Raw genomic sequence first — 68,286 nt, forward strand, 5'->3', positions numbered from 1 at the left:
ACATGCTTTAAAGCAGTGGTTAATGTTAGTATACAGGGTTTATTCTATAGAGATGCTAACATAATTCAGATTTTTTATTATTATGTTAATTATTATATTATAACTATAATGCTAAATTATTTAGAATTTTTTTTTGAACTTTTTATTTATGTTTTTAATTATTTTGAATTTTAATGTTAATGTACTACACACACACACACACACACACACACACACACACACACACACATATATATATATATATATTAAATAATGTTAAATATTTTATGGTTGGTGGGTAAAAATTAATCAGATAAATAAATTAAATAATAATAATAATAGCTGTCTACTGCTTTGTAGTGAAACTCTTAAGTCTTGTATCTCATTGGTTGATGAATTTTTTTTGCCCAGAAAAAAAACTGTCAACCTACTTGACAGAGAACTAAAATATTAATTCATTCAAAAATCTGCAGTGAAAAATTGTTTAATTTGGTCTGAAAACATTAAACGCTGTTAGAGAATCTGTGAACTGTGTCTGTCAGCTCATCACATCTGTGTCATTTTCTGTGTTTTTATCCTCAGCACATCAGCAGCAGACGCCATAAAGACAGAGCTGCAGGGAAACCAGCCAAACCCAAGTTCAGTCCTTACACCAAAACCCAAAGAGGACCCACCAAACAGACAGTAGGTTCCTGCTTTGCACCACGGGCGGCACTAAATGCAATTGCAATCTGTTTGTTTGAGTGGTCCAGAGGTGTAAAGAGGACCTGAAATCCATACTTGAGTAAAAGGAGCGATAACTTATTGTCACCAATTCCAATATGACCTGAGTAAAAGTCTTAGAGTATCTGATTTTAACAGTAATCAAGCATTTTACTCAAACTGAATGTAGGCTCAAAGTCCTTAATTCCAGCGATCACATGTTTATTTTCTAAAATCAAAATAAAACTGAACGCCTCAATATTGCAATAAATCAAGGTCGAGCCTCTTAAACGTCTACAAACACTCAAGTCTCAGTTAAGATTAGTTTAAAACACACTATATGTGAAGCGCCACATCTTTTAAAATAAGAAAACATTTCAGAATCCTCCATTATAATGCATTACAATTGTCGCAAATCCTTGTTTATGTGCATAAAGACTAGTCTGTAAGACTGGACATTTTAATATTAGTGCTCATAGGTTACATGCCAGATATATCATCTTTTAAGCTTAATTTATGACTCTGGATAATCTGGATTTTTTTAGAGATAGATAGAGATCATAGAGACCCCACGATTCTAAAAAAACAAAATAACAGGTAACTTACTTGAAGCTCTGTTATAAATTAGTCTATTTATAAATGTCTAAAATGTTATAAATGATTCTATAAAAAAATATTAATTCAAATGATTTCATTATGTAAAAATTTTTGAAGTTAATAAATGAAGACTTGTTTCGTCCAGAGTTTTTGAACGAATCCCATACAAATAACCATCACTGGTCGCCACCTACTGGAGTAACAGTGTAATAGATACAATCTTTTTTTAAAGCGTAACATTACTTAAAAAGGTCATTTACTAATTTTGCGCAGCTGCCGCAACATCGGTGTTTATATCCGGATTGTAAACTTTTATCCCAATATTTTAGTTATTATTTGATGTTTGCAACAGAAATAGCAATACGGTGTAGATGAAAAGACTCTTGTTTCGAACAAGCTTACGTGAATAAGATCATGTGTGTTTGAATAGAGATTGATCTTTTAATGATTAATTGTGCATACATATGGGACTATAGCCTATATGTTTTTGTATGTCATAGTGTCACATGATCCTTCAGAAACCATTCTGATTTGCTGCTCAAGACAACAGATTAATATTTTTGCATAATTTCCTAAGTAATTGCTTAATTTCTTGTTTTAAAAAAAAGTCTTACTGACCCCCAACATTTGAACGGTGGTGAATAATATTGTCTCTTCAACACCCATTTAACTAGAAATAGACATTTCAGAGGCAGAGGAAGTCATTACATTTTGATGAACGATTATCAAAACAATTTTTTCCTTTCGAATAACACGCCCTGATGAATTGTACACATCAAGACCATTTATTAAAGTGATATTTCACCCAAAAGTGCTGTCATTGTTTACTAGCCCTCATGTTGTTCCAAACCCATATGCTGTTATTTTTTACAATTTGTTCCATGTAGCAACAGCTCATAGTGACCACATCTGTTAAACTCAACGTGAACACAAATGAGATTTCAAATATTTTTAGTCTGTTCCTCACACAGATATGACTTCAGAAGACTCATGTGTACTACTGTTGTGGCACTTGTGGTCACTGTGATCTGTTGTTGTATTGAAACACAGAAAAGAACAACTGCATACGAGTTTGGAACAACATGAACATAGTAAACTGTCGCTTAGATCGCTTCATGTAGGCACTTCACTGTAAAATACAACCCATTTGACTACAGATTTTACTAGTGAGATTTTACTTATAAAAAGACGGAAAGGAGGATTTTAAATATTTTGAAATATTGTTCACTATTTTACTAAAACTATAACTATAATAATCTATTCTTGCTAATCCCTCGCCATGAGTTACAGCCCATGTAACCATTTTTGTATTCTTTCATGCTAGAGTTGTACAAACGAGGGTACTTTCTAACCTTTTCACACAATCTTTCGTCGATTGTCGCTGTAGCTTGCATGCGTTCCGCAGTTTTTCTTTGACTACCTTGTGAATCACGGTTGCCACCTTGTGGATAAACTAATTACTGCAAAAAAAAATTGAATGCGCATATGTGACCTGTGCGTACAACGGTGTTAATTTCGTTGATGAATAATTTTCGTCATAATTTTCATCAACGACATAAAAATGTGTTTTGAATGACTAAAAAATCTACTCCAATTTTCGCCAACGAATAAAAACGAGACGAAAATGAAAGAGAGGGACGATTTGGGAAGATATCCAGTCAGGATTGCTGTCCTATGTGGAAGATGCGCACATTTGAAGTGTAACGTGCTGATCTTACCGCGGGGAAACTTGGCGCTGTTGCGCCCTCTACAGGCTCATCTCTACAGCACCACTTCAGACTGCTTCGCAATTAATGAATAGCGCAAATTTATGCCATGCAAATGCTTATGAGCTAATGTTGATGAATTATGACAATGTTTACTACGCGATGTTTATATGGTAATATGTTTTAGACGGTTGTAAGAATGCATATTTTATCACCCTCATGATCAGCCTGCTACAGACATTTCAGAATAAGAGTCACGGTGTTTTTTTGGGATGGTATATAATTAGTATTTAATTAATTAATTTAATTTCTGTTTTATTCATAGTAAACTACTGTATCTTCTGTCACAGGAAAGAAAGACTAAGAACATTATTTGACACATTATTCAGTAGCCTATAGTTAACTGAACCTAAAACCAAAGCAATCTTCATTACTTGAAATAAACCTTAAATGAAATAAAAAATAAATATATAAAAAATGTAAACTTATTTTATTTCATGTACTTTCTAAGCTTTAGCTTAACCTGAGGTATTAAAATAACAAACAGAAATAAAAACTTATAGACATTTAAAAGCAAAAACTAAAAGACATAAACACACTAAAAATTACAAAAACTTTTAACTAAAATTACAATGAAAGCAGAAAAACTAAAAATCAAATCTAAAAATAAAAAATGTAATCAAAAACTATAATAGTACCTCAATAATAAGGGTATCAATCCCTGAAAAGTACTGAATTTTGCTCTTTCGTGTCGTTTTGCACTTGAACGGTCAAAAACCGTCTGCTTTGGCGAGCAAAGTACAATTGGGTGAATATAAACAGTTTGGAGAATATTAGATGTATATCAGTGTGTATTGTTAGTGAAATGATTACTTAATGCATTACAATTGAACTACATTAGATTTTAGTCAACTAAATTTGCTGTAGATTTATTCGACTAAAATCTCATGATATTCAGTTGACTAAAACTAAAACAATTTCCCAAGACTAAAATATGACTAAAACTAAATGGCATTTTAGTCAAAAGACTATGACTAAAACTAAATAAAAATTTGTTGTCAAAATTAACACTGGCGTACAAAATATGCGCGGTTACAAAAATCGGGCGGTGAGCGTACGGTACAAGATGACCAAAGTCGCATCTCGCGCACTGACCCTCACACACACGTAAAAAGTGAAGTATACTTTGGGCTTAACTCTTTCCCTGCCATTGACAAGTTTTTCCACCAATCCATGTTTTCATTGTTATACAGTATGGGGGCGCTATTACGCATCTTCTGAAAGAGTACAGAATCTCCGGATCAAAACACAGGAAAAGAAGAAGCAGAAACAAGCGATAGAAGCATTGCTTATGAACGTAGAATAACGCAATCATCCAACAGCACATAAATCAAAACTGCCTAACTTCACTTAGTGAAATGTCGAACCCAGAAAGAGGAAACGACTGTGAGGCTTTGGAGTGTTGATGGACTCGATCTACTCCATCTATATAATTTAATAAATTAACCACAAACACACATTAACACATTAACAAACACACCCGTCTTCATTGCTCCGCCTCCAAAACTCACACTCCAATCCCAACCACAAATAAAGCACAGATGATGAACGAACGACAAGGAAGCACAAAAAATTAACATGCAAACAAGAGCTCTAGACAATCAAAACCCAGTGTTACTCACATGATAAGGAATCAAAGCAGCCTCTGTGTCTGTTTTAAGGCCTTCCCTCTTAGCTCTCTCCAGCGCTGGAAAGCTTTTCTAATATAAACGAGAATCCTAAAGCGCTTGCCCAGTCATAAACCGTCATTCCAGTGATATTCTTTTGAGCTCATTTGTATTGTGTCCGATCTCTCCATTATTTTCAAATCTCACTCTTGCTCGTTCTCTCTTCTCGATCGTCATACGCCCCCTAACGCTGTTTGCTTAGACATTTGTTGTTGGTGTCGGCCTGACTAACTTCCAAACATTGTTGTTGAAAAAATGCATACCCCACCTTAAATAAAAAAGAATGCATGAAGCTAGATTAAAATGGTTCTGTTCTTTCTTTTGAGATAGTGTATGTTCAGATATTCAGACAACAAAATGTTTTGGGGGACATGAAGTTTTTGTGAAAATTATCTAAAATGCTGGTGCTGACTGGGAACTTTAAAAAAACACTGGTGGTGAAAGAGTCAGTACTAAAAAAAAGAAAAGAGAAGTGCAATTCCATTTAATAAATAAAAATATTATATTTTATTTTTATTTTAATCATTATAATGCTAATTTATCAAGTGATTGTTCTTATATTATACAGTCGTGCTCAAAAGTTTACATACCCCTTGCAGAATCTGCAAAAATGTTAATGATTTTAACCAAATAAAAGGGATCATACAATATGCATGTTATTTTTTTATTCAGTACTGTCCTGAATAAGCTATTTCACATAAGAGATGTTTACATATAGTTTAAATGACAAAAAAAATAGCTGAATTTATAAAAATGAACCCGTTCAAAAGTACATACCCTGATCCAAAATCCTTCAGAAATCATTCTAATATACTTAAAAAAAAATCTAATTATTAATGAAAACAGTTTTTTTTTTTTCATTTTCATTGCTTATAATTTTTATGGAAACAAATAATAACAATAATAAATAATTGAAATATTGAAAGATACTAATATTTTTATTCAGCGAGGACAAATTAAATTGATCAAAAGTGACATTTATATTAACTATTAAATTCTAAGCAGCAGAGATTTCAACATTGATATTAATAAGAACAATTAATAATGGATTTGAACTTTTGACTGGGAGTGTATAATATATAATAATTACAAATTCTCTATCCAGCAGGTGAAGATGGCAGTCGGTAAAGATCTCTGCCCACCGCTGACGACCAGAATAATGCCGTCCCACCTGGCAGCTGTGGCCGCCGCCGTTGGCTCCGCCTTTCAGCTGCGTGCCTGCCATAACCCCGCCCTCTTTCAGACTCAGTCCCTCCCCACTGCGCTGCTCCGCCCTGCTCCGGGGCCAATCAGGACTGCTCACACACCTGTACTGTTTGCCCCTTATTGACCTTTGAACTCTGATCATTAACCCCCATCACCTCACACTGGGCACACAGCCCAGATCTAATGCGCAGTATCGCAATAATTTAAAAACAAAACACAAACCAGGTAACTATGCATCGTCATTTACATATGACACACTGATGTTAAGCTATAAATGTACCGGTGAAGATTTGATTTTTGATGATATTTCATCATCTTCATCATTGCTTATGAGTACAAGATTGATTTGTAAATTTAAGGTGAGTTTGGGAACATGAAAAGTTGTATTTCTCTGCTGTTTTGCACTTTAAGCTTTTCTGTTGTTGATTTCAGTGCTTTAGACGACTACATCTCTTCCTGTTCCAGCTGTTGTTGTGCTGTAACCTGGTCTTCAGTGCTTAATTTGTCAGCGGTCCCTTCTCACATTTCCAGGATTCTCAGCAGTGGAAGTCATCCGAGTGTTACAAAAGAGAGGAAAAAATATTGAGAGATGGATTAAGTTGTTTAGAAGAGAAAAAGATGTCAAATTTGCCATAATTTCCACAGCACTCATGCAGCAGCGATAAATAGTTTACGGTCTTCAATGCCAAGGTATTATAACATAATATTGTTTAAAAATTAAAATAAAAAAATAAATTTAAAAAAAACCTGAAAAGGGTCCATTAAGAAATCACAGAATGATGGATTTGGCAGGTTTTGGACTTTAGAAGTTTCAGCCAATCATCTGAGCTGTAAATAACCATGTGACTGAGAATGCTAGAGCAGGAAAACAATATTATCTAATTCTGATTGGCTGCTAACGTCAAAGACAGAAAAAGGAAAAAGTCAGTCTCACACTTTTTTAAAAAACTGATCACTAAAATAGATTACAGTCCAAGTCAGATTTTTCCGATACAAATTAAGCCCTGTTGTACCAGTTTGTGAGTGTGTGTGCAGCAGAAGGTGAGGGAAAGATAAGTGGGTGATTTCCGAAGTAAAATGCTGCTGATTCATGTCAAAGCAAGGTTAAAAAATATAGCGGGATGTTTGCAAAACAGATGAATATGTAAATTTGTAGGAGTGTGTTTGCGCGTGTGTGCGTGTATGTAACGGGTTTTTCCACCTGAAGCCGTCCCTGGAAACATCTCATGAATATTACATGAGCTACTGGGGCCACAATGCTTGTCTGTCTCTTCTTGCAATGTGAAAACCGATAAACAGTTTCAAATAAAGAATCCTGCTTTGTTAACTTGCTTGTTTGTAATAATGAATTCACTTTCACTGAAATCAAAATGTAAGTTTTTTAGCTTTTATGAATATGTTTGCGTTTCTGAATAAGCTGGTCGTGTGTTCCAAAACAATGACAAAATTTGGAGATATAAGCGTTCAAAACAGACAGTCATCGTCGGACATTTGGTGCGTGAACTTGGGGTACGTCAGTCAACCTCAGCGAGACTTCCAATATGTCGACGCAGCTTGATTCCAATTAATATTCAGATTTCAAATTTATTTGCATAGCGCTTTTCACAATACATATCGTTTCAAAGCTCCTTTACAGAAATTGCATGTCAACATTACAATTTAGAGTAATCTGTTATCAGAGGTGACCAGAATCATGTAGCCTAATTTCAAAAATGTATATACAAATAACACAGTTAGCTAACACTGTATTAATTTAAGTTACACAGCAAAATCCCCAGAGTTAAATCAACTCTGCTCAGATTACATATGGTCCCTCTCTATATAGTGTTAAAGTAACACTTAAGTAGAATGAGATAATTAAATTATGATTGAGCATTAGTGATGAACACCTGCTGTTAACAAGCAGAATCACTGAAGAGAATGTAATAAGTACAAATGACTTCCAGCCACAGCCTTAGATGAAATCAGCTGAAGATAAAAGACCTGAATAAACAACTCCACAAACAGCAAATTATCTCTTTAACTTTAACTCTGCTTCTTTGTAGAGAGGGACCACATGTTCTCAGAATTTATTTAACTCTGGGGATTTTGCTGTGTAGAAACATTGAGCTCATGAAAGTAGGCAAATGAATACATGTTAACAATGATTAGGATATATAGAATAAATCTGGAATGTTTGCATCATCTGAAGTCCTCGCAGGTCCTCATGTGAACGTAAAAACAAACTTTAACATTGTTTTTGCTTTTCATTAGCTATTTTTATGTCATATGTATTCTGTTTTGCCATAATTGTCACAAAAACATGATATGCTCTCATTGTGTCATCTTGTGGTCAACATGTGAACGTGACGTATGAGTGACTGGAACTCATTGAGGTCTGAAGTGGGACGTTTAATTCGAGATATTCCCAGTCTGGAAGGCAGCATTACAATCTCTTACTTCTGCTAAAATGGATCATGGATTTTCATGACATCATCGCGGACTTCAGCTTCTTATCAAATCTTCTGTGCTCTCTAGAATCTGAAGTCCCGCCCCCTCCTACACTATAAACAGATGCTGAAGCTGCGGCTGAAATCGGTCATTTGTTCACACATTTACTAGTTTATATATGGTGAGTGGCACATAGTGCACTATATAGGGGATAGGGAACGATTCGGACTGAGTAAATATGCTTTCCATTTACACAAATGATGTCCGTTTTCACGTTAGTGTCACGTGAACCGCTGCAGCGCGAGCACAGTCTTCTCCGGTTCAGAGACAAGAGAGCACAGAGCGGATCATACATGCTAAACAGACCACAAATCATTCGGACAATCTGGAGGAGAAACGGTTAGAGATTAGGAGGAAAATTGGTTTTACGAGCTCAACGGCTCTGGCTGAGCTGTGATCTAGTCGAAACACTATTGGCTAGTTTGAAAGAGCTTCTACATATATCCCGCCGGCCCGGGTGTGCCTCATACGTCCTGAAAACTGAAGCTGCGGGCTTTTTGATCGCCCCCTGGTGGCTGGATGCAGTACAGGTCATAAATCTCGCCCTATCCATTCAAACAAATGGGACTTGAGTCAAAATATCAAAATAAATTACGCTTCAAATAAAATTTTCAGAAAGATGGCTTTGGTCATTTAAGGTAGCTGTTATCAGGCTGATATATATTTTCAATTGTTTGTTTTTGTGATAAGTTTGATTTTAGCTAGCAATAGAAAGGGGGCGTGTCGTCATGGTTGACAGTTGATTGACAGCTTCTCTGAGGACTGTCAGAGCTTCGAGAGGAGATTGAAGATATATAACTATTAATTTTCGGTTCTGTGTTATTTCACACCGACAAAATGAGTTGTTCAGCAGTAAACTGTACTACTGAACTGACCTACAGGATCTGACAGATATCTGAGCTTTTCTCTGTAACGTTAAATGTGGGCTTCATAAGCTAATTAATAAATGTTTATTAGCTAAGATAACACGCCTAACGTTAGCCATGACGGGAAAAAGCAGGTGATCGTCATCTGGAAGTTACTAATTATTTTTATGGATATAAAATAATAATTAGCAGGAAAAAAACGAATGATAGCCTACTCTAATTACAGCAATCGATCGCCTGTAACGTTAGTTGAACTTGATTTAAAATGATTGGACCGTTTCTGACGATTTAGAGTTGTTTCTAGTGGCATATTATATTGAGTTTATCTACTGAATTTGCTGTTTCAAAAATATTATTGCTCTAGAAACAGAACAGCCTATTATTTTATAGGTAGAATTTTAAATTGGGTTTAATTTATATAGTCTATTTAAAATACATGAATGATGACGCAGTCGTCTGAGCGGATTGATACCGCGACTCCACCTCCAACTCCACTGACGATTCCTTCTGCACATGCCCAGGCTCCAAAATGACGTTTTTGCTTAACATGTCAGCGCCCATCGTCGTACAGTTTACCTTCAGTTCATTACAATGGAAGGAAACGGCGTCGCATCGTCCATCTTTTTTTACAGTCTATGATCCTGCGCTGCCTTCCCGTTTCCAAGGTCTGTACACAAAATTTATTTATACTTTTACTCAGCAAGGATGCATTAAATTGATCAAAAGTGACAGTAAAAATGTATAATGTTACAAAAAATTTTATTTCAAATAAATGCTATTCTGTAGAACTTTCTTTTCACCAAAGAATCCTGAAAAAAAAAATATATATAAAGCAGGTAAACCAAGGTAAAATGGCCTTAAAGGTGCCCGTAGAATGTCCTTTTAAAAGATGTAATATAAGTCTAAGGTGTCTCCTGAATGTGTCTGTGAAGTTTCAAGCTCAAAATACCCCATAGATTTTTTTTTTAATTAATTTTTTGGGGCATCATTAAATATGAGCCGATTCAGGCTGCGGCCCCTTTAAATGCGCACGCTCCCCGCCCCCAGAGCTCGCGTTTGCCTTTAACAGCATAAACAAAGTTCACACAGCTAATATAACCCTCAAAATGGATCTTTACAAAGTGTTCATCATGCATGCTGCATGCATACATCGGATAATGTGAGTATTGTATTTATTTGGATGTTTACATTTGATTCTGAATGGATTTGAGGCTGTGCTCCGTGGCTAACGGCTAATGCTACACTGTTGGAGAGATTTATAAAGAATGAAGTTGTGTTTATGAATTATATAGACTGCAAGTGTTTAAAAATGAAAATAGCGACGGCTCTTGTCTTCTTGAATACAGTAAGAAACGATGGTAACTTTAACCACATTTAACAGTACATTAGCAACATGCTAACAAAACATTCAGAAAGACAATTTACAAAGATCACTAAAAATATCATGATATCATGGATCATGTCAGTTATTATCGCTCCATCTGACATTTTTCACTATTGTCCTTGTTTGCTTACCTAGTCTGATGATTCAGCTGTGCACAGATCCAGACGTTAATACTGGCTTGTCTAATGCCTTGATCATGAGCTGGCATATGCAAATATTGGGGCATACATATTAATGATCCCGACTGTTACGTAACAGTTGGTGTTATGTTGAGATTCGCCTGTTCTTCGGAGGTCTTTTAAACAAATGAGATTTATATAAGAAGGAGGAAACAATGGAGTTTGAGACTCACTGTATGTCTTTTCCATGTACTGAACTCTTTTTATTCAACTATGCCAAGATAATTTCCATTTTTAATTCTAGTGCACCTTTAAATGTATCATAAAAGTAGAACATTTGAAGTGTTTCAATTTTCGAATTTGCAATCATGTGACACTTGAAAACCAATCATGTTTGCCATTAAACGTCAACCTTGATTGCATGACTAAAAAAAGTTAAGACATTTTGTACAATATATTTTTGTGTCTCACAGAAGAAATGACATACGGCTGAGAGTGAGTATATATGACAAAATGATCATTTCGAGCGTGAACCGTTGCTTTAATGGATTGTGTCGAGAGAACAAAACGTGCACGCCAATTATCTCGACTTTGCTTGTTTTGGTCCACGAGACGGTAACAGTGAGTCATACTTGCAGTCACTAATCATCAAATCTACGATTTGCCTCTTTTCAAAACAAAACAAAAGTGCCCATAAAAAGTAAATACAAACTGTGTTTTCAAACAATCATTGGTTTCCAGGAGGCGCGTTATGAAACTCCGCTGCCATCAATTTCACTTTCTGACATTCCTGTATGAGTCACATTTGTCAAAAGCTCATAAGTCAGCAGACATGGACTTCCTCGTGAACTTTCTCGAAAGCTCTTGCATAAATCCGTGCTATGACTTGATCTGTGCTGAAAAGTGGCAGGTGCGGCGGTCCAGAAGTGACGGAGCCAGCAGTCTGATGAACCAACAGCAATGCTCGATGAGAGTGAAATGCTTGGCGTCGTCTTGCTGTCTCTCAAAATATAATGGTGAACATCTGCATGCATGTAGGAGTCAGTGTGTTCTGTATCAGAGGAAGGTCAGTTCCCTGACAGAAGACAGGTTGTATTTTATCCAAACATGGAGCCAAATCAGATTCCAATTATCCAGCTTTTTTATTTTGTTGTTTTTTAGAGCATAAATTTAAAAAAAAAAGAATGCTGTGGATGGAATATTCAGATTTGACATTTAAATGCATCCGTTTCCTCATATAATCAAACTTGTTCCAAACCGCTATATTGGAAGCTTAGACATGCAAGCACTGTATCAGTCCATATGACACGTGCGCTATATTCAAAGTCTTCTGAAGCCATGCAATGGTTTTGTGTGAGGAAAAGACTGTAATTTAAGATATTTACTAATAATTTACCTTTAAATGTGAGTTGTCTTTGCGAAGGGTCAATTCACATATAGGCTACTACGCCCTAAAAGTACTCTTTTTGTGAAGAAAAAGTACATACTTTTTACTGTTTACCAGAATAGTAGGCAAGCTTTGGGACAAAGTCCCTTTAAGACAAGTCATTTCACTCGGAGGCCATCTTTGAAACGCCTCTCGGGCATTCAAGTGCAGCTCCTATCTCTTTAAATGGGGAAACATCAAATTCTCCAGAGATGTTCGCCAAGCTTTCGATGAAATTTCATATTTGAAATCACCAATGAAATCTACGGAAGAGGATGAGGGCCAAGCAATAATAAAAAAATAAAACCATCTTGAGATTAAAGTTGTTAAATTTCGAGAAAAAACTCGTTAAATTTTGAGAAAAAAGTCGAGATAAAATGTTGAGAATAAACTTGTTAAATTACGAGAAAAAACTCGATAAATTTCGAGAAAAAAGTCGAGATAAAATGTTGAGAATAAACTTGTTAAATTACGAGAAAAAACTCGATAAATTTCGAGAAAAAAGTCGAGATAAAATGTTGAGAAAAATGTTACATTTCGAGAAAAATTATCTTTGAGAATAAAGTCATTAAATTAACGAATTTATTCTCGTAATTTAATGAATTTGTTTTCGTAATTTAACGACTTTTTTCCCGTAATTTAATGACTTTTTTCTCATAATTTAATGACTTTATTCTCAACATTTTATCTCAACTTTTTTTTTTAATTTAACGAGTTCTTGTAATTTAACAACTTTTTTCTCGTAATTTAACGAGTTTATTATCAACATTTTATCTCAACTTTTTTCTTGAAATTTAATGACTTTTTTCTCGTAATTTAATGACTTTATTCTCATAATTTAATGACTTTATTCTCAACATTTTATCTCGACTTTTTTTTAATTTAACGAGTTCTTGTAATTTAACAACTTTTTTCTCGTAATTTAATGACTTTATTCTCAACATTTTATCTCGACTTTTTTTTAATTTAACGAGTTCTTGTAATTTAATGACTTTTTTCTCATAATTTAATGACTTTATTCTCAACATTTTATCTCGACTTTTTTTTTTAATTTAACGAGTTCTTGTAATTTAACAACTTTTTTCTCGTAATTTAACGAGTTTATTATCAACATTTTATCTCAACTTTTTTCTTGAAATTTAATGACTTTTTTCTCGTAATTTAATGACTTTATTCTCATAATTTAATGACTTTATTCTCAACATTTTATCTCGACTTTTTTTTAATTTAACGAGTTCTTGTAATTTAACAACTTTTTTCTCGTAATTTAATGACTTTATTCTCAACATTTTATCTCGACTTTTTTTTAATTTAACGAGTTCTTGTAATTTAATGACTTTTTTCTCATAATTTAATGACTTTATTCTCAACATTTTATCTCGAATTTTTTTAATTTAACGAGTTCTTGTAATTTAATGACTTTATTCTCATAATTTAATGACTTTATTCTCAACATTTTATCTCGACTTTTTTTTAATTTAACGAGTTCTTGTAATTTAACAACTTTTTTCTCGTAATTTAATGACTTTATTCTCAACATTTTATCTCGACTTTTTTTTAATTTAACGAGTTCTTGTAATTTAATGACTTTATTCTCATAATTTAATGACTTTATTCTCAACATTTTATCTCGAATTTTTTTAATTTAACGAGTTCTTGTAATTTAACGACTTTTTTCTCGTAATTTAACGAGTTTATTATCAACATTTTATCTCGACTTTTTTCTTGAAATTTTATGACTTTTTCTCGTAATTTAATGACTTTATTCTCATAATTTTATTTTGACTTTTTTTTATTTAACGAGTTTGTTCTTGTAATTTAATTACTTTTTTCTCATAATTTAATGCCTTTATTCTCAACATTTTATCTCAACTTTTTTCTCGAAATTTAACAACTTTAATCTCGAGATGGTTTTATTTTTTTATTATTGCTTGGCACTAATCCTCTTCCATAGAAATCTGACAACAATTGTCTCATACATTTTGTTTATAAATGCTTGAATCATTACAAAAAAACTAAAAACTAAAAAAAACTGAAATTTTCAGGCTGGACCAAGATAATGCATCAATTAATTCCTTCGTATTCACCTCAAGAAAGTATTAGTTTTAAAGAAATGGTTGGTTATATGTTCAAATAATTGATATTTGTAGCTAAAAAATCACTTTACATTAAGGCAAGGTGTATTTTAATAAAAAAACGCAAAACATTTTTTTTTTCATTTAAAAGAAGACAGAAGCCTCATTTAATTTATTTAACAATTGTATAAATGATGGACCAAACAAAACTGATAAAAACAGTGGTTTAACTTTATTTCGTTTTAGAAAAATAAATAAATAAAGTAACAGGAATGAGTGTCCATATGTGCGTGTGTGTACATGGCCGTGTGTGCATGTGAGTGAGTGAGATTTCTGTGCTGAAGGGATGTGCTGTGTGCTAGTAATACATCACAGTGACGGAAGTGGGAAGAGAAAGAAGGAGAGAGAGGAGAAGAGGGAGAGACAAAAAGGGGGAAAAGAGAGAGTTGTGGGTGTGTTTCAGTCCTCCTCTTGCAGCATGCAATGGGTGGGTGTTTCTGGCAACTGCAAAGTATAGGTTCTCTCCATCTTCTCCAAAAGATAAGAAAGACAAAAAGATTAAGTCACTTCGTGGTGGACTGGCTCCCAGTAAGCATGGCATTCACACTGTAAAACTAATCCTAAAAATCTACAATTTAAGTCATTTCAACTGTAAAACTCATGATACAAGTGAATAGTATTATATCAACTAATATTCACATTACTAAATCAACAAAACAGAGGACTCTACTCACTCCTGTTACTTTTACTCACTCCTGTTATTTTCCATATGAGTAACAGGACTGAAAGTAACAGGATTGAGTTTTTAAACAAAAAATAACCAAATACATGACAAATGTCCGCATGGCGTACATTCTAATAGCATGAGGATACTAAGCAAATTCTAGTGACTTACCTAAAGTTAATATTTTTAAAATAAACAAATAACATCTAAGAAATAATTTAGGTAACAGGCAGTATACGTTGAGATTGACCTTCTCAGTCATAGTTTGACCAAATATACAGAAATTAAAATGAGAGGACTTACTTTTGGTCTTCTCACGGCCTGCATAAGATCCAGATGATGCAACTTCCTGTTGAAAATGTGTCTTGTGGGATATTCCAAGTTTTTTAGAAGGGGCGATGTGTGAGGGTAACAGGACTGAGAAAACCTTGGGACACGACTAAAATGTGTATTTTATATAATATATTATGGATTTCTCATTAAATTTCTTTTTGTTTAGCATAGATGGTATATGGAGTAACACAGCAATGCAAAAAAAAAAATAGATTTCTGGAAGATTTTAATGATTATATTTCATGATAGCGGGGACATGTAAATGCTATTTTATTTATTTTTTTTGTGTTCTGAGTAGTTTTTAATAACGTTTTAAATTATATATTTTAAATTTGCAGTTAGGGTAATGTTCAGGACATTTTGCTTAATAATAAAATGTATTTTACAGTTAATTTTCATGCATATTCTGTCCTGGGGACACAAATGTCACCCATTCGGTGGAATGGCTCATCTGCACTTCGGATTCTAACCAGAAAAAGTAGACTATCCAGGATTCTTTGGAATACTCATTTCAACATACTACAATTTGGAACACTAATTTTAATTTCAAATACTATTTAGGATGGATAGTACGCGAATTGGGACGTGAATGCCTTCTTTTCCTCTCTATTATAGGAAACCTTCTTAAAACCATTTCCTTTCTCTATTGCCCTGTCACTCCTGTTACCCCTGTATGATGCATATGTAGAAGGTTAAAAATGTGTGATAAATGTGGTTTAATTTTGTTTATGACGCAGCCTTAGCTGCCTACTACAGTTCACTAGGTTTTTGAGACTTTCATTTGTGTTCCACAAAAAAAGTAATAGCGGTTCAGCGACGTGATGACAGAATGTTAATTTCTTGGTGTACTATTCCTTTAATAACGCTGTCAGACTCTCTGAAAAGTGGTTGTGGAAAAATGTGCATCCATGTTCGTTTCAAATGGAAATTTCATTTCTCTGGTATTTTTCTAACGGTATTTTGAAAGCATTCATAATGCATTTGAATCACGAGATGTTTTGAGAAGGCCTTGTGTGAGCGGGACGTCATTCACGTGGTGGATTTATTTCCAGAAATCCATTTTTCATAGCCTCCCAGAACACTTTACTCAGCACTTGAATCCTCGCACTTCTCTTCGAGTGCCTGCGGGGAGATCTAAAGAAGACTAATGGAACATGACGATCCTCGGAGGACGAGTGAGGAAATTCAAGCGCTCCGGTCGCCCGTGCGCCGCTTTGATTCCTGATCATGACAAATGCAGTAATTAGCATTCAAGTCCAAGAGGAGCAAGTTCTCTTTATTCCTGCAGGTTTATAGCGGAGCCTGCTAAGTACGTCGAGCCCGTCTTCATCCCTGCAGCTGTGCGGAGAAACACCGAAGCTGGCAGGAAGCATCAAGCGTGAAGCACATCTTGTGCCTGCAATGTCAACAGGGCTCTCTTAGATTTTAGCCATTGCTTGAAACATTGAAGCACTCGAGATGATGGATAACATCAGTGGTGTACCTGGTATGCCCAATTACAGGTCTTAATAAGGGAGCTGAAGTCTGCTTTTAAGCAAGAAAAATAGAGTAATTTATGACAGTGACTCGAGAAGGGTCATTTGATATGTGGAGCAGTGGCTGTGAGCTTGGAAGAGGGTCATTCTGATTATTTTGTGGTCAAGTATCACTATTACTGTTGCTCATACTTTGGGATTTGAACAAGCCTCTAGTCATAAGTATATTGCATTTAGACATGTGACTTGTCCTCAGATGTTTGTTGCTATTACTGTGAATATGTCATATCGTTGTTGAGGAGTGGTGTGCTTTTACTTTTCTAACCAATCACACACTGTTTCACTGATTTGATTAATAACTGACTCTTTTGATTAATAAATATGAATTTAGAAATAACCTTTCCCATAGCAATGCACTGGCAACTATTTAGAGCAACTACATTACAATTCCCTGGCAACCTCTCAAGAAACCTTAGCAACTGCATAGTAACGCCCTGGCAACCACTCAGAACACCATAGCAACTGCATAACAACGCCCTGGCAACCACTCAGAACACCTTAGCAACTACATAGCACTGCTCTAGCAACTTCTCAGAATGCTTTACCAAATGCATAGCAACTTTGTGACGACCACTAAGAACTCCTTAGCAATTGCATAGCAACACACTGGCAACCATTTAGAACACTCTAGCAACTGCAGCGCAATACCCTGGCAACCACTCAGAATGCTTTAGTGACCACATACCAACGCCCTGGCAGCCACTCTGAAGGTCTTATTAATAACCACATAGCAACGTCTTGGCAACCACTTAGAACATCTTAGCAACTGCAACGCAGTACCCTGGCAACCACTCAGAATGTCTTAGTGGCCACATACCAACGCCCTGGCAACCACTCTGAACATCTTAACTAGATAGCGACACCCTGGCAACCACTCAGAGCACCTTAGCTACTGCATAGCAACGCCCTGGCAACCACCCAGAACACCTTAGCAACTGCATAGCAACGCCCTGGCAACCACTCAGAACACATTGGTAAACATTCTTAACATCTTAATAACCACATAGCAAGGCCCTGGCAATCACTCAACACCTTGGTAACCACTCTAAATGTCCTAACCACATATAAATGGCAACCATTTAGAACACCTTAGCAACTGCATTGCAATACCTTGGCAACAACTCAGAATGGTTTAGTGACCACATAGCATCACCCTGGCACCCACTCTGAACATCTTAATAACAACATAGCAACGCCCTGGCAACCACTCAGAACACCTTGGCAACCACTCTGAACATCTTAATAATCACATAGCAAAGCCCTGGCAACCACTTAGAACACCTTTGTAACTACAGTGCAATACCCTGGCAACCACTTGGAATGCTTTAGAGACCACAACGCCCTAGCAACCATTCAGAACACCATGTCAACCACTCTGAATGTCTTAACCGCATAGCAACGCCCTGGTAACCACTCAGAACACCTTAGCAACAGCAGCGCAATGGCAACCACTCAGAATGCCTTTAGTGACCACATAGCAATGCCCTGGCAACCACTCAGAACACCTTGGCAACCACTCAGAATGTCTTAACCACAGATCAACGCCCTGGCAACCACTCAAAACACCTCAGCAATCACAAAGGAACACTCTGACTTTGTGATACTTGAAAGGGGTGTTAGTATTTTCTCTGACAACAACTCAATTCTAAAATGTGGTCACTTTTTGACTTGATAAGTTCAATACTATTCATAGTTCTGAAATATGCTGGTTCTGAAACTGACACCTTGATGTTGATTAGGGATCTGGATGTGTGCAGCTGAAAATAGGTCAGTAATTGTATTTTGGATGAGAACTGAAAGTGTAAAACACTGGGTTTGATTATAGTGTGGCGGTTCAGCCAAAACTACAGGAGTCCAGATATAAAAATCCCTTAAACAATCAATCAATGAAAAAAATACAGAAACAACTATTCAAAAGAGAATATATACAGCCAACCATCTTCTGTATAAAATAATGATTCTAGGTTAAATAGCAATGTTGGTGCCATTGAGCTATTTGCAGCCAATTGTATTAATGTCCATTTGCACATACGTATTTTAATATTCTTTCTAGTCTGGATGCATTATGCATGATCACTGTGTATGCAGCGCACCCTTAAGAGTTATATGGAGCAGATCATGCATTTGAGCACAATAAAAGCTGTCCTAAAGTTAAGAGTAACTGTACATTACGCTGAGGGTTTACTGCCGCCTGCGGCTCCAGCACTAAAGCCGTGACAGAAATTATACCTTGTTCTGTTTAGCTATCGTTAACCTCCAGAGCTCTCACTGGCAGCTTTCAGTGTCATTAAACCAGAGCGATTCTTTGAAAAGGAGGGAAGGTCATCAAAAATGCATTTGCTAAATAACCCAAATGCAGAGCAAAGAGCGAGTGCACTTAAAGGTATAGTTCACTCCAAATTCTCCCACCTTTGTGTCGTTCCAAACCCGTAGAACTTATTTTCAAGGGTGAGCTATACCTTTAAGGCCTTCAGTGGAGAAAAAAACTCACATCACGCCTGTAAAAACACACTTTATCTCCTGTGGAAATGAACTGGAAACATCTGAAGCCATTTGGGTATTTCTTTCCTAGACCCTTGAGATGTCCTCCTAATGATCGATTTTATGTTTTTTCCCACCCTCCGTATTCCTTAATCCACCCTTAAGGCAAACATTATAAAGTTTTTATGGAAAACATTAAGAAGTTGAGGGGTTATTCACACTGTCTGCAGTATAACATGGCAACTGTTGCTAGGGCTTTATGCATGACAGCAACGGTGGTTTTGGTTCAGAGGACGGCTGTTTCCAAGCAGATCAGGACCTATTTTGGGAAATGTGCAAATGACAAATGCATGCATGATTAGATTTGCCATTTATCATATGCGACTGCATGACATGACATCCTCATGTTTTTGACATCTGCAACACATTTTACCTCCAAAATCTGATGCTTTTCTGATTAAAACAGGACATTCAATGAGAAAACAGAATAGAACTTGATTTTATCCTTCAGGAATAGACTTGGTGGCGAAAAGTTGTGTTATGTTCCAGAATACAGTCAAGTAGTTGGTTGGGAGAAGTTAGGAAACGTAAGAGGGCTTGGTGACATCAGCCAAAAAGGGGTGGAGTACATCATGACATTTTTACAAAAGAATTACAAGAAGTATTTATAAGTTTATTATTAGATACTTAGGGTGACTAGATGTCTCAGTTCATCAGGGACTTTCCAGTTTCACGAGGTCTATTCAGATTTCATGATTTGTTCCATTCTGTTCCGATTTCAAAATTGGTCATGGTTGATTGGAACCAAATGGAACAGTGTTTGAAATCGTAACAGGTGACGTGAACTACACTGATCATCTCTTCATCACGGCACCTGTTAGTGGGTGGATATGTTAGGCAGCAAGTGAACATTTTGTCCTCAAAGTTGATGTTAGAAGCAGGAAAAATGGGCAAACGTAATGATTTGAGCGAGTTTGACAAGGACCAAATTGTGATGGCTAGACGACTGGATCAGAGCATCTCCTAAACTCCAGCTCTTGTGGGATGTTCCTGGTCTGCAGTGGTCAGGATCTATCAAAAGTGCTCCAAGGAAGGAACAGTGGTGAACCGGAGACAGGGTCATGGCCGGCCGAGGCTCATTGATGCACGTGTGGTCCGACCCAACAGACGAGCTCCTGTAGCTCAAACTGCTCAAGAAGTTAATGCTGAAAGGTGTCAGAATACACACGTATGGAGCTGCATAGCTGCAGACCAGTTTGGTGACCCCTGTCCACCGCCGAAAGAGCCAACAGTGACACGTGAGCATCAGAACTGGACCATGGAGCAATGGAAGAAGGTGGCCTGGTCTGATCAATCACGTTTTCTTTTACATCACGTGTGCATCGATTACCTGGGGAACACATGGCACCAGGATGCACTATGGGAAGAAGGTGGAGGCAGTGTGATGCTTTGGGAAATGTTCTGCTGGGAAACCTTGGGTCCTGCCATCCATGTGGATGTTACTTTGACACGTACCACCTACCTAAGCATTGCTGCAGATCATGTACACTCTTTCATGGAAACAGTATTCCCTGGTGGCCTCTTTCAGCAGGATAATGCTCCTGACACAAAGCAAAAATGGTTCAGGAATGGTTTGAGGAGCACAACAATGAGTTTGAGGTGTTGACTTGCAAGATCTCAATCCAATCGAGCATCTTTGGGATGTGCTGAACAAACAAGTCCAATCCATGGAGGATCCACCTCACAACTTACAGGACTTAAAGGATCTGCTGCTTACATCTTGGTGCAGATCCCACAGATCACCTTCAGGGGTCTAAAAACCAACACAATAGTGGGCTGAACATCCTCAAACACCCCCTGTACATCCCGGTTTGAGACTTCAAAAATCTGGTCACAGGTCCTACAGCTTTATCTGATACCCTCTCTGCGACGAGGCCTGTTTGACACAATCACCTGCTTCTTTTCATTCAGCAGGGATGAAACGGTGAGTGGAGTGACAGTAATATATGCAGCGGGCAGAGTTATCATCTTAATAGGAATGTCAGAGCGGTGTCATCTCAGGGCTGCTGGTGACAAGAGCGACAGGAGATGCATATCACAGCAGAAAACAACTCGGATTTCCACAATGTCACCTTGTTGTTTCAATGTCCAAACGTTCACAGGAACAATAAATTAGCTCCAGCAGCACAGCCTTTAATATTGCTTATTCTTGAGACATGATGACGAGACAAAACATGTCCCACAATTCCACCTGTCATTAATTAAGAAAATAGCAGCATTTCTTCTCATAAAATTACAGATTATGTCCAGAATAGGTGATCTATTATGCCCCTTTCACAAGATGTAATATAAGTCTCTGGTGTCTCCAGAATGTGTCTGTGAAGTTTCAGCTCAAAATCCCCCACAGATCATTTATTATAGCTTGTTAAATTCGCCCCAATTTGGGTGTGAGCAAAAACACGCCGTTTTTGTGTGTGTCCCTTTAAATGCAAATGAGCTCCGCTTTCCAGAAGAGGGTGGAGCTTTAACAGCTCAACAACAACAAAGCTGGAGAATCTCACGCAGCCAAAATGAGGATTGTCAGTAATGGTGTTCAGCCTTACATTGTTCAAACCGGAGTCGACACTGATGGAGAGACTCAGGAATGAAACTGGACGTTTCTGAATGGTTAGTGGATAAATTTATGTAGTTGCTGTGGAGTTGATTCAACTCATCCACTAGCATGTTAATCCTAGAAATATATAATATCTCCAGTATGTCTAGAAATCATAATCAAGGACCCTTTTAACACAAATTAGCTCCATTTTAGAAGAAACTTTACTTTTTACTATTTATATGTTCACTTTTTATATTTATATTGTTTGAGATTTTTAGATAATCTTCCTCATTTAAATAGATCCAATTAGCTATAACCACAGCTAATGCAAAATGCAAACAACAAATCCTCTAAACAGATTAAATCACATTAATTCCTATGCTATACTTAAACTTTTATTTATTTATTTCATTCTGTAGCCTGATTTGTCCTGGAGTTTTCTGAATCAGTGATTACTTGTAAGGATGTGCGGATGGACCCAGATGAATTGGGCCATGTCCAATTTGCATGCATATTGATTTTGATTCACACAAACCACAATGGCCTCTGGGTAATTTGCATCACCTGGACACCAAATTGCCTTGATTCAATCTGACTGGAGGGCAGTGAAGCTTTTTAGAAAAGTCCAGAGAGACTCACATTGGAAAACTTTAAAAGCACTTTTAACTGGGTAAAGTTTGAGTTTTTTTTTCGAGGAGAAACAACTACCACATAGTGCACAGCTGGAGAAGCGTCCTGCTGCCATCTGCTGGATAGGAGTAGCATGTGCAGGTAAGGAAAAAACCTGACAAACGCTGACAAAATTAGGTTTTAAATGAAAAGTGCTTCACTGTGTAGTCAGTAAACAATCTGCATATGCACAACTATTTAGGTGAAATGAGTTATGTTAAAGAGGAGGCTGATTTTCTTTGAAGACCTACTTGAAAATTAGACCTACTGATGAAATAGTGTGTACCTGAAATACAAATGGGTATTATTTTCAGGGTGTATAATCTCATGTTTTGACCAGACATCGACTATTTTAACCCTACTGTAGCCATCATATTTGATATGCATATTTCAAAAGACTCTTAACGGATCAAAAAGATCAAAATCTGTTGTACACAATCTGCATTGATAGTTTATACCTTTTTTAAGCAAGTAAAATGCCTTTTAGAGTCATTTTAAAGGCCATGATACACCTGTATTTCTGCTGCAAAATCATCACCGTAAGAATAACTTTTATATTGTTAGTAATAATTCAAGACCAACACTTACTGGACTGAAGCAACTTAGGTTTACTTGATAATCCAGACATCTTTTTTTTTTTTTTTTTTAGAAAAATCATGTTCAAATGTAAGTATGATCAACAGGCCTTTGAGAGTTTGTTCATCTCTCAATCATTGTTGTATTGCATAGCATTTAATGTTTTAAAACTATGACCATAAGTAGTCTGTTGTACTGCTATAAAGATCTCATTGATTTACATTAGGCTATATTAATATTAGCATCTGCACCGAATTGCATATTTTTGGGCCTCTAAATAAAATAAGGTGCTTTTTTTCTTCAAATGAGCTCACTATTTCATACTATTTTTAATGTTTTTGAAAGAAGTCTCTTCTGTTCATCAAGGCTGCGTTTATTGGATCAAAAATACAGAAAAAACACTAATATTGTGAAATATTGTTACAATTTAAAATAATGGTTCCCTATTTTAATATACTTTAAAATGTAACTTATTCCTGTGATCAAATCTGAATTTTCAGCATCATTACTCCAGTCTTCAGTCACATGATCCTTCAGAAATCATTCTAATATGCTGATTTATTATCAATGTTGGAAACATTGGAACCTGTGATACTTTTTTTCCAGGATTTATTGATAAATAAAAAGTTAAAAAGATAGTAAAGACTTATATCGTTAATTTTTTTTTTTAAAAAATCACTTTTTATCAATTTAACAGATCCTTGCTGAATAAAAATATTAATTTCTTAAGAAAAAAAAAAAAAAATACTGACCCTACATTTTTGAACAGTAGTGTATATTGTTACCAAAGATTTCTATTTTAAATAAATGCTTTTCAAAGTATCACAGGTTATAAAAAAAAAAAAAAAAAAACATTAAGCAGCACAACTGTCTCCAACACTGATAATAAATCATCATATTAGAATGACTTCTGAAGGATCATGTGACACTGAAGACTGGAGTAATGATGCTGAAAACTCAGTTTTCAATCACAGAAATCAATTATATTTTAAAGTATATTAAAATAGAAAACCATTATTTTAAATTGCAATAATATTTCACAATATTATTTTTTTTTTCTGTATTTTGATCTAATAAATGCAGCCTTGATGAGCTTGAGACTTCTTCCAAAAACATTAAAAATAGTAATGTCCAAACTTTTGACCCATACCATAATATAAATCTATATCTGCCTATTATTTCATATGTCAGGCTTTACAGGGCTAAAACACTTAAAATGTGTAATTTCTGCGCCAATAGCAGGATATATTACAGCAAAATAACATAGGAATTGTTGTGAGGAAACACCCTGGAAAAGCTGATGGTTCATGTTTCATCACAATATTCAGGGTTTCACTGTGGCAGAGTTCAACTAAAAATACTTCATGTACATCTCCTCAAACTGGGTAATTTCCCCTCAAAAAAAAAGCAAACATTATTTCATGTCTAGCATTAAATCCCTGTTCCTGCACACTGCATTAATATTCAAAATGCATGTAACAAACTGGAACATTCAGAGCATGTATGTATACAATCCACCCCCTTTATTGGAAATGTACTAGTACCTGGACATTAAAAATCGATCAGTCCCTCAGTGTTAATGCATTACACTGCTGAATTACTGAACGTCTGCCAGTTAGTTCACCGACCGCAGCTACCTGTGGTACTTCAGGAGTGTTAGAAAGTTCACTGTAGTCCATGATGAAATCATTTTGGATACGACAGGCAGCCACAATTTTATAACTAGAAAAAAAAAAAAAACGCAACTCAAAATTGTGCAATTCAATAGGTTCTTAGAAATAAAAACATTGAGCGTTTTGAGAGAAGGTACAAGACAGACCACTGACTAAATGTCAAGTTCATTTGTTAATAACACTACATACATTTAAAAAGACCACCATTTAAACATGTTTCTTTTCACAGAGAATCGTCAGACTGGTAGTAGGATTTATGGGAGGCTGTACAGTGTGCAAATTACTGTCCGTCATGGCAGGCAAATCTAAAGAATGAGTTTCTTTCTGCACATGAAACATTTGAAGAAAGTCATGTTTTGTAACAAAGGTCCTCACATAGACTTTAACGTCTTGTTCGGCGGCACATATCATTTAAATTTGCCTGCAAACACACGCCTTTAGTCCTCAGAGTACATGTGACGACACAAAACTGCACTGCATCACTGACATAATCAGGCGGCGATGACAGTTTGCTCATGACTACCTGTAAGATTACTACAAAAACTGCAGGGAAAGATTCCTGGACATGTTCGAGATGCTGAAGTTATATTTTTTTCTTTTTTTGTGTTTTTAATTGATCATTGTCAGGCCCACATGAAATTTACACAGAATATAGATGCCAACACAATTTTACACATTAACTCTTCCACGCCATCAATGAGTTTTTCCGGCAATCCATGTTTTCGGTGTTATACGGTAGGGGGCGCTATTACGCATCTTCTGAAAGATAATCTCCAGATTAAAACACAGGCGAAGAAGCAGCAGCGATAGATGAACATTAAACGCCGTATAAATCGAAACAGTCTAACGTTACTATGGTTGCAAAGTGGCAGAAAGTTTCCAGTAAATTTCTGGTAACTTTCCACAGGAACTTTGGAAATAATCATATTTGGAAACTTAACAGGAATGTATGAGAAATTTATATAAAACGTATCATAAATATAAACATTTTGTTTGGTCATAACATGAATTAACAGTTATTTCTGTTTTGCATCCAATTAATTCTAATTTAATATGTCAAATATATTTTTATTGCAGCAATTGTTATGCGCGTGTTATTTATTTCAGTGTCACATGATTCTTCGGAAGTCATTCTAATTGATAATTGAGGATCAAATCAGCCTATGTTGGAAACTGTTGTGCTGCTTAATATTTTTTTGGAACTTGTGATACTTTTTCAGGATTCATTGGTGAATAAAAAGTTAAAAAGAACAGCATTTATCCAAATTCCCTGTTTATTCCCATTAGTTCCCAAATATTCCCGTTAATTCTCGTGGAAATTTTCCAGCCTTGAAAATTCCCAGAATTCTGCAACCCTACTGAATGAAATGTCTAAACTATGAAGAGGAAGCGACTGTGAAGCTGTGAAGTCTTTGACAAAAACGTGGTTTTTCTCTTTTTGTTTAAAATGTTGCCCACAATCAAGTGTTGATTAAAAAAACAGAATAGCTAGATTAAAAGCAGTGGCTCTGTTCTGTCTTTCTTTTGTTATATTATATGTTCAGATATTCATACAACAAAATAAAATGGCAACTTTTTAAAAAAAGCTGGCGAGGAAAGAGTTAATTTCCCCTTGCATGTTTTTTTTTTTTTTTTTATTAAATACTTTGGTTAGTTTATCATGTGCTCAGCTACAAGCCTGTAGTCCATTGAACACATTTTAACATGTTCAAATCCTCAGAAAATGCACAGATTCCATATGGGCCTGACATTAAGTTTATAAGCATAACACAGAGATGAGAATACAGTCGCAATTAATAATAATTAGGGTTGCAAAATTCTGAAAATTTTTAAAGTTGTAAATTTTCCATGGGAATTAATGGGAATAAACTGGAATTTAAAAAAAAATTGCAGGTAATCAGGGAACTTGAATATAGTGGAAAACATCTTGCAGCTTAATTTGGTTAAAACAATCAGATTTAACGCAAATTCAGTTGAATTTCTACCCTGTGTGTTCCTCAATCACATGCATACAGCACACTACTGACTGCAGTGCTGTCGAGGATTGAGAGGAAAAATGCAGAAGCTTGAGAGAAAATGCTTGCATTTCACATTTTAATGGGAGTTTTTTTTTTTGTAATGTTTATTTGATTCAACATTGACGCTTTTTGTTGTTCAATAAACGAACTGATTAAAGTTCTACTCAAATAAATGAGTCAAATGTAATTTTAAATTTTTTTCACCAAACAAAATGTTTATATTTATATTTGTATGAGTTTCCCCAAATTTCCAATTAATTCCCAATTAAAGTTTCCAACTTATAAAACTGCCAAAATTCCACAGCTTAACTTTCCATGGAAAATTTCCACCCCTTTGCAACCCTAATAATTATAATTCATACAAAAGGCTGAAGATGTTCTACTGACTGCGTTCCTTGATTTGTTCTTTATCCCCAAAGACGATATCGATTCTCCAACTCATTCGATAGATCCCCCTGCTACAAGCTCAATCTGGTAATGGATGCAATATTTCATTATCGTCATGGCAATACTGCCATATGTGGCGCACAGCAGGTGCATTGAGGAATGCTTAACTACAACAAGAAGCTACTGCATCCAGACTACAACAAACTTTACACCGGCTGCTGATGGAGCAGGTGGAGGATCTGGTTTTTCATGAGCAGTTTTAAAACTCTCAGTCTGATTGAGTCATAAGCAGGCCCACACGAAATCTGCATGCTGATTTCCACAGAATTTTAATGCATTTATGGGGTTTATTAAATATGTTGACTAATTTGATTAGCCACCAATAACAATAGCTTCCTACTTTCGCAGAAAAACATCTGCAGATTGCGCCCGGGCCTGTTTATAAGGTAATCAGGTATACTAAACACATACAGACACACTCAATATTTCTCTCTCTCTCTCTCTCTCTCTCAACCAGGCTTGTTCTCCTGCTAAATTAAGTTAAAATGTGTATTTAGCGTTTGTAGTGATACATGCATCCAGTAGACTGCAGATTTACATATATTTTCTTAAAAATAAAAAGTAAAAAAAAAAGTATTAGAAACCCAGCTATACAGAGTCTTTAGCTAATCCAAGGAGCAAGGTTTGGAAGGAGGAGCCCCATGTCCAGATGTGATGCGGTTGGTTAGGAGGTGAGGACCGTCGGCGTTTAGTTGCTACAGCAGGGGCCTTTCGTGGGCTGTGCCGTTTCTGTTAGATCCACACCTCTGTTGCGTCCTGTGTTGGCACCTGCAGGCTGGGGCTCATTCTTGGGTAGTTTCTTTGCTATGGTGAATACAGACAATGGAAAAATTATGGAAATGCTGCGACGTTTCATGATGTTTGCAAGTTAACATGAAAAGGCATTCAAAAACATCCAAAATGTGACATTTTCATGAGGGAAACCCGGGTACAAAATTTAGGGTAGGCCCTGAAGGGTTCATGCTAGATGCCTGCTTTCAAACGCTCCTGCTTTCACAGACATATTCGATGGCCGTTGTGTTGATGCACTCAATCAGAAGTGTTTATGAATCTGCTCAACAGCGCTCAAAGCGTCACATTTTTAACATTTCAGTACCGAAGTCAGTACTTTTTACAACTCTAGGTTGAATTCAACAAGATTTCATCGATTTTACATTTTAACACCCATAAATGTGAGGTGGAACAAAACGTGAGACTAGGCTCATGCTAACATTTTTGTACCTCTAATTTTTAATGGCACGGTCAAATGTAAGAACACAGTCATGGTTTACATTGTTCACAATCAAACATTGAAAACTGAACAAATTACTACAGAATGTTTCAAAGGAAATAAATAATATTTCACACATACTATATGAATATAGTTAAGCTACAAGTCAAAAGTTTTGGGGTTGGTATTGTAATTTTGTTTTTTTACTTTTAATAGTTTTATTCAGCAAGTATGTATTAAACTAATCAAAAGTGACAGTAAAGACATTTATAATGTTTCAAAGATTCCATTTCATATAAATGCAGTTCTTTTGAACTTTCTATTCCTCAAAGAATCCTGAAAAAAAAAAATGTATCATGGTTTCCACAAAAATATGAAGCAGCACAGAAATGTTTCTTTAGCATCAAATCATCATATTAGAATGATTTCTGGAGTAATGATGCTGAAAATTCAGCTTTGATCACAGAAATAAATTACACTTTACTATATATTCACATAGAAAACAGCTGTTTTAAATTCTAATAATATTTCAGAATAAATGCCTTGGTGAGCAGAAGAGACTTCTTTCAAAAACATTAAAAATCTTACCGACCCCAAATGTGATAATACATATATATATATATATATATATATGAAGACTTCAGATGCAAAAGCCTCTGAAATTTTCTTCTAAAATTAGTGTTTTTATCAGGCTGCTATGTTTTAATTTTAGTATTTTCACTTTATTGGCAGTAAATAGATCCTTTTCATTACCGTTAAAGTGAAATAACTGAACATAAACATAGGAGCCTGATAAAAATGATCATTTTAGAAGAAAAATTCAGATGGCACTTAGAGGCTTTTGCATCTAAAGTGTTCATACATACATACATACAAGTATTTATAAGTGTACTATAACTATTTGACAAAAGTAGTCAGTCAAACTAGTTGATAACTTACCAATGGCCATGAAAATCTCGTTCACGTTCATTGAAGTCTTTGCCGATGTCTCCATAAACAGCAAACTGTTGTCATCTGCATATGACTGTGCATCCTGTGAAAAAAGAAAACGGCAGGGTTTCAGACTCTTAACAGACAGCTGTAAGCATCTGGAAGTCCAGTCTGCACGGCATGTTTGTTTGTTTGTTTGTTTATAAACAGTTCCACATCTCATTTGTAAAGCCAACAGGAAGCGTCCGCTCGTCTGTGGCTGTTCAAACATCACAAACCTGAAAGTCCAACGCTCTCTTGTTGGCAAGGTCTGCCTTGTTTCCAGCCAAAGCTATTACAATATTTGGACTGGCTTGTCTTTGAAGCTCTTTCACCCAGTTTTTCGCACGTGCAAATGATTCCTGAAAGGAAAGGAAAAAAACATGCATTTCTATAAATTATTTTCTGGATTCAGAGCTCACTCATTCATGCTTCAAGGGGTCATATCATACATTTTTTCATTTTAAATGTCTCCCCGACAGGTCCACTTATTATGTAAGTGATAATTTAGTTTTTTTCATAACCATTTTCCATCCTCTCGCCGACCTGTAGAATTAAATTGGATGTTTTTTGTATCTACGTAAACACACTTTTTGCCTGTGAAATGAGAAACGCCACTTTGCTGCATTCACATGCAGGTTTGCTAAAAGGATTTTAGATCAAGCCGTTTTTGCAGCTTTAATGCTCTTTTTGGACATGGGAAGAAGTGTTGAGTTACAGTACAACATCAAAAGAGACAGAACATTTTGATTCCTTGTTTAAGCTGCAGAGTAAACAGAGCATGTTAGGACTCACTTCATTCGTAATGTCATACACCACTATGGCCGCCTGTGCTCCTCTGTAATACATTGGGGCCAGACTGTGGTAGCGCTCCTGGCCAGCTGTATCCCAGATCTCAAACTTCACTGTTGTGTCATCCAAACATACTGTCTGAGTCAAGAAGGCAGCTAGTGGAGAGAGGACAGAGACGGGTCAGATCTTGCCATCTAGTAACTGACTGTAATTATGGCTGGGCGGCATTTTGCTTTACCAAGGTGTGTTTGTGTGTATATGGGCTTTGTGTTTATAATAGTCGATTTCTAGTCGACTATTAGTCGTTCATCTAAGACATTAGTCCACTTATCGCACGTTTATATATATTTAATTACTTAAATATATACTGAGGAGAATACTAAACTATAATGAGCGTTTAATATATATATATATATATAGGCGCTCAAGCGCACACATAAAGCTCGCCGCAAAGCACCGGCAAAAGTAACTATAAGATTTTAGTTAATCTAAATAAGGGTCATAAAAGGCATTGTAAAAATAATAAATTGAATGATCTAATCCAAATCCAAGTCTTCTGAGGAGACACGAAGGCTTTATATGTGACCCTGGACCACAAAACCAGTCATAAGGGTCAATTTTTTGAAAATGAGATTTATAAATCATCTGAAAGCTGAATAAATAATCTTTCCATTGATTTATGTATGTATTTGTTAGGATAGGATAATATTTGACCGAGATACAACTATCTGGAATCTGAGGGTGCAAAAAAATCGAAATATTGAGAAAATTATCTTTAAAGTTGTCCAAATGAAGTGCTTAGCAATGCATATCCACTCACAAAAATATTTTTTTTATATTTATGGTTAAAAAATGTATAAAATATCTTCACGGAACATGATCTGATCTTAATATCCAAATGATTTTTGGCATAAAAGAAAAATTGATAATTTTGACCCATACAATGTATTGTTGGCTATTGCTACAAATATACCCTTGTGACTTATGACTGGTTTTGTGGTCCAAGGTCACACATATGATGAACAGATTTACAACGACGCACATACTGTAGTAAACACGGACATTCAAATGTGTGTGACATGCAAAAACAACATGAAAGTGAGTAAATGAAGAGAGAATTATAATTTTTGGATGAGCTAATAAAGTTTGGGAATTACAACTTCTGAAAAACTGAAGCACATATGCGCTGGAGCGGCTCTCCGCAAAGTAAAAGCATAATTTAATTCGCCATACTGCATTTTTAGTTTTGATAGTATGATGATTCAAAGCATTCTAGATTGTTTATTCTTATCATGTAAGTGTATAATCTGCGCGGGTGGCTTGTCTGTGTTCAATGCAGACATTAACTGAATCTTCTTTACAGAGTTTCACTAGCAGTACTACATTAAACTACTATATTTAATTCTGAATATAATGTATAATAATGCAATGGGGAAATATATGTGGGTCCTGATAATGCCAAATTTTACCAGTAAAAAAGGGCTGACGTTTTTATATGTATAGTATAATTCTATATTTTCAGGTTCAGAATTATGAACATTTTTATTCTGGTGAATGAAGAATTTCTCTCTTAGATTTCAGCTATTCTAATTCCATGTTAAAATTCAGTTTTATTGTGCAGTGACACACTTAGTCGTGTTAATTTACATACAGAAGATTCAATTAAATCTTGAAATATTGTAAATTCTTTATGAAGTTGCATGTACAACAAAGTTATTAAATTATTAATGTTTTGGAAATAAATCCGTTATTTGAATGTTTAATTTTTTTTTAAATTTTGTTCAAAATATTGAGATACGTATCAAAAGTGCATCCTGTTTGTTCAGGGAGATCGAGACGGCAGAAAGCGCATCCTGTTTGTTTTCTTGTTATTGTGAGTTTACACAAATAAAAGTAGTTTGACCAAAAATGATGCTGTTATCAGGAAAAATGCAAGATATCGCGCCGGCGCCTCCATGTCGCGCAGTAACAATTAGTCAACTATTAAGGGGCAGCCCTCGTGCGTATACTGTAATATAAGATTTTAGTAGGACTGGACGATTATGGCCTAAAATCAAAACCTCGATTAATTGAAAATTTTACCTCGATTACGATTAATGAACAATTATTTTGTTTCTGTTTTTTCATAGTTCACTGACAAGGTTTGTACTGTAAATATGTTTGACTATTAAAGGTGGGGTATTTTTTCCTTTTGAAAGAGTGATCTGACATAACAGCTCACTTTCAGCAGTTATTTTATCTATGCTTTGTAACATTTCTTACAGATTTCTGCTCGTTGTAAATCAGATAAATAATAATAATAGTCGAGAAAGACATCGTATGTGTAACAGTAGATGTACTGGATCGTGCATGTCTTAAAGGGAAAAAAAATTCCTGCTGTCTGTGTTTTTAATATTAAATCAAACAACAAATCACAAAGAAATCACTCACTTCTCTTGATTGAATATTTTTTGTAACTTCAATAATGATTTAATGTTTATTTATTTTATACGGTGAAAATAATATGCATTATTATTTTATATTTGATTACTTTATCCATTTTCTGTACCTGAAAACTACTGTTAGATACCTGAAAAACCCTGTTTATTTTATTTGAATATTTGCTCTATTGTATTTATTTGTGCTGTTGCTTGTAGTTTGATTATTTGTTCTTATTTTCTTTACTTTTAGACAATAGTCCTATTTTCCCGGAACATAGCACATACCGAAACCGTGACCCTAAAACCGTGATATGACCCGAACCGTGAGCAATTTGCACCCCTAGAAGATGCAAGGCTCACCGCTCGCACGCCATAGTTGTGTGTTGACTCGGCGTTCACCTCCATGTTGCTTTCATGCCACTGACTGGACGGGGCGGAGTCACATGGCTACAAACACGGTAGTATGTTTTTAAGGGGAAGTATTAACAGCATTAAAAAACAAAATAAACGACATGGGAAAATTACATTGGTTAGAGGTTCTGAATTTAGGTTTCGATTAATCGTCCAGCCCTAGATTTTAGTCATACTGCCCATTCATAAGTGCATTAACCACATCAGATATGAGTTATTATACACACAGAAATTGAAGTCTTACCTCCTATTGTGCTTTCCTGAAACTCATGAAACTGTCCTTTTACAAAGCGAAGGACTAGACTTGACTTCCCCACAGCAGACTCTCCCAAGAGCACTAGTTTGAACTGACAGATTTTGTTGCCGCTGTTCGGCCCGTTAGGTCTCGTTGCTCCACCTCTTCCTGCCATGACCATTAAAAGCCCCAATCTCCTGTACTGAAGTCAAGAGGTGCTTCTCAAACGGTCACTCCCAGATCTGCAGGAACAAACAATAATCTAGTATCACTCCTCAATTCACAACAACATTATTAAGTAATGCAATACATCAGAGGTGTCTGTTCCTGCTCACTGGAGATGCAGCCTGAGGTTTGAGCAGGACGGGAACTAAACACTGCAGTAAAGTCGGCTCTTGTTTTTCAAATGTGGTTTACTTATTTAACCAACTACACCCTGAGGATAACACTGGTGGATGATAAGTAACAATATGCCATTTTCCATATTCTGAAATAACTAAAAACAAGGCACATCTGCTTAGGGCTTTGTGATTGTTCAAAAAAAGGTGAGTTGTGAAACAGATATGCTTGCATCCTATAAGTCTAGACCCAGATCTTCAGGGCCCCATAATATATGAGACTGGTTATAAGCCGATATAGTTCGTCATGCCGTTAATTACATCCATTCCAATGCAGTCACATGACTAAACGATGGACGACAGACATTGTTCAGGAACTGCCACTCTTGTTAAGCCTTAAATATCCATTGTGCTTTGACCCCAAAACCCAGTGACGTCAGTCTTGTGTCCTTAAACAGTCTCCAAACAAAACCAAAGTCATGCTGGGAATGACATACAAGATTACTACATACTGAATATGGTATATATGAAAGCCTAATTCCAAAAAATCATGCTTTGAGATAAAAATACTTAATTATTAGGGCTGGGTATTGATAAAATTTTCATAATTCGATTCGATTAGTATTCACATGCTTTCAATTTGATTATTTTGGATGTAGTATTTCAGTTGCAGTAGATGGCAAATTTTCTAGAGGAAAAAATCTCTCAACTAATGCTGTAAACTACACATGAGAGTCAGCTGGTACTACTATAATAATATTGAAGGTTTAAATTAACTTTATATACAAACACTTAAATTACTCTCAATGATGTTTTTATTATAAATAAAGTTTAGAATTACATAATCATATTTCTACTCCAATTCGTTTTTTTTTTTTTAATATAAACATTTAAATCGCGGCTGTCATAACTGATTTATTCAAACAAGCATTAAATATTGAAGAACATTAAAAATTATAGTGAATATGTAACGGTGCATAGCTATATTTATTTATCAGAATGCTGCTCTCTAAAGTTCACTTTTCTAGCTGACTAATGAGTTTATGGTCACTGAATATGTTTTTCTGAAGTCAATGTGACGTTACGTGACATTGAAGATGTTTTATTGACGTCTTTCCGAGGTTGAAACACTGATTGAGCGATTACACGAGACATGATACGGATTTCAGTAAGTTGTACTGTATCTTTTAACATACCTTCAGATGTTCATGCATGTTTATTTCGTGCTGTAACTCGTATTGAAGCGGAGGAGAAGATGATCACATGCTTCTCTTTAACTGAGGCGCTAAAGCGATCCGTCACGCCACATTAAACAGCACCAAAACGGTATTTATTTTTTTAATCTCATAATAAGATGGACTTCATTTGAAATCTGAGACTTTGCTTCATATCAAAAGAAACAAAGCACAAAGATTATTGCGATTTATTGCTCATTCATCAACTGAAAACATACTAGACTAATCAATTCTTGGGATTTAAGAATCGATATCGGTTCGTATTAATTAATCAATTCTTTAAATTGTAATGTTGACATGCATTCTCTGTAAAGCTGCCTTGAAACGATATGTATTGTGAAAAGCGCTATACAAATAAATGTGAATTGAATTGAATATCGATTAAAATCCAGAAATCTATTTTTTTTTTTTTACCCAGCCCTAATAATGCCACAAAAGTAAAAATTATAAGAAAGTCAACTATGTCATTCTCTAAACTTTTTGTTTCGTAATTTTTTTTTTTTCTGTTTTTTGGTGGAAATTGGCTTTCATACACTTTTTTTGTAGTAATGTAAGGAAAGAAAAAGCCTTAAACAATATCCACAGGAAAAAAAAATAGGATTATTTTTTAGGAGGCAAAAAAGTGAACAAATCACTTTCACTTTACATCATCATCAGCATCCCAGTGTTTTCTTTTTCCTTCTTATTATTCCTCTAATTTGACTTTTTGAGCCAAGTAACATGGACGTACAAGGTTTCACTTTTTGCTGCATACTCTTCAGGTATTTTTCCATAGTAATATACAGTACAAAAACCAGTAAAATACGAAAATATATTAAGTGATTCGGGTATTCTGTACATGCAGAAAACATCCATAATGTGTATGGAAAGTATGATAATATGCTATTCAAACACAGCCCAAGTCCCTTTACCTCTCTGGTTAACTGACTCCCAATGTCTACTTCATATACTAGGCTTTATCTATTTACATTTAACCCTGTTTATATCTTATGTAATTTAGAAAGCATGAGACAGAGTGACAGTGCAAAACACAGATCTGTCATGATCAGACCGCACTTGTGATTGCTTCTTTTAACTTTTAACTTAAAAAACGATGATAAATCAACATTTATATACACTGAACGTTAGATTTAATAGCAGATGTTCAGATTAAAAGAAACATTTTTGATCAAATATGAGTTGTTTGACGTGTAGCATCACCTGACTGTTCAAAACAAACGCAGCAGACTTTAATCGGCTAATATTGTGTTTACTGTACAAGTCAATAAGTAACTTCAATTTCAGATGAATAAAATAATATAAAGTCACTGAATTATTTAAATGGAAAATGTATTTAGTGACATGAAGCTCGAGCTGCCTGTTAGCTTGTGATGCTAACTGTGCTAATGATATTGTATCTCTCTCGCTTTCTTTCTCTCTAATACACACATGAAAACAGCTCAATGACAATCGTGTTCCGACTTTCCCAGCTGTACTTTATCGGGTTTGTCAGTTTTTTTTAGATGCTTCGGTTCAAATGGTTCCCGAAAGCTAAAGGTGCTAATGCTAAGAGAAAAACAGGCCGCGCGCTCTGCGCGTACACACACCGCTGAGCGTGACATCTCATAAATAAACTGTTAAAAAGCCAGAAAAGCAGAAAGAACTGCACAGCTGTGTGGTTTATGTCAAAATCAAAGCTCGAAACACTCAAATTATTATAACAGTACAAATGTTTAAAGCCCAAAGACTCGTACCTTCCTCTCGGTTCCTCCCAACTTCCCCTTTTGCATCGAAACTGATGATGACGGATCGGATGACTGGATCTGACGTCAGACGCATTGGCGAGAAACCGGCCAATCACAACAAGGCTTCTGAGAAATATTTTTATTTTCGTAACGCTATGGGTTATAATTTTGCATAAAGATTTGTAAAATTATTATTATTATTATTATTAAATACTTTAAAAATTTGGTTGTTTTGGATAATGATTTATAATAATTTAAAAGTTTTTGAACAGTCATGTATTTTTTTAATATATGCAGTATTTATTAAGCTTTTGAGAAATGATTTATTAAATCACAAAGGATTTGATTTAGCCTCCTTCAAAACAAGAATTTATTTTTATCCGAGCTTTCTTCAGTTAAAAGCGCATTGTCAGCTTTGGAATTTGTTGTAGGGATATAAATAGATTAATTTTAGAATAGCAAAGAAACGAGCTTAGAGAGATTTTCTGACAGGTGTGCGTCAGTCAGCCTGACGCAGTGTTTCCCTCAGCGCGTTGTCAGGTAACGGAAGGTAAACAAACGCTGCTGTTGTGAAGCTGTTGCTTTTTGTTTTAATGGCTGTATATAAACCTGTGAGTTTGTAGACATGAGTCTCACATCCACCCGCAGACGCCGAGACGCGTTTCCAACCATCCGCGCGGTATGACTAATTATTTCTCAGAAGTTTTGATCTTTTACATATAATGAGTGACTGTTATGCAACAAATGTTACAAAATGCTCAATATGTTCATTTCCACTTAAAGGCAGGGAAGCTGATTCCAGTAGGAGACAGAACTAAGTCTTGTCTGCAGGAAATTACACCAAGGGTGGGTCATTCAGATGACATGAGTGATAGTGAAACATATACTGTACTGTATATAATTATGTATGTGTGTGTGTGTGTGTGTGTGTGTGTGTGTGTGTGTGTGTGTGCATGTGTTTATATATGCGTGTGTATACATACATGCACATACATATGCATATATATTTAATAAACACACACACACACACATATTTGCATATGTGTGTATGTGCATGTATGTAAATATACATATATATGCACACACAGACACCCACACACTCATATATAAACACATATATGCACACAGACACTCTGACACACACATATGTTTACACACACACACACACATATACATATATATAATATATATATATATATACACACACACACACAGATTTGGGTAGTAATGGATTACATGTAATCTGGATCACGTAATCAGATTCCAGATTCTTGTAATTAAACTACTTTTTAAAATACTCATAATCAGACTACAGTTACTATTTTATGGATTACATGATTACATATTATTTACACAATGGCAGTAAGTTGTTCACAAATCATTGATTCTCCTAATTTTAATTTTTGGAATATATTTTTTGGAATCTATTTTATAATATATTTGGAATATACTTTGTATCTGTCAAAATAGTAAAATAGTAAAATAAGGGTTAAAACAAAAGTAATCTAAATGTAATCCAAAAGTAGTCAGATTACATCACCAAAAATGTGTAATCTAAGAGATTATATTACTAATTACTGATTACAATTCATAAGTAATACCAAACTCTGTATATATGTATGTGTGTGTGTGTGTGTGTGTGTGTATATATATATATATATATATATAATATAATATTGTGTGTATTTATTTATTTTATATAGACTGTAACTCCACCTGTGGTGAGGAAGTTTGTTAGTTCTGCTCGGCCGCCCGTTGGGACAGTTCGGGTTTTCCATGGAAAAGCAAATGATCCTGACATTGCCAGCACGCTAGTCCATGGTGTGAAGACTAAATCATCCATTAATGTAAGACATGTCAAATCAAATAATTAATTACGTGACTGTATTTGTTCTCATTGCTTGATGTTCAAACTGTTTTAACTTTGAATTAATGTTTTTTTTGTTTTTGTTTATTGTTTTTCAATTAAAAGCTCATTAATTTCTTTATTTATTAAAAACACGTCTTTATTTCAGGTAAAATAGATATAGGAACATTTTATAACAGGGAAAATGTGTTCTTTGTGCTTTGTATGGAATTTTAGGCAGGATCAGTGATTAACCCCGCACCAAAAACACGCTTTCAGGAGAGGCTGCGTCAGCTTCAAGAGGTCACCATCAATCAGAAAGCACCTCTTGGAAGGTCACAAGTTCAAGGCTCTGGTTTACCAGGCTGGATTGACCCTGAGAAAACAGCTTTTGGTGTCACAACGCTCCAGTGTAAGAGTGATAGTGAAACCAGCATGCTCATGAATCCACTCAATAATAGTTTTTTAAAAAGAGTGTGAATTCCTTTAAATGCAGTTTCTAATGGTGGCGAAGTCATCAATCCACCCAAAACTGCTCATCAGGTGGAGAAGGAAGCAAACGAGGGACATCAGCTCTATATTCACTCACACGGCTCATACCTTGTAGGTCAGTTATTAGCCCGTTTAGGGCTCTCAGTCTTTGGTTTATGGACCTTGGTCAGGTTAGACGCAATATTGAATTTAATGCAAGGTAACACTTGATTTTGATGCTCCTCATTCTACTGACTATAACTTACTCTACTTACACGTAGTACTCTGAGAGTTAGTCAAAATAAAGTGTGAATTAAATATGCTGCTACTCTGACTAAGGTCTACAGCTTTGCATTTTAGTTGGTTTCAAATTGAATTCTTTCTCTCCTGTGTTGATTTTGGCATCGCTTTTGTAAATGAAGATAGACTGACTGCATTTGTCTTTTCGCTGTTGCAGGGGAGCGTGTGGACAGGAAGTACAACTGGAGTCACTATGGGAGAGAAAGTAGGTTTGGTGTCCCTACACCTCATCACAATGATGGGAGAAACATCTCCAGATCTCTCCACTGGCCCAGTGACACACTAATGTAAACTTATACACATGCACCTTAACTTTACTTTTTGCTTATAACATTTTTTTTTGCATTAATTTGAGTTGATTTTAAATTATTTCTATTTTCAGGTAAATTTAAATGTTAATATATTTAAATTTATAAAAATTGTAATACATTCAAAACAGTCTCTTCTGCTCACCAAGGCTGCATTTATTTGATTAAAAATACAGTGGAGATTGTGAAATATTTTTTTACAATTTATAATAGCAGTTTTTCATGTGAATATATTGTAAAATGCAATTTATTCCTGTGATTAAAGCTGAATTTTCAGCATCATTACTCCAGTCTTCAGTGTCACATGATCCTTCAGAAATCATTCTAATGATGATTTGCTGCTCAAGAAACATTTATGATTATTATCAATGTTGAAAACAGTTTTTGATTCTTCATTTTTTTGTGGAAATAGCAATACTTTTTTAGAAAGTTCAGAAGAATAGCGTTTATTTGCATTTTTATTAAAGCATTTATCAAATAGAAATCTTTTGTAACATTATAAATCCTTAATGAATAAACATATTAATTTCTTTTTTAATCTTACCACAAATTATTGAATTGTATCACTGTTTACACAAAAATGGTGTTTTCAACATTGTTAATAATAAAAATGTTTCTTGAGCAGCAAATCATCATATCAGAATGATTTCTGAAGGATCATGTGACACTGAAGACTGGAGTACTGATGCTGAAAATTCAGCTTTGCATCGCAGAAATAAATTATACTTTTCAATATATTACAATAGAAAACTGTCATTTTAAATTGTAAAAATATATCACTGTTTTTACTGTATTTCACTGTTTTTTAATAAATTCACTGTGTTTTTAATAAATAAATGCAGCCTTGGTGAGCAGAAGAGACTTATTTCAAAAACATTAAAACATTGTAATCACTTTCGCTAGTACTGTATATACACACACTGTACATACTGTATGAAAGAAAAATATATAGGTAAAGAAAATATTTATAGCTAAATCAATATATTTTAGGATATAATTATGCCTCCAGAAAGGTAACAGTGTTTTATGACAACTATTATGCATGAATATTCAGTTTATAATGTCAATTCATATTTCATTTAAAATTTTCTTAATGACAATCTAATATGACACTGTGAATGACAACATTATCAGAAATGAACAATTAATTAATCCTCATGTCTTAAGGCAAAACAGCGCAAAATTAGTCTCGAAACGCTGCGACAACTTCAGAGAGAAGACTCAGCCACAAACAGGCAAAGTTCATGATCCGTAAGTCATGATTAAGAGCATTTTTGTTAAATACTAATGACATTTTCATAGTTTCTGCCACTGTGTAAATCATCTTCTCTGTCTGTGCATTAATTTATAGAATTGCAGAGACATTAAACGTTCCCAGTGATCACACGTTCGGAGTCTTGATGAAACCTGACAGCTTTGGTAATTTGAGTCGTCTGTCACATTCTGAGTTTGATATGTCAGAAATAAATTAGCAGCCAGTATTGTAGAGAATTTATGATTTGTTCTTTCTAAGTGTGAAATAATCATTGTGGAATTTCAACTTCCTGTAATCAGTCCGAAATGAACATTCATAGTGTTTTAAATAAATAAAATGAAGCCTATATTTAGGCAAGCAATTTTTTTAAGGGGCTTACACATGATCCGGGTATGTTCTTGACCAGTTTTGAGAGATTCATCCATCTAAACAGTAGTCCTTCCTGTTGTTTTTTTCTCAGGTGTAGGTGATCTTCTGCATCAAACTCCCCCTGGCGAGTACCTGAAAGGTAAAGACCGACAGCGAACGCTGGTCAGCGCTGTTCGCCAGCACCTCAAGAAGTCCAACTACCAGAACTTCAGCTCATTACTAGAAGCATTCAGATACTATGACAAGGTCAGAAGCTGTTCTCATTGCATGAGTTGTATTGGTGTAGTTAGGAATTAAAGGGCATGCCATGCCATTCATTTCTAAAGAAAAGCGTGCTGAAAAGCATTGGTAACACTTTATGTAGAGGGGACCTATTATGCAGAATTCACTTTTATGTGGTGTTTGCATATACACCGATCAGGCATGACATTATGAGCACTGACAGGTGACGTGAACTACACTGACCATCTCTTCATCACGGCATCTGTTAGTGGGTGGATATATTAGGCAGCAAGTGAACATTTTGACCTCAAAGTTGATGTTAGAAGCAGGAAAAATGGACAAACGTAATGATTTGAGCGAGTTTGACAAGGACCAAATTGTGTTGGCAGACGACTGGGTCAGAGCATCTCCAAAACTCCAGCTCTTGTGGGGTGTTCCCGGTCTGCAGTGGTCAGGATCTATCAAAAGTGACTTGCAAGATCTCAATCCAATCGAGCATCTGTAGGGTTTGCTGAACAAACAAGTCCGATCCATGGAGGCTCCACCTCACAACTTACAGGACTAAAAGGATCTGCTGCTAACATCTTGGTGCAGATCCCACAGCACACCTTCAGGGTCTAGAGGAGTCCATGCCTCGACGGATCAGTTTTGATAGCAAAAGCGGGACCAACACAATATTAGGAAGGTGGTCATAATGTTATGCCTGATCGGGGAGCAGCAGCTCATTTGCATTTAAAGACACAAGCATGAAAACAGCATGTTTTCCCACAAAAATGGCTATACAACATGTTATAATAAATTATCTGTGGGGTATTTTGAGCTGAGACTTCAGACACATTCTGGGGACACCAGAGACTTAAAATCTTGAAAAAAGGTGCATTAAAGGTCCACTTTGAAGGCTTTATCTATAATGCATTATAAAGGTTTTCTTTGATGTGTCTCGTGCTGCAGAAGGGTCAAGGGAAAATCGATAAGGAGGATCTGAAGGACGTTTGCCACCGGTTTAACATGATCATCAGTGACCCGGTCCTTGATGAGCTCATGAACTATTGTGATGTTGATAAAGACGGACAGATTGATTTCATGGAGTTTTCCAATTTTCTTAACTGGAAAGACAAAATGCCAATCAACAGGGTGGAGCAGAAAATTCTCACAGGAGGTGAATTTTAAATCTGTCAATCCTTGTGATTCATCTTTGAGCTAAATGGTTGGGTTCAAGGCTTAAAATATTGGAGACGATGAAAAAGCGTGTTTCAGATATTAATTTATGGCTTGTACCCTTTAGAGCGCATGGCCTGGTCAGCCCCGGCCAACATGCAGCGATCAGACCTCCAGAAAGCCAGCGCCACGAAGCCTTTGATTAGAGCTGAAGATCTGGAACCTGTTGAGGTGGGAAGCAGCAGGAAGACTCCAAAAACTCTGCCCAGACCCAGAACTGTGCAGGACGACTTCATCACCTCGTCTTCTGTCATCAGTGCTGCCGTAGGTGGTCCTTCCCCTGCCAGTAAGTCTCACACAAAACCTTTGAATCTCTTTAAACTGCCTAAACAACCTCCAGGCTTTTGATTAACACTATAAAGCCTAAATTTCTAAGGCCTCTAAATTATCAACATGATCAAACATGTTGCATAGAATATAATGCATGCATTCTGTTGCCTGAGTGATAGATATATATATTTTTTTTTTTGCAAGTAAAATGACTTTTAGTATAATTGTAAAAACATCCACCTTCAGGTCAGTTTGCTAAGAATAACTTTTATAATTGTTAGTAATATATCAAGATGAACACATACTGGACTGAAGCAACTGAGGTTTACTTGGTTTATATATATATATATATATATATATATATATATATATAGATATATATATATATATATATATATATATATATATGGGTCATTGACAAATGAGGTTTAAAAAATAAACATAATGGAGATATAATTAATTTTGAAGTTTTATTAAGTGTTAACAATGAGATTATGTGGTTTTTATCATTAACACTGCTTTTGTCACCAAAAAGTCATTTGGTTTAACCAAAATTTCAGTTTTACAGAATGACGATATTTTCAAACATTGCTAACAGGCTGATATCTAACAAAAGGACAATCAAATATTTTATATTTAGTACAAGTTTTTAAAATATTACAACATTTTCCATGTTTTATAGCGGTTGCACCGAATGACCTGATGTTTCGGGACATGCCTATGAGCGAAAGTGAAAACATGAATTTATCAAATAGTTAAGAGAGAGTTAGTTACTTTGCTTCATGACCATGTGGTCCTTTGTAGGTGTCTGAATGATGTCACATCCTGTCACATGATATTGACCACATGACTTGATCCAAAATGGTCCCTTTATATTGGTTACTCCGAATGACATCTGGACATTCTTTCTCATAACAAAGCAACGACTTCTACACATAATTGTAACGCCATTTTGCACTATGTTGATATATGATGTTATAAAATCATGCCAGAATAAAAAATATATACATTTATTACATTTTAAGATATTTTAATCACAAATGAAATGGCTGTATTGGCCTTTGGACGGTTAAACCGAATGACCTTTTGACACTTCAGAATCTTTAAAATACCTTTATATGTAGCAAAATATAATTAAAACCTTTTGGATTCAATAAAAGAGATCTAGTTGTACTGCCTTACATGCTTTAGATGTCATATCTTTGTTTTTTATTATTATTAGGCCTTTGGACAAAAAAAATGACCAGTCACGTCATTGACCTAATATATAATATTTAATATATATATATATAATTCATTAAATTTGAGGGCTTTTGAGGAATGTTTATTTATTCATCATCCTAGTTTTCTTCTGATTTCTTCCCTTGAATAGATTATCACATATACGGAGTTCCAACAGTACGGACCGATCTACCTGCTCCTCGTATCAAACGCGTCAGCGACAGGACAAACTACGGAGATGAAGCGACAGCACATTATCTGCTGCACCCCCCTTTGCATTTCCTCTACGGCGTCCACGAAGGAGAGTTTTTTAGTCCTCGCAGTAAAGAAGAGGTGGGTTTTAAATGGTAATTTATGATTTAAAGGTGGTTTAGGCTGGCCAAACAATTATTACAAACAGGTTAATATTAACATGTTGATAAAAGGTATATTGCATATCATATAGATTGCACAGATATTCCAAAAAGTGGGTCTCAACGTTCCTGAGGAGACTTTTGAGGAAGCCTGGAAGCTGGCGTCCACGAGACATCCTGTTGGTGACGTATGTGTGGAGAGCTTTCGAAAAGTTCTTAATGAACTACAGGCAAATTAAAGTATTTTAATTGTCCTTGAGCAGAGGTTTGTTCTTTTATTTATAATGCACCATTAAATAAAGACTTGCATTAAAATATGTGATACTTAAAGTGGACCTATTCTGCTTTTTTACATGTTCATCTCTCTTTAGCATGTAATGTTGCTGTTTGAGCATGAAAAAGATCAGGGGGAACCCCGCCAAAATATGGGACGCGATTTCTACTGGGTACCCCTCCTGAAACACGACAGGGCTAGTTTTGAGTAGCAATTGGCCGGGTTTTGCTGTGAATACCTGGCAACCCTATCATAGTACAATGCATCGTTGAAGAAATCAACTAGTTTCCCGAAACCATATTGTGACGTAGTGTTGTCACGATACCAAAATTTTGACTTCGATACGATACCCAACTTCAGTATCACGATACCGATACTTAAACGATACTATGGCAAAAACCTAAAACAGTAGGAAAAGTAAATAAATAACATATGACAGAACTGTGGCTAGTGGTTTCCCAAAGTAACTAGCCACTCAGCATTTTTATTGGCCACAATTTTGATGTTGGTAAATTACATTTTATATGATTAAAGCTGACTTTTTTATGCTTAAATTACTTTGAGTCATTTTACTTGATTTAGAAGATTTAAAACACTTTCAAACTTTTAAATGCAGACTGACCACCCAAATCAAGATTACATTTTATATCAGCTGGTATGTACAGGTGGGCAAGAGGTGGACAATGTATGAGCATGAGCTAGTATGAGAACAAGTTATTTGTGTTATGCTATATAAAAGAACAAAGAAGCAAATTACAAAAACAGTAGTAAATTAAAAATAATCTTTTTTCAGATACACTAGGTTTATTTAACATATTTAACAGCTTTTGTTGTTTGATTAACATTAATGATGGACAGGCCTATTTAATTGGGCTGCTGAATGCATGGACGTAACTGACAAATATCCAGTTATTACCCACCTGTTTACGTCCACTTAAGCCATAACCGACTGTATTCACGCGAGATACTCCACATGATGGACATTTAGACATCTGTGTGCACGTGTATTTGACTATTCAGACGCGTGGAAAACTGATCGCGCGCGCGACAGACAGAGAGAGAGAGAGAGAGAGAGAGAGAGAGAGAGAGAGAGAGAGAGAGAGAGAGAGAGAGCGCTTCTGTTGTGTGTCATTCAGCGCAATTCCGCCTATCCCTCCTTCACTAACTGCATGTAAATAACGAATTGTGTGATTGGATTGTAATTTTGTGCTACGACGATCTTCGACGACCATTTGGCTGTAAACTTAAATTATATTCAACTCGCCAAAGTGGCTAGTGGGAGTGGCTGTCATCAAGCCCTGCATGTAAGTGTTTTGACAGTGAGAATATTGATTACTGTAAATAATTAGAGCAATGTTATTAAAGCATAAATTGGTTTAATATAATTGTATAGTCCCTTCACATATTTGTTTTTTAAAATTAATTTTATTTTAGCAACCAGATATCACTTATTAGACTCAATAATACACCTCTTTGCGGATGTCTGCTTGCATGAGTAATATAAATAACACTCATTTAATTTTTGAGAGCATAAACATAACGCTGGTATCACATTCACTAACCTGTCGCTCTTTAAATTCTCTGTACAAATCGGGATGTTTGGCAAGTTGGATGCTCCCTTCGCTTGCGTTATTTTGTAACGTATTTTGCAGACGGGCTTTGTGGTGTCCGTGGGCTTGCCCTGACTGTCGGCAATGTAAGCAAAATAATGCCATATTTTGCTTTGTGCATCTGCGGTTGCGCAGTTGACAGGAATAAACACGCACTCAATGTGCCTCAGAAGCAGCGCGCTGCACACACACTGCTCCCTGCTGTCGCACATTAGGAAATACAGCTGGCACTTAAAGTACCGGTACTAATAAAATGAAGAACCGTACCGTTTCTAAAAGCAGGGTATCGCGATACCTTTCTAGTATCGGTATATCGTGCAACACTATTGTGACGTCATAATGACATCATAACGTCTTTTAATGAATCAGTTTGAGATCGAATTAAAGGGTTAGTTCACCCAAAAATAAAATTTATTTCATTAATTACTCACCCTCATGTCGTTCCACACCTGTAAGACCTTCATTCATCTTCAGAACACAAATTAAGATATTTTTGATAAAATCCAAGAGGTTTTTTTTTTTTATCCTCCATTGAAAGCAATGTAATTACCACATTCAGTGTCCAGAAAACATGGTTAAAATAGTCAACGTGACTGCAGTGGTTCAACCTTAATGTTATGAAGTGACGAGAATACATTTTGTGCGCAAAAACAGAACAAAAATAATGACTTTATTCAACAAATGTTCCTCTTCCCTGTCAGTCTGTTACACGTTTCCATGTTGGCCGGCTCCTGCATTAGCATCACATGCATGCATCGTGCTGCTCACGTGAATAGCTTCGGCCAATAATGAGCCGGCGTTCGGATGTGGAACCTGGAAGCGCCGCCATGAAAATGGCGTAGCAGAATGACGGGGAGAGACAAATTTGTTGAATAAAGTCGTTATTTTTGTTTTGTTTTTGTGCACAAAAAGTATTCTCGTCTCTTCATAACATTGAGGTTGAACCACTGAAGTCACGTTGACAATTTTGATACTCTTTTGGACACTGAATATGATAATTTTGTTGCTTTTAATGGAGGATTAAAAAAAAAACTCTCAAATTTAATCATATTTAAATATCTTAATTTGTGTTCTGAAGATCTGACAGGTCTGGAACGACATGACGGTGAGTAATTAATGACAGAAATTTCATTTTTGGGTGAACTAACCCTTTAATGCTAGATTTTTTGCTATAAATTATTATGGACATGGCATCTGAGGACTAATTCTAATTTTTCTCCGTTATTTTGCTTTATTTCCAGATTCAATCATAAGCTTGCACATGCACACTTTAAAATGGTGCTTTAAATCTCTTGACAAACTAAAAGGCCTTTCTCAAGATAAGGATTTATTAAGTCCACATGTCATGCAAACAAGAAACTATGCTTCTAACCACAGCTCGAGAACTGTCGTTCCAAACACACGACTTTGCGATGCTGTTTGCGAATGTTGGTTTCGGGAAACACTGACTTGTTGAACTATGATGATAATGACTGAACTTGTGAACATGAGCGTTACTGACAGACATGTTTTTTGAAGTTTAAAGCATGAAAACCTGTTCTAGTAGAGCCCAAAAACAAAATCAAGACTTCGAAAAAAGGCATAATAGGTCCTCTTTAAGTTGCAAATGAAAAGCAAGGCTTTTTGACACTATAATCCAAATTTTCCTCTGTTCAGACCATTTAGGAGAAAGCAACGTTAAAAAAGGTGATCTTGCATGCTTTTAAAGCTTTAGATGATTTCAGTATTGTGATGAATGCAGAAACTGCAGCAGAAAAGGTTTGTTTCATCTGAACAATAATCAGTGTGGACACACTAAACTAGTAATAATTACTGCTCCAGTGTTTAATTTGAAGTGGGTTCAGACCCTCATGACTTCCGCAACTGCAGTGTTTTATTAGTTCAGATCCATTATTGGGTCAGCGGTAATTTCGGACATGTTATTTGTTTAATTTAGTCTCTTGTCAAATGAAGCAAAGTGCTGCAACGGGCCTGACTGCAATAAGAAGTGCCCTCAATGTAGCGTAATAATAGCTCAGCTTACTAATGAATTCCTGCCTCCCAGGATAACATTGAGTTTACTTGGAGGACATACACTGCATTTAGATTGCTGTCAATTACCGTTATTTTCCCTAAGGACTTTATCACACACTGCTGATAACAGGGAGTTTGGATAATGTGGTGTTATCTGTTATGAATAATGATGCTTATTTTCTGCCGAGATATTAGTATTCACCTATTCATCTCTTGCTTGGACTAGTAAATCTCAATCTCTTTAGTTTGTGATCAACTGGAACCTCTTTACTTAATTAATATACGCCAATTCATTGTGTAAAATCAGGTCCTGCCCAACATTTTAACATGTTGACTAATGCATCAGATTACAGAAGTAAAACGGGTTGTGAGCTGCATTTCATGCAAATATACAGTACAGAGATGAATTACTCTGCCTTATTTGGCAACATCACTTTAACGCATGCATCAGAAATAAATATGAGTTAATGTTTAGTACAACAAACTGATTAATAATAACAGCAGAGAGTCTCTAATCCATGATAAAAGCCTAGAGGAGTGCAAAATAGCTTTGTAAAGCACATTAATGCTTTTATTTTCTTTTGTTCGGTTCACTTGTAGTTGAAGCCAGCGTGATTAATTGCCTAATATGGTATTAACATATTTATTTCAATTGAAACAGGAGGTATGATATCCACTGTTAATCATATTATGACTTGTTTGCACACATGTGACAAAACACCCACGCAAGTTGAACAGAACAATCCATTACTGCCTACAAAAATTATAATAATCCCACAGCCATATTTCTAAATGATTTAATGAATTTCAGTCAATGATAATTCGATGACTCCCTGTAACGCCATGAATGCATAAACAATGACATGCCATAAAAGAGTTTTCCACAGAAATAGGATGACATCCACGCACGGGTGAGAACATCTTCCTGTCAGTTTAACAAAGGATTTATTTTAATATCTAAATTAGGAGATAATTAGTCTCAACAACCATCTGTGGTTGTGTGTGTGATCTGAACATATCAAATATCATAATTAATTGATGCCCTTTATCTGGTTGGAAATCTTCATTTGTGGTCTGCGTGATCTGGAAGTGACTTTTCATACAGTTTTGTTGATGCATCTCTGCTTAATGGAAGTGCATTAAAGATTTGACACAGAAATCTCACGGTCATTACAGTCGACTAAATCGACTAAAGTCACCAATAACAAAACAGATTTTAAATTGTATCATTTTATTTGTGAATAATATTTAGGTGAATCTCATGGAAACTTGCAAATGCATGCAAATGGAAAATAAATTTTGCATCAAGTAAATTAAGCCTGTCTTTAAAATGTTTTGAATTGTGTCATTTATGACAATAAAGCACATCTCCTCTCATTCCCATTGTAGGAGTTTAATTTACACTGAATTTTAATTGAAAAGTAAAGTCATTGCATCCAGACAGATCATTCTCATTGCATTACAGTAATGAGAACTAGATGTTGTCCACATTATAGCCAAATTGATTGTAAAAATTGCTTAAGACAACACAGAAAAACTTAATGGTCCAAAAAATAAGTTTCATTATCTTTATGCACTTAATGTTGTTCTAATTTAAATGCCACTGAATTTAATCCTATAACAAAAAAAAAAAAAGACCCAAAAATGATTAATTATTCACCATCATGTCGTTCAACACCCATAAGACCTTCGTTCATCTTCAGAACACAAATTAAGATATTTTTGATGAAATCCAAGTTTTTTTTTTTTTGTCCTCGTAAATGAAATGACCACATTCGAGGTCCAGAAAAGTAGTGCAGAAAACAGTGGACGTGATTACAGTGGTTCAACCTTAATGTTATGAAGCGACGAGAATACTTTTTGTGTGCAAAAACAAAACAAATAATGACTTTATTTAACAAATTTGTCTCTCCTCTGCTGCGCTATTTTGCTACACTTCCATGTTCTACATCCGAATGCCGGCTCTGGTCATGTGAGCATTACAACGCAGGAGCCGGCCAATACTGAGCCGCTGTTCGGACGTGAACATGGAAATGCAGCACTGCGCCAACAGCATAACAGAATGACAGGGAAGAGGAAAATTTGTTGAATAAAGTCATTATTTTTATTTTGCTTTTGCACACAACAGTATTCTCCTCACTTCATAACATTAAGGTTCAACCACTGCAGTCCCGTTTACTGTTTTAACAATGTTTTTACTACTTTTCTGGACATTGAATGTAGTAATTACATTGCTTTCTGTGGAGGATAAAACTACCTCTTGGATTTCATCAAAATCTTAATTTGTGTTCTGAAGATGAACAAAGGTCTTACGGGTGTGGAACGACATGAGGGTGAGGTACCATCGAATTAAAAAATTGAATTTACCTCGGCATAGTTGAATAACAAGAGTTCAGTACATGGAAATGACATACAGTGAGTTTCAAACTCCATTGTTTCCTCCTTCTTATGTAAATCTCATTTGTTTAAAAGACCTTAGAAGAACAGGCGAATCTCAACATAACACCGACTGTTACGTAACAGTCAGGATCATTAATATGTACGCCCCCAATATTTGCATATGCCAGCTCATGTTCAAGGAATTAGACAAGGGCAGCCAGTATTAACGTCTGGATCTGTGCACAGCTGAATCATCAGACTAGGTAAGCAAGCAAGAACAATAGTGAAAAATGGCAGATGGAGCAATAATAACTGACATGATCCATGATATCATGATATTTTTAGTGATATTTGTAAATTGTCTATCTAAATGTTTCGTTAGCATGTTGCTAATGTACTGTTAAATGTGGTTAAAGTTATCATCGTTTCTAACTGTATTCACGGATACAAGAGCCGTCGCTATTTTCATTTTTTAAACACTTGCAGTCTGTATAATTCATAAACACAACTTCATTCTTTATAAATCTCTCCTACAGTGTAATGTTAGCTTTAGCCACAGAGCATAGCCTCAAACTCATTCAGAATCAAATGTAAACCTCAAAATAAATACTTTACTCACATAAATCGAAGCATGTACACAGCATGCATGACGAACATCTTGTAAAGATCCATTTGAGGGTTATATTAGCTGTGTGAACTTTGTAAATGCACTGTAATATAGTCGAGAGCTCGTGTGGCAGGGAGCAGGCGAATTAAAGGGGCGGCGTATAGTTAATGTATATCAGTGTATAGTTAATGATGCCCCAAAATAGGCAGTTAAAAAAATGAATTAAAAAAAATCTATGGGGTATTTTAAGCTGAAACTTCACAGACACATTCAGGAGACACCTTAGACTTATATTACATCTTGTGAAAAAGCATTCTTGGGCACCTTTAAATGCTGTTTAAGGCAGTCACAAGCTCGTGGGCGGGGGAGCGCCAGATTTAATGGGGCAGCGCGCTAAATCAGTGCATATGTAATTATGGCTGAAAATAGGCAGTTAAAAAAATTAATAAAAAAAAATCTATGTGGTATTTTGAGCTGAAACTTCAGACACATTCAGGGGACACCTTAGACTTATATTACATCTTGTTAAAACTAGTTCTAGGGCACCTTTAAACTGTTATAATTGGTTATTTTATTGGAGAAACTGATGCTACATGAGAACATGTCTTCTCCTCTCTGACATAGTCTGTTTCTTGTGGATGTCAATACCTGGTATTAAGATTAGTCTCAGGTGATCCATTCACAAGTGGTCAGTGCTACAGTACATAAAGGACAGGTGTAAACAGGTTGCGATCCGATCAAAAAAAAATTATTCATGCCTTAAAATAGCTTGAATGTAACTCGACACCCTTGCCTCATTATACAGGGTTCAATGAATATGATAATTAGCCCCGCCTCCACTCACTCACACAAGCTCAGAGATCCACTCGCTCAACTTACTTCAGTAAACGCTTTACAACACATAACAGTAATTAATATGAATAGCCTTGACTTGTTATCAAACAGCTAATAATGTGTTGCTAATGTTGCACAAACCATGTTCCTGATCTTCATCTCAGAGCTGTCTTCTAAAAATCAGTATCCTTACAAACGCTTTGAACAACTCAGAACGTCAGTGGAGAAAGGCATATAGTTCATCATAACATCGTAATATGCATCATACATCCGCTATATTGCTAAATCTACACGATTTTTCATATCAGCATAAAAATATACTGGGATAACCTGGATTCTCTTGAGACTGTCCTGCTTCAGAGCGGTCATAGTTAACGATATGATTGGTTACAAGGTAGTTTGTGACGTCACAGACACCAGCGATTTCAAACTGTGTTTTTTTTCACTGCAGTTTTAAGGAGAAAATACGCAGCAATGGTGTTGACTGATGAATTTGCACATGGTTTGTCTTAAAGCATATTAAAAACATCACATACACACATAAGCAACATTTAAAAACTTGATTTTCGACACAGGGGGACTTTAAACTCTGTTAACAGACCCTCCCCTTGAAATCCAACTGGACGTGTTCATCAGGGACTCATCTGAGACACATTACTAACAGGTGTAAACATTGATGTGTCTCGCCTGACCACCAAGATGGATGTTAACATGAGGTGTCACCTTTATTTATATAGCGCTTTTTACAATACACATTGTTTCTTTACAGTGATATCAGGTAAATAATGCAACAAACTTTGTTTTGGATGTACAGCAGCTCTAGAAGAAAGTTGTGTCATTGTCCAGCTTAAGTAAGTTCAGTGTTTCATTAAGTAAGTTAAGGTGTAAATAAGATCTTTGCTTTAGTCTGGTAAAGTCGATGTTGTCTAGCAAGTCTTGCTTTTTTTTTTTACTCCAGTTGCTTCCAGTGCCATATCCGGGTCACCGTCCACTCTGGATCAGCTCCAGCAGTCAACTCGCGATAAAACCTTCAAGAAACACATAATTATAAGTTGTTAATATTTCTTTACAGACTAGAAAATAGAATGAATGTATACATTTTCTTTGCTTTTGAAATGCAGGATAAGGATTTTAAAAAATCTTTCAAATTCAGACTCTGAATCTTATGTGAATCATTTCGACTGATTCACTGAAAAGAATTGACTCAGCAGAATGATTCACTTATGAATCGGACCTCACTATGGCTTGCAGGCAAATTTTACGCTACACAAGCAATATCTAGCTGATGAAATTGTCATGAAATGCTCTGAGACTTGCAGGTAAGATCCAAGTGCAGCTTTAATAAGGGCAATCCAAAATCGTAGTATAGCCAAGCAAGAGTCAAAAACCATAGATCAGTCCACACAAAACAAGAAAACAAAAACCAAACAGAGAAACAAGAATTCAGTGTGCTCAGACACGCATGTAACAATAGTTAAACCTTGATCACAAAGGCAGAAACAAACTCAGTATAAATAGACAGACACTAATAACATAACTCAAGACAGCTGGGTGTAATGAAGTGATAATGAGTCCGGGAAGTGGGTTATGGGAAACGGAGTCCGAGATAGTGGCAGTAGTCGGGGATGGAGTGCCCTCAGGTGGCTAATCAAAGGCACTCCAGTAGGTGATCATGACAGAAAAATGTTAAAGCAGAGCATCACTAGAAAAATATATATTCTGTATAGAAATTTGCATTGCTTTTTTTGTCTTAATTATAACAAGCAACTAACTACGGAAGCTTGTTTCTGCCAATAAATAAAGAAATTAAAAACCGTAATTGCAACTTTTTAACTCACAATTCTTTTTTTTCTGTTACTTTTTCTGGCAATTGTGATATTTAAACTCGCAATTGTTTGATATAAAGCCAGAATTGCGTGATATAAAGTCAGAAATGTTAGTTAAAAAGTCAGAATTGCGAGATATAAAGTCAGAATTCTGATATAAAGTCATAAATCTGAGTTATAAAGTCAGAATTGTGTGGTATAAAGTCAAAATTGCGATTAAAAAGCCAGAATTGTGAGTTACAAAGTCAGAATTGCGAGTTATAAAGTAAAAATTGCGAGATATAATGTCAGAATTACAGGTTATAAAGTCAGAATTGCGAGATATAAAGTCAAAATTGCGATATAAATCCAGAATTGCGCGTTATAAAGTCAGAATTGTGTGATATAAATCCAGAATTGCGAGATATAATGTCAGAATTACGGGTTATAAAGTCAGAAATGTGAGTTATAAAGTCAGAATTGTGAGTTATAAAGTCAAAATTGCGTTATAAAGTCAGAATTACGGGTTATAAAGTCAGAATTGCGATATAAAGTAAGAATTGTGATATAAATCCAGAATTGCAAGATATAAAGTCAGAATTATGGGTTATAAAGTCAGAATTGCTTGATATAAATCCAGAATTGCAAGATATAAAGTAAAAATTGTGATATAAAGTCAGAATTATGGGTTATAAAGTCAGAAATGCGATATTAAGTCAGAATTGTGATATAAAGTATAAAGAATTACGGGTTATAAAGTCAGAATTGTGATATAAAGTAAAAATTGCGATATAAATCCAGAATTATGGGTTATAAAGTCAGAATTGCGTGATACGAATCCAGAATTGCGAGTTATAAAGTAAAAATTGCGATATAAAGTCAGAATTGTGATATAAAGTCAGAATTGCGAGATATAAAGTAAAAATTGCATTACAAAGTAAGAATTACGGGTTATAAAGTCAGAATTACGGGTTATAAAGTCAGAATTGCGTGATATAAAGTCAGAATTGCGTGATATAAAGTCAAAATTGTGAGTTATAAAGTCAAAATTGTGAGTTATAAAGTCAAAATTGCGATATAACGTAAGAATTGTGATATAAATCCAGAATTGCGAGATATAAAGTAAGAATTGTGATATAAATCCAGAATTGCGAGATATAAAGTCAGAATTATGGGTTATAAAGTCAGAATTGCGTGATATAAAGTCAGAATTACAGGTTATAAAGTCAGAATTGTGATATAAAGTCAGAAATGTGAGTTATAAAGTAAGAATTGTGTGATATAAAGTAAAAATTGTGATATAAAGTCAGAATTCTGAGATATACATTATAACACAAAATTGTGAGTTTATATCTCACAATTCTGAGAAAAAAGTCAGAATTGTGAGAGAAAAAGTTGCAGTTACCTTGTCCGCTTCCATAACTAACAACTGGATAATTTGTTGATCTGCATTTGATAAATTACTTGTTGCACCTGATCAGAGCATGTGGTGAAAAAAGGCAAGTATAGATTTATAATATTGACATAATTTTGATATTGCACTCCTGCTGTAAAATCTGAGAAACTTGATATACTGTATATCATGATGATAAATAAAGCGATGAAAAAAACCCTCAGTGGTGTCAGAACTCGAAAATCACACAACGGAAAAAGGCTTCAGTGCGAGGAAAAAAAAGTGTCACATCCGACCCACACTAGGGTGATCTGAAGTATGACACTTTCACAAAGTTAACTTAGAAACGGCACTCGCTGAGCGACAGCTGAGTAAAACGTGCTAATGTGACAGATGGAAAGATGTTTTGAAACACGAGAGAAAAAGAGGAGTGTGCAAACAGCTGAGAGCGAAACCTATTAGCATCTATATATCCATCAAAGCACTGCGGAAAACAAATGTCTGTCATAAGAGAGAAATCCATTAAGTACATTTAAGATCATTTGAAGCTGTGCTGGCATTCATCAGTCAGACTTATGGCTGTGTGCAGTTTATGTCAACGCTCACCCAAATCTGTGTCTGTGGGGAGAATCTGTCACACGAGGTGCTGTCGAGGAGACACTTTACAAGTGCCACGAAATGAGCGTTTGACTTCTAATTATGTTTTGAGTGTGACTCTTTCAAAGAGTAGTATATGAAATTTACCCTAGAGTGCCAAACATACAGCCGCTCTATGCGTATTTGAACTGAAAACTAATGCTGGTGGCAATTAAGCTGTGCATAAACATAAAGAAACGTAAGGATAACTGAAATGTGCATAGGGTGAATCTCATAAAAACACGCTCAGGTCACATTTCAGCCCAAAATCAGAAAGATTATTATTTTTATTTTTTTTTGCACAGAAAATTAAGCCTATTTATTAGACTATTATATTTTTTTACATGATAATATATAATATATTATATAATAAAAAATAAAAAAATATAGTATTTTATTTAAAATTATTTTTTAATATAACAATATTACATAATTAAATAAAATTTTATACATTTTTTATAAAATACAATTACATTTTTTTTTGGACATGTTCTCATCACACAGCACACTTACTCGTACACAGCTGTGATGATCTTCTTCTGAGGGTCATCTTCTTCAGTTAAATCCATCTTGAAGATACGGGTGCTCTCGGGGTCCTCGGGTACGTCTGCGCTGGACAGGTACCAAAGCCTCATCGTGATGTAAACAAACTTTCTGCCTAGGAGAACATGAGATTTTCAATTTCACTGCTCATCTGTCAGGATTACTGGGTCATTTCTGCTTTGTAGCATTGAGGGGAATAAAGACCCCCAATAATTAAAAGTTGACAGCTGTTTTATGATAGAAATGTTCAATATTCAGTGATGCAAACTACTCAACTTTTTTATGAAATGCCAATGTTTTGAATTGAAAATATGGTATTATTATTAAATGATTCAAGTAATTCATAATTAAATGTGACAAGAAATGTTTTTTTTTTTTTACATATTAGACAAGAATAAGAGTGAATGTGTGCATATTTGAAAATAAATAAATTGATTACTTCATAACTGTAATAGACTATCCTATTTACTATCCTTATTTCTTTTTATTTCTTCCCTTAAATCCATTTTAATCCTTTAATACATTACGGCCTTGCTTTGTATTTTCATGAATGTATATTTTACAAACCTGATTCCAAAAAAGTTGGGACACTGTACAAATTGTGAATAAAAAAGGAATGCAATAATTTACAAATCTCATAAACTTATATTTTATTCACAATAGAATATAGATAACATATCAAATGCTGAAAGTGAGACATTTTGAAATGTCATTCCAAATATTGGCTCATTTTGGATTTCATGAGAGCTGCACATTCCAAAAAAGTTGGGACAGGTAGCAATAAGAGGCCGGAAAAGTTAAATGTACATATAAGGAACAGCTGGAGGACCAATTTGCAACTTATTAGGTCAATTGGCAACATGATTGGGTATAAAAAGAGCCTCTCAGAGTGGCAGTGTCTCTCAGAAGTCAAGATGGGCAGAGGATCACCAATTCCCCCAATGCTGCGGCCAAAAATAGTGGAGCAATATCAGAAAGGAGTTTCTCAAAGAAAAATTGCAAAGAGTTTGAAGTTATCATCATCTACAGTGCATAATATCATCCAAAGATTCAGAGAATCTGGAACAATCTCTGTGCGTAAGGGTCAAGGCCGGAAAACCATACTGGATGCCTGTGATCTTCGGGCCCTTAGACGGCACTGCATCACATACAGGAATGCTACTGTAATGGAAATCACAACATGGGCTCAGGAATACTTCCAGAAAACATTGTCGGTGAACACAATCCACCGTGCCATTCGCCATAGCCGGCTAAAACTCTATAGGTCAAAAATGAAGCCATATCTAAACATGATCCAGAAGCGCAGGCGTTTTCTCTGGGCCAAGGCTCATCTAAAATGGACTGTGGCAAAGTGGAAAACTGTTCTGTGGTCAGATGAATCAAAATTTAATGTTCTTTTTGGAAAACTGGGACGCCATGTCATCCGGACTAAAGAGGACAAGGACAACCCAAGTTGTTATCAGCGCTCAGTTCAGAAGCCTGCATCTCTGATGGTATGGGGTTGCATGAGTGCATGTGGCACGGGCAGCTTACACATCTGGAAAGGCACCATCAATGCTGAAAGGTATATCCAAGTTCTAGAACAACATATGCTCCCATCCAGACATCGTTTCTTTCAGGGAAGACCTTGCATTTTCCAACATGACAATGCCAGACCACATACTGCATCAATTACAACATCATGGCTGCGTAGAAGAAGGATCCGGGTACTGACATTTGGCGCATCATAAAGAGGAAGATGCGACAAAGAAGACCTAAGACAGTTGAGCAACTAGAAGCCTGTATTAGACAAGAATGGGACAACATTCCTATTCCTAAACTTGAGCAACTTGTCTCCTCAGTCCCCAGACGTTTGCAGACTGTTATAAAAAGAAGAGGGGATGCCACACAGTGGTAAACTTGGCCTTGTCCCAACTTTTTTGAGATGTGTTGATGCCATGAAATTTTAAAATCAACTTATTTTTCCCTTAAAATTATACATTTTCTCAGTTTAAACATTTGATATGTCATCTATGTTGTATTCTGAATAAAATATTGAAATTTGAAACTTCCACATCATTGCATTCTGTTTTTTGTATTTGTATTGCATTTGTACAGTGTCCCAACTTTTTTGGATTCGGTTTTGTATGTATATATATATATTTTGGACAAAACTTATAAACATTCTCATAATTAAATGAGCATGGGGTGTATTTGTAATTATTTTACTACTAACATTAACACAACAATCTGACAATTTATGAGGAAATATTTTCTTTTTCTTTCTCTAACCAAATATTTCTTGGGAATATTGTTTTAATTTGTAATCAATTCTTTTTCCTGTGTACCAAATATCACTTTCCCTCAGGTTCGTTTTTTTGTAATAACTCTAACAAAAGCCAGTTCTTAATGACATCGTCCTCCAGGAAGTGACATCACTTAAGTGTGGAGGGAAAACAACAGTACAAACATCAGTAAGTATTATCAATGGATTTTAAATTTAAATCAGTTGGTTTGTTGGTTTTGCAATTCCTGTCTCACAGAAAAAAAACTTCAGCCATCCAAAAAAAAAAAAACTAGTTTATATATATATATATATATATATATATATATATATATATATATATATATAAACTAAAATAACGTGAACACAAAAATCTTAAATGGCTCAGTTTAACTCTATATTTCCATCATGTTCATTTTCTTTAACCAGAGCATATTTCTGGAAGTCTGCTGTACCTGTTTATAGAAATCCCCTTAGTTACAACACAAACATATTCATCATCATTTACAGAGTATTTCTCACCTCTTTGGTCAAAGAATATGGAAACATCCTCAGGCAGCAGAAATATCATGTCATCAAGGGAAATTGCAAGGTGTCTTTTTTGGGCCTCTGACAGAGTTCTACATTTCTTCCTGACACTTTCAACAGCCTGTGAACAAGACAAACAATGTTTTATAGGCCTTGCGTGACTTAAAATGTGAGCCGAATCAGTCATTTACCGTAATAAACAAACCTCTCTGGACATCACACTTCTCAACTCCTCAAACTTTCCTTTGGACAGCATAGCCGACACGTGAAACACCGCCTTCAGAGAGAGAACACTGATCTTCATAATGGTGATCTATTATTGACAAACCAGCTGGTATTTGTTCATTTAGAGATTATTGTTATATTAGGTAATAAATATGTAAAAAAAAAAAAAAAAAAGAGTTTGTTTAATTTCAAAACTTTTTTTTTTGTTTGTTCTGAAATCTCAATTGCTATCATTATATTGCATTGTTTATGTATGTATCGACCAAATGCTCTATAAATATCATTATCCGAAGAACAGTGTTATTTAAGTATCATTCATGAATATACTATTATGATTTTTATTTATATTTTGATTTTTTTAGTAATTAGTTTAATTATAGTTCTAGTCATTTTTTGTTGTAGTTATTGCATCTTTTATGATAAATGCCGCCTTGACAACTAGCTGAAATAAAAGTTTTTATTTTAATAATTTCCATTTTAGTTTCAGTAATTATGTTGTGTTTTTGTAATTTAAATACGTCAATTTTTTATTTTAGTGCATTGTTATTTTTATTTATTTTAGATATTTTATTTCAGTAAATGTTTATTTTTGTGCTTTTAGCATTAGTTAACTACAATAACCTCGCATAAGACTCTGATTTTGAGGATGTTCCCCTTATGGGCCACTTTTGCCCCATCATACCAACCTGTTTCACACCGCTGTCAAACTCCACACTGAACTTCAAGCCAAAATACAGTTCAATTAAAAACAAGATGAACTTATTCCTGATCCACGTGATGGGATCCGGGATCCCCACCACTGTGATGCCAGGATGCTCATTGTCCTTAGAGTCCCTGTCTGCTTCTTTACTATAATGTCTGTATTGCTGCCCAGCCAGTGGCGCAGACGGTCTGCGCAGGTGATGCCATGCGCGCTCTGGAGAAGCTGCGCAGCTGGCATGGGGGCGCGCGCACTGATGCCACCAACATGGTTTGCAATGGGTCTCGACTTTAGTAAACAGAGTCTTCCTCTTCCATGAACAGAGTGCGAGTTCCCGACGTGCAGCCGAACATGTGAATCGTAGCATCACGGACGCGCATTTCTTCTGAAATTGCGCTATGCCGATAAAGCTCGTGAATGACAGCCGCACCGTCCTCAGTCAGAGTCGCTTCCGGAACCCTTATGAAACTAACCAACAATGTACCCATAATGCTTTTGGATTCTCATCACTTGTGTGATTTCTCCAGTAGATGGAGACAAAGACCTGTGTTTCCCATGCGCGCTCCCGCGCCACCCATGACGCACAGACGCTGGATGACATGATGATGATGCTGATGATGGATGGAATTCTTGAACTCCTCATAATGTAAGTGGAATTTATTATGATAATTTATAAATATAGTGATACATTGAAATGTTTCTTTATTGGGATGCGTTTAATATGAAGTTGGTCAAAATGTCCCATCATTTTAATTCACCTCAGTTGACTCAAGTTTACAATCTAACGCATATAAATCTGTTTTAACGTTTAAAATGTCGTTGCATTCGATCAAATGACTGTGTTTGTGCTCAAATGCTCCACTATATTTTCTTCTCTAACTTTTCCTGCATGTTTTTGCTCAATGTCTTATGCTGTTTTTAAGTCAGAAAACAGACTTTCTCTGGTCATTCAGAACAGTATTAGCGACACCGGGGCTAATTGTCACACAGCGAATATTTCTAAATGTTCTGCATTGACATAAAGTGTTACTTTAATCCTTAATAAATGCAAATTAAGGACGATTTCACTTTTTTTTTGTTTTGTTTGTTGGGGCATGTTGTCACGATATATATGGGGTAAGTTGTCACAATGGAACCTACAATTAAACAACACATAGGCTTTTTAGTTAAATTTAAATAGTACAACAACGATTTTATTAAACAAAAAACTTTTTAAACATAAAAAAAAAAATGTTTAAAATGCATGAATTCCTAGCATCTTCTGTTGAAGAAATTCATTTATACAGGTTTGGAACAACTTGAGGGTGAGTAAATGATATTTTTGGGTGAACTATCCCTTTAAGAATAGCTATTACAAAAATATGTATTCACACTTTTGACCTAGACTATCTGGACTTACTGAGATAAAGCCCTTGGGACAACTAGCCCCGGTCTCCCCATCTATTGTTTTAGCTAACACTCTTTTTGCATTTTCCTCCAACCTACATGTATATGAATATTTTTATTTGTTTTTTAAATTGAGATTTATACATTTTCTGAAATCTGAATAAATAATTGATGTACGGTTTGTTAGGACAGGACAATATTTGTCTGAGATACAACTATTTAAAATCTGGAATCAGAGGGTGCAAAAAAATCAAAATATTGAGAAAATCGCCTTTAAAGTTGTCCAAATGAAGTCCTTAGCAATGCATATCCACTCACTTATAAATTTGATACATTTACGATAGGAAATTTACAAAATGTCTTCATGTAACATGATTTTTATTTTGGCATAAAAGAAAAGTTGACCCATATAATGTATTGTCGGCTATTGCGACTTATGACTGGTTTTGTGCTCCAGGGTCACAAATGAAGAGAGATTTGAGCAGGTTAGGCAAGTGTTTCTGTTGAATCGTACAATGCAAATGAGTGACACAGGTGGGCAAACCGCTTTAAAACGCGCACCCCTCTCTGAAGCGAGCGGCATCACCCAAACACACCTCACAGGTGCACAACATCATTGTTTCAGAAGCTTAAATGTGATCAGCAGAGCAAAACATCATTAAATTCCTGCTGTTTCCACTGATTACAGGTCATAAGCTTTTGTATTTGCCTGCTATCTGTGTTTTCTTTTGAAAATGATGATTATTCATTCAGGGTTGAGGCATAAAAACCAAGACTACAGACACCTGCACGAATTACCCGCCCCTCCGAATTCTGTGACTATTTTTATTGATAAATAATTGCTATTGCAGCTCATCATTATTGAATTTGCGCTCAGATATGGAAACCTTTCTAAGATGTATTATAGTAATTATCTCTGTCAGTCTGAAATGCTTTTACATCTGTGGCTTGAATGAACAGAATAATAAAAATCTTGCAGCAGTTCCGATTTCAATTAATTACTTCGCCAGAGTGATTACAAACTTTAGGCCGGGATTTTATGGCGGAAAGAAACTCGGATAACAGTGATAAACAGCAAAGAAGAAGAAGTTTTATTCACTTGTAACCTTTTTGTGAGTCACACTTTTTATTTTGGACTTGCAAGACAAAAATAACGTCTTGATTGCAGCGAACAAAGAACAAATAATACATGAAAAAAGACATCATTCAAAAGCCTATATCCATTTTTCACTATATGACAGTTTTAGTTTGCATATTAACATTCAGCATGAGTAATTTTGTATTTTAACTCGAGATATGGTATTGTCTTGCTGCTGTTGTACAAAAGCATTTTTTGATGCATATAACCTGGCTTATATAAATATATATATATATATATAATACTATGATATGAGTGACACAGCTGAACTGTAACTTTGACGCTGGATAATGAGAGAATCAGTGCAAATGCCAAAGTAATAGTTTCTAATTTTTTCCCCTCAACGGATTATTTTTTTCTTGTTTTTGTATCTATGCATAAATTAAAAAATCTGCTGAAATTTATTATTCATCTGAGATGTGATTAATATGCAAAATTATGCAAATTAAGATGCAATTAGGCTCCAATTCTCTAGTGGAATTTTCCATTATAATTTAATACAAAGTAACAGAGTAATTGGTGTCACGTGTAATTACGGTTACTCAAGTGTACTTTCAGGCATGCAAATGATGCGCTATATGTTGGTTATCCGATGCAAATGTGATGCTTTAACAAGTCGGGAGCGCCGAATGTGCGATTGCACCAAAAATACTACTGATATTTAATGCACATTATCTGTGGTACACCATTAATATAGACGGGTAGCTGCTGTACTTCAGCTAAATGGCAAATTTTTTATTATTTTAATTATGCATGCAGCCTTTATGACCTGGTATTAATTGGGGAGCCAACAAGGAATATTTGGACTTTTTAAAATATTTAAAATGAAGCACCTACGTAGAAATTCATCTAAATTTAAAAGGTACCCATCTATACGTGTCAAACTTGCAGGTTCAAGTGTCAAAGCCAAGAAAGAGGAATAATTCCGAAACTTTCCGGGGCTCTTCTCGAGATCAGCTCCTTCTTGGGAGGTAAATTGATTTTGAATTGTTACATGGCTGGTTACATGACTTGCTTGACATCTCGCCCAATGACATTATAACACAGATGCTCGCTTCATTGAGCTATGCCTTTCTTTTCTCCCTGTATATCCTCTCTCCCTCTCCTCTTCCCGATCAGCGCTCCGAACAAAGACACGGGCTCCCCCCGCCCTCCCTCTGCCGCGCCGCCTCCGCTCCGTCCCCCTGCCCGCACAACTCTCTCAAAGAACATAATCCCTCAACAAAAATCGACGCACAAAGGAAACTTGAGCTCAATCCTATAACGCACAGCCGTGGCAGACAATACCCCCCTCCCACCAGCCCCATCCGGGCCTCTTCAGGAACGCTAAATGCCCTGTGGCAAAAAATCAGTCTTGATCCCTCCCAGCCTGGCTGATTAGAGGCATCCCGCTCGGGGTTTTGCCCATTAGCGCGTGGCACGGGCTGCCCACTGCACGTTCCCCGTACTCGAGGGCCTGTTCTCATCCGTAGGTGATTGATTGCTGAAAGTGTGTATGATTCTTGAACTCTCAAAAGTGAAGGTTTTGTCCGAGCCGTGCCAGTTTGACGCAAGTTCAAATCCCAATCCCCTTGACAAGATGCTTTCCGTCTTGATTGTGTATTTTTATGTCTTGCAAGTGTAAAAATCTGGTTTATTTCATCAAGCTGACATGATCTAATTGGTTACAGATGAGGTTGCGTTGAAATTTTGCACCGCATGCCATCATCAGCCAACAAAAGTAAGTGTGTTTTCATAGCTTTCATGCTGTTACTTTTTGTTGGTAAAGAAAACTTATACTGCATATAGAATATGATGCTAAAAAAAAAAAAGGATAATGTTGTTTTGGTGAAAAAATTGGCAGGACACGTACAAATCCAGGCCTGCTGAAAAAATCCTCATTGTTGAGCTATATATGGTTCTTTGGAGAATAAAAAAACATTTTTTATCTGAAACTGTTTTTCAGTGAAGAAAACTTGTATTGCATATTATGAAAGCTTGTTTCTGCCGTGGAATAAAAACATAAAAAAAAGGTAATTTCGACTTTTTATCTCACATTTCTGACTTTTTTTCCTCACAATTGCGAGTTATAATGTCCAAATTACATCCAATTCTAAGAAAAAAAAAATTCTGATATTTTGTCTTGCAATTGCAAGTTTATATCTCACAATTCTGACTTTATTTCTCAGAATTGCGACTTCATATCTCACAGTTCAGGCTTTATAACTCGCAATTGCAAGTTTATATCTCACAATTCTGACTTTTTTCTTAGAATTGTGAGAAATAAACTTGCAATTGCAATTACTTTTGAAATATGTTACTAGCAATATAAACTTGCAATTGCAATTACTTTTTTTATTTTTTTTCTTTAGCGGAAACAATCTTCCATAGCATATAGAATATGTTGTTAAAAAACACAAATTTGCATAATTTTGTTGTGGTGAGGTCAGTGGAAAAATTAGTAGGTCAAGAACAAACCCAGGCTGGCAGAAAAATCTCTTCTCTATATGTTTTTTTTTTTTTTGTCTAAAATTGTTTTTCAGTGAAGAAAACTTGTATTGCATATTATTGAAAAAATAAAAAAGATCATTGCAACTTTTTATCTCACAATAAGAGACTCTTTTTTTTCACAATTGTGAGTTATAAAGTCCAAATTATGAGCTATAAACTCGCAATCTTTATATCACTGACTTTATAATCACAAGTATATCTCACAATTGCGAGATAAAAAATTGCAGTTACCTTTTTTTCCATAGCATATAGAAGAATATGTCGCTAAAAAACACAAATTTGCATAATTTTGCTGTGGTGAGGCCAGTGGAAAAATTAGTAGGTCAAGTGCAAACCCAGCTGAACAAAAATCTTTTGTTCGGCTCTCTATATGGTTCTTTGGAGTATAAAAAAACATCATGATGTTTCATCGTAGTTTCTTTAGATCTTAATGCCTTTTTGTGTGTCAAATATCTAAAGCTTCTATATTCTAAAGTGTTTTTATGAGTTACTCTTATTCATTCTAAGCATCTTGGATTTCCTCTGCTAACGAAATGCATTTGTAGGCCAGTATATCTAAACGAAGCTGATTATCTCATTTTTAACTCACTATCAAAGTCAGGTGTTCAGAGATGACTTGAAAAAACGTCTGTCAGAAATACGGGGATTGAGGTAAAGTGCAACAAAAGATGCAGAGCCGAGCACGGCAGGAACTTGAACTGGGTTTGTGGCATCAGCATTGTGTACAATAATATAGGGCGAAGCACGTTTGCCTGCGTCGTGTTTCCTGCATGTGGCAGTTTAATAATAGCACTCCAGCTTCCAAGATGCAGAATAATGCTGCTACCTGAATCTCAGCCAAAGTGTTTTTAATGCGTCCCCTTAGCTTCGGCTTTGGGCATGCAAGTTCGCAGTGGGGGAGCGTGGGTGAGGCCGATGTAATCTCGTGTTCGAAGCGTAAATGTTCAGCCCGGTTCGTCTGTGTGGTCTTTCTCTCTCTGTGCATTCGCAGAATGGCAGTCGAACGCAGCCCCCGTGTGAAGATTACATCGACGACAAACGCGGCTTGCAGAAACTAGGCCACGCTCTGGTGTTTTTGAGGGTGAAGGAACCTCACCTGGCTGTGATATCACCGATAGGGAACATGCAACGAGTCGGCTCATGCATACGTCTCCAGTCGGCACGTGCCTTCTTAAAGAGTGTAGAGAAGTGATGTTGCATAATGTGGAAAATGTGGCCTGCTAACATGCCTTATAACGAGTCACGCTAGTAATATAATTTATTTAGTACATATAATTACTTAATTGCTTCGTTTAATATGCAAAGACAATATTTGAGCATCCTGACGCAGCAGGAACTGGGTGGAAATGTTTGGAAAACCTGTTTGAAAACAGTCAGCGGTCGCAGAAATTAAGTTTTAAACTTATGTAATACCTCACATGAATGCTAGATGATGTGATGCATAATAATAAATATGCATACTAATAAATATGCTTTTTCATCTTTTTGCTATATGAATTCATAAGACATTCCCTTTCCAGACGGTTTGGTACATCCCTCATTTTTGCTTTTTTTAAATTAAACAGTTTACTGAACAAATTGTGTCTGTCTTTAAATGAATTCAATTATAATTTAAAAGTTTCTTAAGGATATATATATATATATATATATATCTGCTAATGCTGTAAACTATTTAGGGAGTCCTTACTTGCACATTACTGTAAAGTTACAGGTTCAGAGCCCAAGCTATTAGCCTAAATTCAGTTGCTGTTTATTTTTAGATATAATAATCAACACTCAAATATCATTGTATGTAGAAATTGCATTATCTTCTAAATCCAATTAGATTTACAAGAAAATGCAATGAAAAAATGATGTTTTTACTCCAATTCCAAGTCTATAATCATTTAGACAGTGACTGTCAGATTTATTTAAACATGCATTAAATAATCAAGACATAGGTTAATACAGTGCATAGATATTTATTTTTCTGAGGTAAATGCTACAAGCTGTTTTATCGACGTCTTTCTGCCGTTAAAACTCTGGTTGAGCGATTACACACGATATTATACGTTTCAGTAAGTTGTACTGTATCTTTCAACATACCTTCAGATGTTCATTCATGTTTATTCTGCAACTAGTATTAAAGAGGAGATGATCGCGTTCACTTGTGGTCTGCGCTTCCAGTTAAACAGTGATCTGTCATGCCACATTAAAGAGCACCAAAATTGTTTGAATTTTGTGATAAAATGGACAGAATTTGAAAGATTCACGGCATGTACCGTATCGCGGTTTTTCAGGTAGTTTTGAATATCGTTACACCCCTAATGAATGTAAGTGGACGGATCTCAGAGTCTATTGTGACGCCTCGTTAGATGCATCTGAGGTAACACGTTTGTTAAGAGCAAACGTGTTTCTTTAAGCACAATACTTTATGACTTTGTGCCTTTCAAACGTTTGAACAATAACAAAGTGTCCATATGTCCCAAAAGAACTACATTTCAATTGTGTGCAATGTTACACTTTGGAGAAGAAGCGGCTGCTAAATGGCAATTAACAACAGAAAGCGCTCTAGAGAGTAAAACAATCTTTTCCCTTCTTTTCTCTTTCTCTTTTTTGATTGTTGGTTTGAATTAACACCCGAATAAGTGAATCACAAAGACTGACAGTTGTGTTTCTGGCTCAGCTTCTCAGCTTTTTGCTTCAATGGAAGTAGGCAAACATGAAACAGACATTATTTGAAATATTTACTCAGCAGATGTGTTTTCTTTCTCTTTTTTAAAAAGTAAAAGGGGGGGAAAAAAAATCCATCACGGAATAGGGAGCGGGGTTGGGAATAAACGCAGTAATTTGGTTCTTCTCTTCATGGATTACTGTCACTCACCATCAGCCACTCTGTGCGCTTGCCAGTCCTGTTTGCGATTTCTGGGCTTGTGCTGTACCTTGAAATATTTGCCAAATGGATTTTATAGAGGCTGTAATTAAAT

The 68,286-nt window shown here is 35.6% G+C and overlaps 4 protein-coding genes across 26 annotated transcripts in view; 2 read left to right on the forward strand and 2 right to left on the reverse strand.

Annotated features, from left to right (window-relative positions):
- Positions 1–7,203, forward strand: part of znf385d (zinc finger protein 385D) — a 235,096-nt gene extending 227,893 nt beyond the window's left edge. For 21 of the 22 annotated variants that reach the window (XM_067412024.1, XM_067412043.1, XM_067412001.1 and 18 more), the window contains 2 exons: positions 562–663; positions 5,817–7,203. In XM_067412024.1, coding sequence (XP_067268125.1) covers positions 562–663; positions 5,817–6,041 — 327 coding nt within the window. In that variant the 3' untranslated portion in view covers positions 6,042–7,203. The remainder of the gene's footprint in view (positions 1–561; positions 664–5,816) is intronic. The other variant, XM_067412080.1, reaches the window with a different exon arrangement.
- A 19,048-nt stretch (positions 7,204–26,251) lies between these two features.
- On the reverse strand, positions 26,252–36,794 carry rab5ab (RAB5A, member RAS oncogene family, b). Its single transcript, XM_067412210.1, has 6 exons — positions 36,673–36,794; positions 33,376–33,608; positions 30,304–30,455; positions 29,748–29,870; positions 29,479–29,572; positions 26,252–28,133 (listed from the first exon to the last, which is right to left on the reverse strand). Exons 2-6 carry the CDS (start codon positions 33,545–33,547, stop codon positions 28,018–28,020), a joined length of 657 nt encoding a protein of 218 aa, XP_067268311.1. The 5' UTR covers positions 33,548–33,608; positions 36,673–36,794; the 3' UTR covers positions 26,252–28,017.
- A 459-nt stretch (positions 36,795–37,253) lies between these two features.
- efhb (EF-hand domain family, member B) lies at positions 37,254–45,812 on the forward strand. The gene is made up of 13 exons (XM_067397820.1): positions 37,254–37,342; positions 37,447–37,509; positions 38,367–38,510; positions 38,747–38,921; positions 39,006–39,116; positions 39,438–39,567; positions 40,756–40,839; positions 40,940–41,007; positions 41,304–41,458; positions 42,386–42,593; positions 42,720–42,938; positions 44,295–44,476; positions 44,589–45,812. The coding sequence occupies exons 1-13, from the start codon at positions 37,289–37,291 to the stop codon at positions 44,733–44,735; spliced, it is 1,740 nt and encodes a 579-aa protein (XP_067253921.1). The 5' UTR covers positions 37,254–37,288; the 3' UTR covers positions 44,736–45,812.
- A 6,885-nt stretch (positions 45,813–52,697) lies between these two features.
- Positions 52,698–60,745, reverse strand: si:dkey-82o10.4 (uncharacterized protein LOC797793 homolog). 2 transcript variants are annotated; one of them, XR_010896190.1, is made up of 5 exons: positions 60,293–60,745; positions 59,587–59,658; positions 59,376–59,502; positions 56,561–56,701; positions 52,698–53,241 (listed from the first exon to the last, which is right to left on the reverse strand). XR_010896190.1 is itself a non-coding variant. In XM_067397835.1 (5 exons), exons 1-5 carry the CDS (start codon positions 60,671–60,673, stop codon positions 53,163–53,165), a joined length of 804 nt encoding a protein of 267 aa, XP_067253936.1. In that variant the 5' UTR covers positions 60,674–60,745; the 3' UTR covers positions 52,698–53,162. The 2 variants fall into 2 exon arrangements, 1 of the variants encoding a protein (XP_067253936.1); XM_067397835.1 differs by having other exon boundaries at positions 56,561–56,705.
- Between the last annotated feature and the right edge of the window lie 7,541 nt (positions 60,746–68,286).

The sequence above is a fragment of the Chanodichthys erythropterus genome, chromosome 2, assembly GCF_024489055.1.
Source record: "Chanodichthys erythropterus isolate Z2021 chromosome 2, ASM2448905v1, whole genome shotgun sequence".
Taxonomy (NCBI): domain Eukaryota; kingdom Metazoa; phylum Chordata; class Actinopteri; order Cypriniformes; family Xenocyprididae; genus Chanodichthys; species Chanodichthys erythropterus.

What these genes read in the sequence shown, in the direction of transcription:
- rab5ab (XM_067412210.1), bottom strand. Translation starts at nt 33,547, where the DNA reads ATGGTCATGGCAGGAAGAGGTGGAGCAACGAGACCTAACGGGCCGAAC. An exon ending in TCAGGAAAGCACAATAGGAG is followed by an intron (nt 30,456 to 33,375) that starts GTAAGACTTCAA and finishes TCTCTCCACTAG; the next exon opens with CTGCCTTCTTGACTCAGACA. An exon ending in TGTATGACATTACGAATGAA is followed by an intron (nt 29,871 to 30,303) that starts GTGAGTCCTAAC and finishes CTTTCCTTTCAG; the next exon opens with GAATCATTTGCACGTGCGAA.
- efhb (XM_067397820.1), top strand. Translation starts at nt 37,289, where the DNA reads ATGAGTCTCACATCCACCCGCAGACGCCGAGACGCGTTTCCAACCATC. An exon ending in GATGAAACCTGACAGCTTTG is followed by an intron (nt 41,008 to 41,303) that starts GTAATTTGAGTC and finishes TTTTTTTCTCAG; the next exon opens with GTGTAGGTGATCTTCTGCAT. An exon ending in GCAGAAAATTCTCACAGGAG is followed by an intron (nt 42,594 to 42,719) that starts GTGAATTTTAAA and finishes TGTACCCTTTAG; the next exon opens with AGCGCATGGCCTGGTCAGCC.
- si:dkey-82o10.4 (XM_067397835.1), bottom strand. Translation starts at nt 60,673, where the DNA reads ATGCTACGATTCACATGTTCGGCTGCACGTCGGGAACTCGCACTCTGT. An exon ending in TTGACAGCGGTGTGAAACAG is followed by an intron (nt 59,659 to 60,292) that starts GTTGGTATGATG and finishes CTCTCTCTGAAG; the next exon opens with GCGGTGTTTCACGTGTCGGC. An exon ending in GAAGTGTGATGTCCAGAGAG is followed by an intron (nt 59,503 to 59,586) that starts GTTTGTTTATTA and finishes TCTTGTTCACAG; the next exon opens with GCTGTTGAAAGTGTCAGGAA.